The 61,608-nt window shown below is 43.4% G+C and overlaps 6 protein-coding genes and 1 non-coding gene across 7 annotated transcripts; 3 read left to right on the top strand and 4 right to left on the bottom strand.

The window, feature by feature from the left end:
- Positions 1 to 3,739: 3,739 nt before the first annotated feature.
- On the top strand, positions 3,740 to 5,433 carry LOC131282159 (apyrase-like). The gene is made up of 2 exons (XM_058311564.1): positions 3,740 to 4,084; positions 4,150 to 5,433. Exons 1-2 carry the CDS (start codon positions 3,740 to 3,742, stop codon positions 5,431 to 5,433), a joined length of 1,629 nt encoding a protein of 542 aa, XP_058167547.1.
- Positions 5,434 to 9,445: 4,012 nt separating this feature from the next.
- LOC131281957 (cuticle protein CP14.6-like) lies at positions 9,446 to 10,650 on the bottom strand. The gene is made up of 2 exons (XM_058311334.1): positions 10,615 to 10,650; positions 9,446 to 9,847 (listed from the first exon to the last, which is right to left on the bottom strand). The coding sequence occupies exons 1-2, from the start codon at positions 10,624 to 10,626 to the stop codon at positions 9,446 to 9,448; spliced, it is 414 nt and encodes a 137-aa protein (XP_058167317.1). The 5' UTR covers positions 10,627 to 10,650.
- A 19,460-nt stretch (positions 10,651 to 30,110) lies between these two features.
- LOC131282644 (endocuticle structural glycoprotein SgAbd-2-like) lies at positions 30,111 to 31,285 on the bottom strand. Its single transcript, XM_058312165.1, has 2 exons — positions 31,274 to 31,285; positions 30,111 to 30,473 (listed from the first exon to the last, which is right to left on the bottom strand). The coding sequence occupies exons 1-2, from the start codon at positions 31,283 to 31,285 to the stop codon at positions 30,111 to 30,113; spliced, it is 375 nt and encodes a 124-aa protein (XP_058168148.1).
- Positions 31,286 to 44,332: 13,047 nt separating this feature from the next.
- LOC131289234 (cuticle protein CP14.6-like) lies at positions 44,333 to 44,779 on the bottom strand. The gene has a single exon (XM_058318449.1). It carries the CDS (start codon positions 44,777 to 44,779, stop codon positions 44,333 to 44,335), a length of 447 nt encoding a protein of 148 aa, XP_058174432.1.
- Positions 44,780 to 47,591: 2,812 nt separating this feature from the next.
- Positions 47,592 to 48,035, top strand: LOC131294926 (cuticle protein CP14.6-like). The gene has a single exon (XM_058322984.1). The coding sequence runs from the start codon at positions 47,592 to 47,594 to the stop codon at positions 48,033 to 48,035; it is 444 nt and encodes a 147-aa protein (XP_058178967.1).
- A 1,741-nt stretch (positions 48,036 to 49,776) lies between these two features.
- On the top strand, positions 49,777 to 49,848 carry Trnap-cgg (transfer RNA proline (anticodon CGG)). The gene has a single exon. It is a non-coding gene; the product is annotated as a tRNA-Pro (tRNA).
- Positions 49,849 to 50,210: 362 nt separating this feature from the next.
- Positions 50,211 to 51,152, bottom strand: LOC131283937 (pupal cuticle protein Edg-78E-like). Its single transcript, XM_058312806.1, has 2 exons — positions 51,138 to 51,152; positions 50,211 to 50,642 (listed from the first exon to the last, which is right to left on the bottom strand). The coding sequence occupies exons 1-2, from the start codon at positions 51,150 to 51,152 to the stop codon at positions 50,211 to 50,213; spliced, it is 447 nt and encodes a 148-aa protein (XP_058168789.1).
- Between the last annotated feature and the right edge of the window lie 10,456 nt (positions 51,153 to 61,608).

Below are 61,608 nucleotides of genomic sequence, written 5' to 3'. Positions count from 1 at the left end.
TGTCTAAGATTACGTTGGCTGATTTATAGGAGTAATATCTCCATTATTGTTACCAATAATAGTAGTATTTTACCATCTTTATTTATAAGTTAAAAAATGTTTTCTCCCCAGAGTGAAACACGAACCCATTCTTGTATAAATGTAAATGTAAATGTATGACGATGTATCAACATTAGTGTTGTGCCGTATGAATCTTTTGGCGAGATTCATTAATATGAGTCTTTAACCTACGATGCATTCACAGGGATTCCCTATGATTCTTTCATTAGGATCATGCGATAAAAAAAGATTCTTGAATCTCTGAACGCAAATTCATGAATCTGAACCTGCATTACACAACTCCAATCAACATGCTAGGGGTAAGGGTTCCTGGGTTAATATGCAATCTTTAACGAAAACTATTGAGTTTTCAAAAAACTTTGGTAGTGAGTGTAGATTTGATCATTCTAACTCATTTAGTTCATTAAGGTTCAAACTAGTAACGTGGTAGGATATCATGAATTTTTCAATTCCTAAAACGTTTAATTTTAGATCGATCTGTATCTAGTTCAGGATACAAATGTATCTTTGCTGTGGTTGAATGCACCATACCAAAGAAGTAATACGGCCCATAACATAAGGTCAATACGTACCAAAAAGGTAAATTGCTTCATAATAGTGAGACGAAATTTGACGAAACGAAATTTAGATCAATTGAAATGTTCAAAACTTTCCAGGTAATAAGTAACTTTCCTGCGGAAGTAAATTAAATTCAACGAATCAATAATGTCAAATTTTATTTCATTGCTGTGAAATATTGCATCCGTCTATCCGCAGCTTTACCAAACGTATCGCCTCCGGCTAGTTTGCAAATAACCCGGCTTACTTTCTTGCAAGTGCTGTATGCTGACCATTTGGAATGCAAATTGGCTAGCCATCTGGTTGTTTGTGCTTGAAAACGCACTACGCTATCGATTTGAGACCCTAACCAAACAGTAGCACTCTTCTGCTAGAAGAGATAACTTAAACATGAAACGAAGGGACGATGGAACCCCGGAGCGGACGAGGACCCCCTTGCTATCATCATCTTTAAGCGTTACGCAAGGGAAGCTCCTCGGGTCGCCGCGTGAAGCATCGCCACCAACTCGATGGCCTCGGGTCGTTCAACATTAAGCTTTGCTTAGCAACATTTTTATCTTTCCTTTGGATTTCGCGATCGTAGGCGCTTTGTGTGTTCGTCATCTGCTGATCATGTTCAATGTGTTTCCTCAAAGTACTTTTCTAGAAGAAATATGTTCGATCATTGTTGTCTAGTTCAGTTTTAAATGGGGTATAAGTTGAAAAAATTAAATTTATTGTTATAGTTCAATTTAAATTAATATTTCTACAACTGATTTGGACAGTATGCTTGCAAGTTTGATTTATGTGTATTATTTTCGTCATGTTAACGTTTTGAAAGTTCTTCTTCTTCTTCTTCTTCTTGGCGTAACGACCACTTGGTCATGCCTGCCCCGTTAAGGGCTTACGAGACTTGTTTCACTGTTGTACGTGGATAGTCAGTCCTCTCGTACAGGGGAGGGTTCGGTCTCGGTTGGGATTCGAACCCACGCCGTCGAGGTGGTGAGCCCCGGCGCTCATGGGCCGATTTTCTAACCGTCGCTACCGCTCGGCTGTCGCGGACCCCCTTTGAAAGTTTTGAAAGTTATTAGAGTAGTTAAGTAAAATTAAATGAAATAGCCTTTTGCCTTTGGGAAGAGTTTTTATATTAATCATGTCAGAAATAAATGCTATAAGCAACAACAACTCAATAAATATCACAAACAACAGCTCACAATAACTATTGTGCCAACAAACAACTTTGAACAAATATCACGAATTGGACCCGGTCATCGTGAATTGTCTACATAACCAAAAAATCCGATTTCCGGTTCAACCATTTTTAATAAGTTGTATATCTATGTTTCCATTAACTTCCTAAAACGTGCTTTTTATTCTTCAATTCAATGTTCTAACAAAAATTTACACCTCAAAAATATATTGCACTTGCAATCTTTGAAGTTAAGAAACTGTACTTATAGGACAATTCCTAGCTAATAATCATTTTACTACTTTTCCTACTTAAACACATCATTTAAAAGAGAAGCACACTGTTTATGCTCTGTATGGTCCACCAAAATAGACTCAAATACTGATTTGAATGTCCCATTCCCTCCCATTTTTGTCTTACATTTAAAGTTCAATTTAGTACAGTTTCAGTTTCAACACTTCTGCCCAAAGTGCTTCGAACTATAGCTCGTCTCACCTGAGGATAGACAGCATTGGAGTTAACTGCCTCTCATAATCGTTAAACGAAGTACAGGACTCATGAAACGCGGATTACTCTTATTAAGCATTAAGATCGCGCCCATCGCAGCTTCGAGTGGCTATGGCTAACCCGCTCTCGGTCGGTTCACCAGCGTCGGGCAACATAAGGTGTTCCAAGTGACGGTGGGGTCAAAGGTGAGTCGCTTTCGGAACGGGGTGAGCACGTTGTACCTTTTCGCTCTTCTCCACCACCCAATGGTTACCGACTCCGAAACCACTGCATTGACTAGAGTCAATCGAATCTCACGGAACTGGTTACGCTTGGCCGGTTTTCTTTTCCCGTGGAAAGACCCGTGGAGGTATTGAAGGATAATTCTTCAATATCGACGCACATTCTCATTTTGTTCGACACTAAATATACCGAAAAGCGCGGATCGGCACACAGGTTGCTTGCTAACGGCGTTGCCCAAGGAGACACCATTTTGGGACGACAACTTCGGCGGGGGTCATCTTCGTTGGTGGTCATCGCCCAGGAACTTCGCTGTCGCGATGAAAAAGCATCTTAATGAGCTAACAAGACACCCCCGGAAAGACAAATTGACGACGGTGGAAACATTTTAAATGATCCTTCTGTTAAATTCAATCTTCCTTTCAGCGGGTCCTAGCGAAACGTTCGAGTTTACAGAACGAAGAGTAATAAAAGTTTCCTTCTTCTTGGTGTACACGATCGGGCACGTTAATTTACATCCTTTTACGACAAGAAATAATTTTCCCGAGTACTTTGGCCAATAGTAAATAGCTCGTTTCACGCTGGGAGAATCAATAAACCAGTACTGATCATTTGTTGGGTGCAATGTTAAGGTGGACCCCGCAGTAAAACCTGCCGAGTTTCTTCTCCTCCGACCTCCAAATTCTTCTTCCAGAAAAAATAAGTCATGAATGCATGAGATGTTTGTTTAGTGATAATCGTTATCATAAAAGTTGGGGTTTAATAACTAAAGGCCATTCCAGTTCGGTATGCATGCTGCAATCACATGTAGGGCACGTTTCGTCTAGTGACGACATGTTCGTGCTCTACAATGTTATGGCGGAGATTATCAAGGTGTGATAAGACGACCGGCACGATAGGCTCGACCCCCGCTAGAATTTTGGTCACTTCCGATCCGTAATAAAATATAGTAACTCTCTCTCTCTCTCTTATCGATTCGATCGGCCATCGTATTATTGCCTCACCGATTGACCCTATTCGTCCAATGCGTACCGTGAGGGATAATCGGCTAATCTCACGTGGTAGCTGGTGGGTCTTATCAGTTCCATGAGGTTGCGAAATCGCACCTCCGGGTTAACATTGACCCACCTCCTCACGGGGGGGCGGAAACTATTTAAACGGGACCACTCGGGGTAGCCGATGTCGCAGTTGAAAGCAACCGGTTTAGTACGGCGCAGTGGAGAAATGATGGTGCGAGGCAAGATGTTGATGCTGTTGGTGGCGGTGGTGGCGGTTGGGTCGGTTGCAGCCCAGGAGGAAGACCCGGAGCTGTTCCCGCTGTCGATATTTCACTTTAACGACCTGTACGCCCGCTTCAACCCGGTGAACCTGGAGGGATTCGTTTGCCTGCAGGGCGAGGGCTGCCAGGGAGGGTACGCCCGGCAGGTGGCCGCCGTCCGCCAGTTGCAGGAGAGCGCCGGTGCGTCGCTGTACGTGAACTCGGGTGGCAGCTTCAAGGGTACGCTCTGGTACACGGTCCACCGCTGGGAGGTCATTGCCGCCATGTACAACGTGTTTCCCGCTGATGCGATGGTGAGTGCTGGACTGCTGTCTCCGCGGCGGGATCATTAGACTAATCGGGCAATATCTTCCCTTAGGCCCTCGGTCGATTCGATTTCTTCCACGGTCTCGAGGGACTGAATCCGTTCATGGCCGCCTCGGACACTCCGGTCGTGCTGACCAACGTGGACAACTCCGCCGAGCCGTCGTTCACCAACTTCCAGAGAAGTCTGGTGCTGGAGCGGGAAGGCCGCTCCATCGGTATCCTGGGGGTGATCCGGCAGGATGTGAACTCGATCGGTGACGCGGGCAACCTGGTCTTCACCGACCCTGTGGAGGCGGTGCGTGAAGAGGCGGCCCGACTCGATGAGGAGGGCGTCGAGATCATCATCGTGCTGTCCTACAGCGGCTTCAACGCCGAGCAGACGCTGGCGCGAGAGGGTGGCCCGCACGTGGATCTGGTCATTGGGGCGCAGTCCAACACGGTGCTGTTCAGCGGCGATGCCGAGCAGTTCCCACTCGAGGTCGAAGGAGACTATCCGACGTCGGTGTTCCAGCCCGACGGACGACGAGTTTTGGTGGTGCAGGCGGGCTCCTACGGTCGACTCGTTGGCAACCTGACGCTCTTCTTCGACGAGGAGGGTGAAGTGCAGCGCTTCGAGGGCAACCCGGTCTTCCTTTCCACCGACTTCGCCGAGGATCCGGCCGTCCTTACGGCCCTCGAACCGTTCCGGGATGACGTGGAGACGCTCGGTAACCGAACGGTGGCCGTGCTCGAGACGAACCTGTCGCGGAACGACTGCGTGACGGGCGAGTGTGCCTTGGGGTCGCTCATCACCGACTCGATGGTGCGTGCCTTCTTCCCCGTGTACAATGGCATCGCGCTGCAAAACCGTGGTGGAATTCGGGCCGACCTCCAGGCCGGAACCGTTACCTTCAAGCAGCTGTTCGAGGTGCTTCCGTTCGAGAATCAGCTCTTCTCGATGCTGCTCCGCGGTGACTACCTCATGTCGGTGTTGGAGCAGAGTGTGAGAGGGGCGCGTGTGGTCAACGGCACGGTGGAAGCGTTCAACCTGCTGCAAGTGTCCGGGCTGCGAGCCACGTACCGCATCACCAACCCGCCCGGTCGGCGTCTGGTTTCGCTCGAGGTCCTTTGCCAGCAGTGCACCGGAGAGGTGTACGAGCCGATCAATCCCTTCCGCGAGTACCGGGTGGTGGTGGCGAGCTTCCTGGCCGAGGGAGGCGACGGTTATGAAACGTTCCTGCGCGAAGGACGAGAACTCGAAGAGGGGCCGGTCGATCTGGATGCACTCGACCAGCACCTCGGCCAACTTTCGCCGGTAAGCGGAGCAGAAGGAGGACGCATTCGCTTCGTGTTCTAATCTACTCCAAATGTATCAAGTAAGACGATTTGTGCAATGTTGTGTTGAACAGTGAAACAAAACAATAGTAACTAGAATTAATGAAAATAAAACTGTTTCATAAAAAAGGGACTGATAGTTATGCATTCCCATCTCCATCAAACATTTAATTAATTTCTTCCCCTGTGATCTTTTTTCGCCACCTCACCTCTAATAATCCTACCTAATAATACCTGATGTTTTACCGGTTCAACTCCTCCGATTATCTTTGGGCATGACTTACTATAACCAAGTATTAAAAAAATTGGAGTACGGTTTATGATGTTTCCTGACAAAGTTGCTTACATCCGGAAGGCAATGTAAGCTATATAATTCTCCATACTCTGATAATTAGAAACAAAATTTCCGCAGCATTTAGTGGAAAAAGATTCTACTTTGAATGCGTTCTTCGTTCCCAATGAAAGATAATTCAGGCGTATCAATCGACTCTTACTCTATAGAGTCAACATTATTCTTATATCTGAAAAAATGTATCTATGGTTCTATGCCGGGCGATCTTATTATTATTTCATTTTCAATGATATACACGGGCTAGTTAGAGCATAACTTTCACTTCTTACTTTCTTAGATTGACCGATCAAACTGTTAACTGATTTTCCCTTCTATTGAATCCCCGACAATTCAGTGAATTGTCTTGTGCTATGAGCCTAGTGTTGTGAACTGTACTGTTCAGTGAATGCAACGTTAAATCTGACTCTAAAATCCCGTCATGGTTCAATTGTTAATGCAAGTTGTTTCATTAATTTGAGTTGAGTACTTTGTTAGTTTATATTTATTGGAAACCAATTTTGGTTGTTCTTAAACCAATCAACAGCAACCATTTTAGTTGAAATATTATGACTTTAAACAGAACAACACTAGCACGAGAGACCAAGACAAATTTATCAAACTTTTATACGATAATTCATACACCGTTCTGTTGAGGTTGTATTGGAATCGCGCGATGATCTTTTCCCACACGTTTCTTCTTCTGAGATCATTGGTCGCCATCATAACAGTCTCCACCCGATGGAGACCGGTAAGTTTCGGTTACAATTTATTTCACGCCGTATCACCCAATTTGTTCAGTAGTATCCGCCCGCTACAGTGTACAGTTGAACTGTGGGCAACCGGCAGACTCCGTGGGCATTATGACTAAACCACCTCCGGCAATGTTTTTGAATAAGATTTTTCGTATTCGATACCCGCTGGAATATTGTACGTGCTATTTATTGCGCATATTTTACGGTACAAAGTACCACCGTGATCACTTGGGGGTGATATGAAGTGGGTTGAAAAAGAAGGGAAAATGTAGGTGAACGGAGGGGGACGGTTATGTGGCTTATGCTGATAAACGATGACCTAGGCATGTCGAGCAGTTGTCCTAAAAACATCCTCCGCGCGGAACAAATACTCTGCATTTTTGCTGAGGATGCCGAGGACGTGTTTAGGACAACTGCTCGAAATCGCCAAGCGAGAAGTCGAGCATCATTCAGTGGTTCCTATCACTTTCGAGTAAAATCTAAAATGTTATTCCAGACTGAGTGTGCTACCTCAAATTCACAGCACAGTAGATTGTGTTAGGTACCACAGTACGGCACGTCACAAAGTTTTATTTGACCCTACCCATATATTCCCTGCTCTCTAAGATACGACATTGAATTTGGTCCAGGCTATCGTCTAATAACGAAGGAAGATAAAAAAGTAAAGAAAAGATGAGATGTGGTTAGGGTTATTAGTGCCTAGACGTTATCTTTCTCCGATGATAAAAAGTTTACCCTTTGGGGTCAGCAGAACTCACCTTCTATTGACGCCTTCTGTATCGGAGGATATGTATTGCCCATAATCATTCAGGCTTTATCATCCATCGGATGGCCAATGTTTGTGAAGGAATGTCACATGGATCTGGCCTTTTAACCGTCAATCATCGGCTGATTCTGGTTGCCCAATCGCCTACGAGGAGGACTCAGTGATACTGAGTACCCGATGGTGTGTACTATATGCGTTCATATTGGTATTTCAACCGATTTGTAGTCCAGGTTGGTAGGTTATTTTACGCTGCGCCGAAGGATCTAACACTCCTACAAGTAGATAAGATAAGGATTTGGAGAGCTGCATATGTCGTGTATGGTATTGACCCCCGGAATACTAAAAATAAATATCACGACTCACATCAACGTTCGTGGATTGCATTGAAACGCTCGGATACAGTTCCAGACAACACACCGAGGAAGTTGGCCACCTTCCAATGGGTAGTGAATGTGATTTAATATGTACCATCTGGCCCCTACTCCAACCAAAAGTTCAAATAGGGGCTCAAAGCTGAAGTGAGAAAATCGCCAATATCAGATGACGAACCGCCAAATTACTTCGTCATTGGATCACAGAGAAAGAAATGGATTGCATAACTGTGTCTGCTGAAACTGAATTAAAATAGTAAAGTAAAATACTTTAAACGCTTTACATTTGATATTGTCTATCGATGGTACAACAAACGCCGCTTTAAAACAAACCACTCCTGCTCGACCGGAGAAACGGTCGGCGCTTCTTCAGTTCAAATGAAAGTGAAAGTTATCTTGAAAGTCAAACATCACTCGTTGGGATGATTTTATTTATTCCCCTCTTCTCATTTTACAAGCCATTGGTTGCGTCAGTACGGTAAAAGATGCATGCAAAACCTTGACCTTGATTGGCACAGATACGGGACTCATCTGTTGTTCAGGATTAAAGAAGATGGGAATAAAAATAAACAAAGTGCACAGCAGAGCGGGCTATCAAATATGCGATCAGATGAAACACGCGTATATTCATTGTAAGATGTCTCGACTCGATACATGATCGTATCCAGCTGGAAGGGGAGACTAAATGGCTCCATCAAGCCGAGATTGAAGTCTAAAAATACCACCGGACGAATTAGGTGGCGTCTTGGCAGCATCCGCCAACCATCAAATCCACAACAGACAACAGATCGCTGCTTCGGCGCTATTTTAGACCCATCGGTGACCTTTCGCTGGTGATGGAAGATGTCAAAAATAACCCCTTCCCTCTCCCCCGCGAAAACGTGCTAACACCCGTGGTGCCTACCTAGGAGTGGTTCTTAATCGGTCGTTTAGCATTTGACGGCGTTTAATCGAATCAAGCAACGGACCTGGGGCACAAGGTTGGATGGTCGTAAAAATCACCGTTCGAGCACACGTAGCATGAGCTATTACACACTCCAGCAAGGGTTGAGAAGCCTTGACGAGATGCTGCCGCTTCTAGGTAAGGTAGCTCGTAGTGCAATCTTCAGTCTCCCAAAATCGACACGGTTTCACTCGCACATTTCAAGAGGATCATCGTTTTGATGCTAGCCACCAGTAAGCGACCATGGTTGTGACTTTGGAGCCCTCAATTAGCGAGATGGTTTTTCGGAGGTAATCAACAGATCTTTCGATGACGCCTTGAGCACGGCGCTTCAATGGATGAACCAACTGAACGAAGCAAAACTGAAAGTGATTAAATTTTTTGTAGGTTGTTTTATTTACAAACTATCAAACTGGCTATTTACATAGAGTTTCGATCGGGAAAGGTATGAAACGGTGTGGGAGTAATAGGGCGAAAGAAGGCGGTAGTGTCTTCGTGTGTGTGTCAGAAAAAGAGTGTTTCGTGTGCGTGTTGGTAGAGAATAGATTGGAAGAAAGGATTCCCCGAAAGGAACCATGGAATAAGAGATTGTGATACATGTTGGCTGTTGGCCGCGAACCGACTCGGAAGCGGCATTGGGAGTATGTGTCAGGTATTGTGTATCGCGAGTACTCGACGTCCTTCCTTCCGCCTCAAGCAAGCGGCTGTAGCTTACTTGACAATGACTTAGCTCCTCTCCCGCACAAACGCCCGCGGACCGGAACGTGCGGCTTGGAACACATGGTGACTTGGTGGCGAACGTTACATCTCACTCTTCTCCCCGCGGGAGGCGGAGGAGGGATAGGAAGGGGATTCTGGATGGGGGGAGGATTTATTTCTTGCCGCTCAGTCGGGCGATGGCAGCGTTGAGGGCGTCCAGGCTGAAGTTCGGGTCGTCACGCGGCGGGTTGGCGCGGATCTGCTCGAGCGTCTTCAGGACGTGCTCGGGAGCCGGACCGTCGACGGGCAGATGAGCACCCTGCGGCTGGAATCCGTTCTCGTCGGCAACGTACGTCACCTGGTACTGGGCACCGTCATCGCCGGTGTACGAGTAGCTGCCCTGGGCCGACTGGCCACCGACGCCGGACTCCTGCGCCTGGATGCCGTTGCTCGTCTCGTAGCGGTAGTTGTACGAGCCGTCCGGGTTGACGACGGACTCCTGGGCGAGCACCTGAGCCTCGACGTCCTCACGTTTCTGTGCGGCTGCGACGGCAACCAGGGCGGCGATGACGAACTGTTGTGGTAAGAGATGGAGAACGCGATTTTCTTAGTACAAACAAAAACATGGACCATGATTGACGTGAATCCCTCAAAAAGAAGATACCAAACAGATGTCTCTGATGAGAAATGAAAGGCATAACACGGCGCTATACCATGCGAAATTGGATGATTTGGGAAAACTACGCAACAAACAGATTTAAATTGGACCTCTCGTTCCCATGGTATGTTCAACACCCAGTTTCTACTCCTTTTGTTTCGTCTGCTGAACATGGTGAATGCGCCATAAATCTTCCTTTGCAGTTGGTCATAACTATCCGAGGAACCTTGTGACCAAAACTACCCAAAATTATGGGATTTGCCTCAAAAAGAAAATCTTCCATTGTTTCCATCTACGGCTGGTGGCAGAAATAAGACAAGAAACAGTTTTCGTGGATGAGACACACAACCAGCAACAGAACATTCCAACTTTTGGCAGATTTTAGAGCACGTGCCATTAGTGGAGTAGGTATTGCCACCAAACACACAAACGGAACTCATTCCGAGACTTCCTACAATAATCCCATCACAACCGAGTTACACACAGGGCACGTTTAAATTTCACTGGGATATGGAAGCACTGATGGCAATTTTGTTTTGGCCTGATTCACTGCTCTGTAGACACCTTGGGAGGAGTTTAGAACTCGCTGCTGACACTACACGTTGCTCTGTACAAGGCAACTTTCCTAATCCTTGGCAAAACTCCACTCGGGTCCCATTGCGGAGAAAGGAACCACCACTCACCAGCTTGTACATTTTGGCGACTTTAGGTAGCGTTGCGTAAGCCTGCTAGAGAAGAAGCTGAGTGTTGCGATAAAGGCTGAGCTGCGAGAACTGATATCAATTATCGCTCGTCGGCTCGCTTATATAGTGGCCCGGACGGCACGATCCGTTGTGGCGCGAACTGATTCCTGGCGTCGTCACCGAGCTCCCCGAGAGATCGACCCCTTCTCATCCCCTCCAACCCCCGGCCGTGGCTGTTGCGGTGGTGGCCTAAAACCCCACACCACACTTCACCCCACCCCGCCAGTGGAAGGGGATATCTGTTCACCCGAAGAATGCTGTTGCCAAGCTGTTCGGTCCGGATCCGTAAACCGATCATCACCGCGGCGGTACCATCTTCAGCCGCAACCTTTCCAGTCTCGGCTCGCGGACGAGTGTGCGTGTGCCCTCTCACTTACCCTGGGTGACCCCTGCCATTCCCTTTCCCCTACTCCGGCGAGCGAACAACTAGAGCTCTTGGGAAGCATCTCTACTCATCCATCGTTCGCGTTCGAACTCCCACCTTCAGCGTCACACTCGCGGAGGAGCATTTGCGTCTTGCGCATCTCGTCTTGCTGGGCCGTACGCATTCCTCGGCGAGACTTGTCGGCCGGTGGTTGAGGTTCAAGCTGGATGCATATATTTTGATCCGCTCACTCACGCGGTGTAGGTGTCTCGCTTTTTCATCGGCGTTCTTTCCTGCTCAAATCGCGCAGTACGCCTTCACTCGCCCCAGATGGATGCAGCTGGACCTCGGACACCGTCCATGACGCATCCCTGCGCGGACCCCCCGTCCTCCCTATCCACAGTTCCTCAGGAGAACCCGCTACACTTGAGAGACCCTTGACGGACCAATAGATGCGATCGCGGTTCGATCGATCGTCAATCAAAAGATGCGCTGCAGTTACGATCTATGCGATGTCCCCACTGCAACTTTCGGTGGTAATTTTAGCAGCCTTTCGCTACAGGCCTCTAACTCTCTTGATCAGCTTGTTTTTTTTTTCTTCCGCTCTCTTAACGCATCTTTAATTGTGGAACCGTTTTTCGAACCGTTTCGAACATTCCGAACGATGGCGGGGATGGCGCTAAGTGGTAGCCGTCGCAGTCCAAACCTCTCCCCCCCCCCCCCCCCTCTCCGGCATCTCCTCCCAGCGTCACCAGATGCTCTTGTTTGGTGGTGCGAAAATTGCCCACCGGCATACAAACACCTAACGCGGGCAGACAACGACAGGTGTTCAAATAGGAGGATTATTTTCATATGCCAAAGCGTCCGGTGCCTTTGGTGTTAATGATGGTGCTGTTTGAGCGCATGGTTTGAGGGTTAATGAGGATGTTTTCGGCAATTGGTCACAGTTTTACCTCCCCCCTCTGCTTCTTCCTCCCGCGCGCGTTGGAAGCTGCTTCCACCGCCGACCGGTCGACGTCGATGGTGCCCTTTTACTTTCACAATCCATTCCGCGATTGGCTTCCATCGATGAGCCCGGCCGTTCGGAAGATCAAGATCAATGTCAGGCCGGTAATATGGTGGCCGACCGCACACACAGAGCGCAACGGTGGCTTCGATCGGTGCGGTACAATTTGACGGCAGTTTCAATTGTGAGTGATGAGGCAATTGGGCAGTTAGGTTTTTCATTCCATTTATTATAAACTGCGTGATTAAAAACCATCCATCTGATTTCCGGTTCTGATGGGATCGAAAAGACAGTGGGGAAAAAAAATTGAGAGAAATAGGCAACCATCTATCGTCGATGATTCAAATGATCGAAACGTACCGCCGTTTTTGAACAAACCAGAATAAAACATATCGCTTTGATGAAGCTATGAATAATTAATGCGAACCATTATCGAACCGATTCGGACGCACCCAAAACGTGTAGCCCGCTGGACAAGATGAGCCAGTCCGTCTTCCGAACGAAAGCGAAAACCAAGCCGATGACACTAGCAAAGTTTAAAAATAACGCATGGTTAAAAATAACAATGTTTAGAAAAAAACAATCAACAAACGAAAGAGGAAAAAAACCGCGACTCTCAAAATCACGGCGAGGCTAAACTTAGCATCTTATTTCCATCCGTCAAGCTGGTTAATCATTTCATAAATAAAAAAAATATTTTCCTCGTCGCTGTTTTGCCGTTCACTGTATTCTTCTTCCTCTCGAGAGCCTGTTTTCGTTGTGGTTGCTGCCGGTTTTAACCATGCTAAACCACATGTCCTCGGCACTGGGCCACATGGGTTGGTGAGCAATATGATAGGTTTTTCCCTGCGACGGCCGCCCGCCGGGTGTTGCCGCCGCGCTTCGGTTTAGGAATGCCGATCCAAAGCCGAAACCCGGGGGCCAGGATCTAGGCAAACGCTTCAAGGGTAACGGGTGATAAAAATCTCATCGATGCGCTAGGAACCGAGCCGCTTCGCGGTGGGAACATGGAACCGGCATGGTAGTAATATTGTTTCCCACAAGCCAAATGTCTGGCCACGTAGGTTTGTATTTATTCTAGCTTCCTGGTGCTGGCGCTGATAGTGTATGGTAATTTACACTTTCGCAAATTATTCCGAAATTCATCATCTTCGACGGGCGTTGGCTCAGGTTGTTGGAAGGGAGTTTTATTGTAAAGCCTTTTTTTCTCATCCCGCGAGCGATCGAGATGAGAAGATGAGCCGAGGCTGTCTGATGAAGCGACTAAAAATTAAAAACGAGCACCGAAAAAGTGTATAAAAATAAAAAAAAAACCATCAAACACGCGGCGCGATGTAACGCCGAAGGTCACCGGCTAAATGCCGTCGGTCAACGAGCGAGCAAAAGCAAACGGAGCCATCATCATCATCTCACACTCACGGCAGGCGTCATGTAAAAATGGCCCGTCCGGCTGTAACGGCTATTTTGTAGCTTTACAAGACAGGGGCGATAGCGTGCGTGAAACACACAGCACAATGATAAAGCAAAGAAGAAAACACCAAAACCCGCAAATTCGGTGGATTCATCATCAGCAAACGAAAATTTACCTTTAAAATCACCCAACGTGTGTCCTCCGTGTGAAGCGCTGCCACCGAACGAAACGAGCGGGTGTTTATCATAATTTTCGAATAAATTTTAATATTTCTTCACGCACACACACACACACGCACACCCACTGCAACCACCTTCGGGGGCCTTCGTTTCGTCACCGGGTTTGAGGTTCATCTCGCGGTGAGACGTTTGATTTGAATGGTGAGAGGTGGAGAGGAAGGTGGGTCCATTTTCTACACGCCGGTATGTAACCGCGGCCGATGTGGCTGTCAATGCGATGGGCAAATATTTGAAGCAGCATCAGCAACAGCAGAAGCAGTAGGTGTAAAAGAAGTGCCGGGAATTGCATAAGAGCTGGAATTGAAACGAACAACAGAAACAACTAGGAAACTGAAAGTCAGTGCGATATTCCTGGGTGTTAATGTGTGTCCCTAGAACTCATAACTATGGATGCATTCTTTACCACAAACGAATCAAAACTGACGCCAAGGAATAGTTTTTATGAAAAGAGGGTCTAGTACACCTTAAATTTTAAGGTGATTACACGTGAGGCAAAATCCTCTCCTTTGCGGAAATCTTTTATTTCTAGCTATCCTTTCTGGAAAATAATCTAGATTTTCACAGATCGATTCTCTACCCACTGTTCTACAAAAAAAAAAAATTATCAAAAAAAATTCTTACCACTCGTATTTGAATTAAAAATGTTTGTCGACACTGGATATTTTTTTCTGATATACCAAGTCCACACAAGATTGGCAGTATCAAAAAAACTTATTTCATGGATTTCCAATTCAAGTTAATAATTGGTTTTGTTGGAATTAATTTTACATCATACATTTCAATGTGAAAGATTGATAATTTATCATTAAAAAGCTTCAATAAATTTACCTGAAATAGTGAAATGAAGAATTAATTTGAAAATCTTGAATGGTTTACTTACTGTTTACAGCAGTAAATTCTGCCCCAAATCAGTCGGTACATATTTCCTCTAAATGAAAATGTTTTTATGTTTGTCAAAAAACAAAATGTAAGGAATTATAAATCCAATTCGTAAAATAGTATATAGCGGAACTTCATGAGTGTTTGCTTGATTGGTATATTAATTTTCATATTTATTATATCTTAAACTATTGTTGAAAAATTTTACTTGACTCCTAGCGTAGTTTGCTCTGTATTCTCTGTAAAAAACTAATAATTCGGTGTCGTGAAATCCACACATCATGCAGCATGCATTTGAACATATTGTATTAATTAATAGTTTTTTAAATAACACAAATACTTTAAATAATATAAATTTAGACAAAATGATGCACTTTACTCCAACGGCGCATCTTGCCACACTTTTGTAAAGTAATGTATTCGTAAATTGAAAATGTAGCGTGTGTTATTATTTTATTCTGCATGTATGCTCTATTTTCGACATGTCAACTTACCATGTTTATACCATTGAGGAACCATCAAAACTTAATCCAACATTAGTTAATCATGTTTTTGTCCGTTTCCATCAAATTGTTCCTATCGATCATTTCGCCATAGCTAACGATAGGCCATCTTCCAAGATGTTTTTCTATGTTTCGTACGATTTTTTTCACATTGACCTACACCTCTCCCGGACACAATAGTGCTAATTAATTGCGATTTAAATCAAACCCAGCTTTAACGCCATCTCCGAGCGACCGACCTTGATATTCGCGTACCGACCAAAATGGCCAAATGGGCGTTCATCGCGTACGGCTCTTGCGATTGTCACCCCGGCGTCAGGTTGCGTGGCTCGCGTCCATCAAACTATCAAAAATCAAACACATCGCTGAGTTATTGCTGCCGATCGGGGAGTGATTTTTTGCACCCCAAGGTCACGATGGTTTGGGGTTTTCTTTTTATACACCGACTGACCGACCGACCGTCGGCGTGGTGTGCTAAAATGCTAATGCTAACGCTGGCTAATGGAAGAAACTACAGCTCGGTGTTATGTAAACGAGCGTTTGCCGCAGGTGCAAAACTTTTCCCTTTTTCACGGCTGTTGCAAATTTCAAGGGAAAACAAAAAAGCGAACACACCGACACGACCGACCGGTGCACGCTTAACATTCGAACTTGACTCATCCAAAAATGCGCGCATCTCGTCGGAAAGGTCAACGAAAGACTTCGACGCCGGTTATCCTAAAATTAAGCGACGAACCCTTTTTTGAACTCGTCCTACTTTTGCTACGTGAACTGGACCTTTCTTTTTGTTTTGTTTTGGCTGTGGAATGGGCGCTTCGCTTAAGGAGAAGTAAACAACCCGAAAGAGAGTCTATTAAGTCGGACGCACTAGGCAGTAACGACCCACAGTGGTCGACCCAATTCGAGCTTTTCGCACAGCAAGAAGTAGCTCACTGTCATCCGTAATTATTGTCAATTAGCAACGCTCGTATTCGACGGTAAAAATGGTTGCCGTAGGAAAAGTATGATTTAAATCGATATTGAAAAGCGATAAAGTTATCCGGACAGCAAACATCAACCACGCCGTCTCGGTTGGTAGGCAGCATTGCAAACTTCGCTTTTGTCGATCACGTCATGTTCATGAAAGTAATCTGCGATAAATAGATGGCTGTAATCGTTGCATCGAAAATTAAATAAAATCAACACTCCTGCAGGTGACCCCGCGCCGTCGCTGAAAGGGAACCTTCATCATCATCATGATCAACGCATCGTGTCACATGCATCGTGAAGACGCGTACCGCGAACGAAAATTGGCTTCTGTCAAGAGGTCAATGCAATCATGCAACTTAAACCGGACCGGGTGAAGGATGGTTGAGTGGGAGCAAGGGAGGAGAAAAGGCAGAAGGGGGGTCGGGTGTGCGGGGCAGGATAATTGATGAATATTTCGGGGGTTCTGTTTTCTGTTTTGGGGCCGTCTCGGATCGCTGGCGTCGGAAAGGTCACGCCGCTGCCGAAGATATCGACGAAATCGATCGTTTTGGATGGATCTCGAGTGCGCTGAAGCGTTTTGACATTTTCCCTGCACGGGCAACAGGTCGTGCATTGATGCAGGCGTTTTTGCTGGTCTCCCTCTCTCTTTCTTTCTCTTATTATTCCGGTCCAGGGTGGAGATCTTCAAATTTTGCAGATGGACAAGTGAAAGATGGATCTCTTTGTGTTTCCTTTTTGGTGGCCCGCACTTTTTCGTGAGGGTTTTGCTGTAGCTCGGTCGGAAAAGGTTTCGCAGTGACCTAGAGATTGGTGTGATAAACTTTTTACGACAGAATCACTAGCACAGATATTAAATGCGAAGGAACTTTTAGAGGTCTTGATACTTTTTACAAACGCAAATTCGACAAGTTGATATTGTTGAAACAATGTTGGTGTTGTTGCATTCAGTTGAAACTTCAAATTTTGCTAAATGTTGACAATATTCTCCTCCGTAGATAAACTTTTATGAAATTCCTTAAACTGGTCAGTATCTAGTTTAGTCTTGAGGCAAAATACTCCAACAAATTAAATGATTTACCACTTACCGTCTAAAGTTGATAGACCATCAGCATAGTGAGATAACGATAGCAGGGGTGCGTAAGTTTCGTTGGTTAAATAAAAATTAAGAAAAAATAGGATAGAATATATTTTTCACATTTTTTATACACTTTTGTATATATTTAATTCATATGAATTGATTCCTTTTCTTTCGGTCACCAAAAAATGCAATTTAAAATTCACTCGGAGAATCATTTACTTGTGGAAAAATTACACAACTATGAGTTCTACTGTCTCCTTTCGCTCCCGTCGGGATGGACATCAACCTCGGAGGCACCAGCAGCATCAGTAACATTGCGCATCGCGTCCGTAATCAATTCGCTCCGACCATTTTACCTCACGCAGCCATTGTCCGGTCGGGAGAACCGGCGCAACTGACGCCATGCCGGGCCGGCCTTGGGGTTTCAAAAATTGACATTTAAATACCGTCCCCCGGGCCGAAGACGCTCGCCGTCATACGCCGGGGCGCCATTACCAACATTGTGCCTCACGTTCCGGTGCATGGCCGTCCGTTTGCCGAGTGGGTTTCGGGGTTGGAATTGTTTGTGGATTAAATTTTGGCACTAAACCAAAACCGAACGAGGGTGCACCCTTTGGTACGGACTTCAGCACGCGGGACGACAGGCGGTTTTCTGGGCGTCACCGGGCGTCGGACAATGGAGAAACAAATGAACATAAACACACAAACTTACGGTCTGGCTGGAGGTTGGCTGCTACCGAAAAAAAAAATCCACACGCCATTGGAAACCCTTCAGCGCGGGGCGAGACGATATTGGCCAATCGTCCCATCCCTCGGCATCTCCATTTCCCGGGCTCGGGCTGAAATCCATCAGCTGGGAGGAGGCCAATGACATGCCTGAGGACGGTGCGATACTCGGCAGGTTTTAAACATCGACACCCCTTCGGCATGATATCGGTCAAAATCACTTACCAATTTTTGTTTCGATTAAAATTACGTACATGGCTGAATTTTCAAAATTCAATTAAATAATTTAGATAACAAATAGCTTAATGAAAATAATGTAATTAATAATGTATGGCTTCATATACCACAAGAAAACTAACATTACAAACAATTCATTTACATTAGAATAATATTACCTATATTTCGTCTAACCACAATAATAATCGTTGGTTCATAATAATCGAAAATTTGTCTACCTAGACCATTATGTCCACTGTTCTGCCCACTGTGCGTCTGACAAGAGGATATCAAATAAAAGCAAACGCAAAAACCTCAGAGCTCAGACTTGACTCCGTTTTACTTCGCTCTGCCCATTTCGAGCTGTTTTTTCTCGCACACTGGAACCATCGCATGAATAATTCCCCACATCCGACTGACCTACCGAGATTCGGCGGGACCGAAAAAACACCGGAGAAAACTCTTCTTTCTTCTCTTTTCTCTGGGTTGCTGAAGACGAAACCTCACAGCTTGCCGATGATCCCTCGCGTGTCAGTCCAACAACGTCGACCCCTCGGAAAAAAATAATCTTGCTTCCAAAAGGGCCGAACGCTGCCCGGGCAACCTAATTCCGCGTATGATTTGTTGTCAGTTTCAGGGTCGACGCGGAAATTGGTGAATGATGCGTGTTTGATCCGCGCAATCCGATCGGCGCGTTTTGGCGGGCACCCGAAAAGCCGGAGCCGGCGAGGTCCGGTGCTTCATGAAATGTCTCGTTATGAAATGATGTTGCGTCAAACACAACCTGCGCCCACCCGGGAACATAAATCATTTCGTTTGACCTTTTGGCTACCGTCGGCTGCGGGTTTACGGGGTGCGTGCGCGATTGCAGTTTGCCCAACCGGCCATACCCGTACCGGACTCTGCTGCTTACCCGAAAATGGATGTATTAATTTATGCCTAATTGAGCACCGGCATCTACCTCACGGAGCATCCCCTTAGGTGCAAATGAGAAAATTGTTAACGTATAATATACTGGTGCAGCTCGGGAGGTGCTGCAGGACGCGGGAAATGAAGTGCTGCAAAGGGGGAGGCTATAGTGCTGAGTAATTAAATATTTACACCTTTTTCTAAGTGGAGATCGCCGACGAAAGAAAGTGTCACCGCGTGGCATGAGGTTACCAAAAACATGACCCATAAGACCCTTGTATAGCGACTGTTTATGGTCCACGGTGTGAATTACTATGCAAAATTACCAACAACCTAGTTTCTTTTTCGTTTTTGGCATAAAGCAAGCGTTTCAAATAAATCCTTTTAAGTATTGGTAGTAATAAATTAAATACCACACTTGACGATCCGATGTGCGTATGTAAGTTGCGAAACCAAACCAAAAACTTAACCAATTGTTTTCCAATTACAGTTCATGTCGGCGTTTAACAGGAAAACTATAAAAATCTGAAATTTCAATTCTTTGAAATTCATATAAAATTATATGGGCAAAGATCTTGATAGCAATAGAAAAAAATATTCTAGAAAAAAAATGAACCGGAAAAAATATAAACTGAACAACCATGCATTTTGAATTAAATCAAAAACTGGAATGCAAAATTGGAATGTAAGCGAGGTATTAAAAATATTCAAAAAATTTAAAATCAATCAGAATACCTTTAAAAATAGGAAAAAATTACAAAAGTGATAACCAATCAGAAACACTTGAATTACACAACTAGAACAATTGCCTTCTTCGTTGATATTTCACTCCACTTCGCTGTTTGTTTGCGTAATGCATTTGCTGCCATTGCTTTTGATGTCATATGAGGTACATCATTTCAAACAACCCTTAAAAGCCTCTTTCGTCAGGGAATAAAAATTCAGATCATGATGAACTTTATCTGTACATTATGCAGCGCCTTCGTGACTTTCATAGATCAAAAAATTGAAAATGTGATTCAACTTCTGAATGTGAATTATTAGAAAACACCTCCAATATCTATCAGAACATTGACACTCAAGGTTAAACCACTCGGTTCTCGTCATTTACCATCTATAAATATCCACCAAAGAACTCGCTTGCCGATTTCACCGAAGCATATTTTCAGCACGGAACGCGGAAGCTACCGACGGGCAGAAACGTTACATCAGAATTTCTCTTCCGACCGTGAGCGAACCGAAGCGGGAGGAAGCGAAGCAAAGAAAAGCACACGAAAACCCCGACGCTCTCGTTTGACAGACGATGGCTATTTCTGTTCAGCCTTCCGAGTCCATTTAAAGTTGCCTCAGCGCGCGCTTTCAAACACGCTCCTATTATCAACCTGTTAATCTATAAACGCGCTTCAATCCGTTGTCCCGATTGCGAGGGTTAGGTCCAGCGACGCCCAGCGAAGCGCACGTCCTTCGCTCGATTACGCTGACCCAACGCTGAGCTGGAGCACGTGGGCGCCCGAGATTTACGTGTCGTCCAAAGCTCACCGTCTAGGGTTCACCGTGGGTCAAATTGTTTCGTTCGTGTGAGGGTAGGTAAAACCAACCCCGAAGGGTTGCCTTGTCCGTGCGGTCGTCCGTCTTCGAATCGTCAGCTCGAACCTACGCCGCCACAACGGTTGGCACAAACCGTTGATGAACGTTCGTTGGATGTCGTTTGAAAAAATATTACAGCAAATTACGAACCATCGCGTCGCGCACTGGCACCATATTGTCCTGCCACCGGTGTGTCGCCACCGTCGATTTCCTCCCTCCGGACCGGTTCCGTACAAATTACGTTTCATCCCTTCCATGCCTTGCGCTTCTTCTTCTCGCGCCCATCGAAGGACGCTTGGCCTGTCGATTGGATGTGGATGAAATCAAACGATACCGGCTTAATCCAATCGGGCTCGTTGGGCTGCCGCAACAATGTATGACACGGTCACATTAGCATGCGGTCATAGGTTCTGTCTCTCCGATGAGAGACGCTTGACGATGAATAATTTGGACCAGCCCGTTCAGGACATCATCTGCTGAGTCATTTGTAATTTCCCGCCTGGGTGGCAAACACATCCACCCCGGTTCAGAAGGGGGTTCCGTGCAGATTTCGGGGTCATCCAAGGGTGGTTTTGCAAAACGATATGTGACCTACTTCTGGTGCGAAGTGCATTCAATGTCATCCACCTTGCCGTGTGTGTTCTAATGTATTTATCTTCTACCTATTTTTATCGTCAGCGGTAACCATTTTTTACCGATTAACAGAAAGCGAAAGTGATTGCCCCAATGCCATTGCTCATCTCCTTACTGCGTTTGTTTGTCCCACCGGCACGCTTTATTTGCCTTCTCTCGCCGCCGACTACGTCATCGTTCGCCGCTTCGTTTCATCATTCGATCCGGGCCGGTTCGCGTGTACCGTTTTCGATCCGTTGCGTGGTCCGTTCCTTTGGCGCAATCGGCTCGCGTGTGTCGCTGCGTGCCGGCTATTGCGGCCCCGGCTGGACATTTAATATCTTCGCAGCAAGAAGAGCAACGACGCCGCACCCGGTGGAAAAAGAAACGCAAATGAAATGGACGCCCCGAAAACGACGGCGGGCTTTGGGATGATGCGCCCCCAGCGTCATCGTCACGATGACCTGGATCAGCCCCGTCGCCATCGCCATCGTCACGGTGTGGTGGTTGAATTCTGTTCCTCCCTCTTTTTCTCTCTTTTTCTTCTGCAATTATTTCATATTTTTGTCCGAACATCTGCGATGCAATCGCTGGCCGTGTAGCAATCGGTTCTTCTTCCTACGACACGGTGTTGCATCTTTATCGTCCACGCAAGAGCACCCCGTTGGAGAAACCCAACACCTCGAAACCGGTCGGTTTTTGGAACGGATTGCAGGAAACGGCTCGGTGGTAGCGTAAACGACTAGTTCTGCCTTTGGTTTGTAATATTACTCGCTCCTTAAGCCAACTTCTAGCAACGATAAAATGTTTGAAATATGAGCCATGATTTAAACTACAAGAAAGGTTCGTTCGACGCACACTCCTGAATTTATATTGCGTTTTTTAAGGTTCTTTAGAGATTTAGAAAACCGTTAGGATGCTGAACTCCCTTCCACCAAGCAAGATAACCTTTGAGTATAATGTATGTATCAAGCGTAACGCCTGATAGATATGCAAACCGCATAACTAAAAGCTCAATGCTTGTGCTTTTAGAATCCCGGATCGAACCGTTAATTTCAAGGACTTGCCCAAAATTGTTAAACGTGCACCGCTTAGAACAATTACAAGGTGTTCTGTTAGGGCACCTGATAAAAAGACGTACAAGGTGCTGAGAGCTCCACAAATGCCCTATCCGTTCTATTTTATTTTATTTTCTAGGATTATACAACTCATAAAGATATATACAGTTGTGTATTTTTACCACGGTGATTTTATTACAAGCTTATACCTGGACATACTTTTAGTTTTTTTGATCTCATTTTTTATCTGCTTCCTAACAAGATGTTTCGCCGTGATTAACCTTGTACGGGATCAGCCTTCTGGTATGCGTTGATTTGAAATGTCTCCGTTTATTGTTATTTTTGGGTGACCGTCGAAACGCAGTGAAGCGGATGCGCTGAATGGCAAAGAAGACAAAATAATTCCTGGGTGGAAGTTCTGAAATGAACTGGTGTTTATTTTTCTGCTTTCTCTGGATTACGATGTTCACTGGTTGGTGGTTTCTTACGTTGTGTGTCCTTCTAAGTCACTCTCTTTTTATACATACTTAAGCGAGTTCGCAATTTTTCTACCCTAAATAACTGAGTGTCCTATCTTTCTCTTTCTAAAGTAGCCGTGAGTGACGTATTCTCGGCGATTGGTCATTTTCTAACTTTTTTCTGTTAGTCACTCAACAGTTATTGCTAAGTAGCACTGCGGAAAAGAATGAATGAACAGTTAATACGTTGCCGTATTGTTACGCCCCATACATGTTTTGTATAAGAACTTTCTACTGAACAAGATTGCAACAATATTTTATTTTGTTTATCACGCAGCTTCTTCGACACACACAATACCTCGGCGGCCAAATAAACTGTACCCCGGAGGCCAAATTGTATTATTTAGTCAGCTGTCGGACAGACCTATGTTTTCCGCGTGCAGATTTTTGTATCACACCAAGTGTGTGTATCAAAGAAGCTGTGTGTTGTAATGCACAACATAAAATATTGTTGCTAACTTCTTTAGCATAAAGTTCTTTTACAAAATATGACCATGTTTCCCGATATGTGCATCACACCGGGTATATGCATCGAAGAAGCTGCATAGAGCTTGCCTACTTGACTAGCAGCTTGGTGTTGTGATAAACAATAAAAATATTGTTGCAAACTTGTTCAGTACAAAATTCTTATCTAAAGCATATAACATGTATGGTGCATGTTAGAGAACTGTACAATTTGGCCGCCGGGGTATTGTTTAGCCAGTTGTCAAAACAAACGGCCTATGTTTCCCGTGTATGGGTAGTCTACAATCCCGCTTCGTTAGTATGTTTTATAATGAATTCACAAAAAGCTCCCCATGTGTTTTTTTTGAAAACACTAACTTCATATTATATTTTCCTACATTGTGTAAGGTTATTTTTTTTTTATTTCAGTTCACAGCTTCTTTGACGAATGGTTGAATAATGCACCAAGAACTTCTAAGTCAGGAGTATAGAAAGCAAAAACACCTCAAATAACAAGATTGGTGAACTTTGTCTACTAGCGATTTGATTCCTATATCCTAGCTTTATTCGCAGTTACTTCGATATTATTCATTAAATGCATCTTCGGAGAAATGATTATGCAAAAGCAAACCTGTCTTCTACATAGACATGTCTATGACCTGCATGCATGCAGGTGTGTTTTCATCTGGCCTTAGGACAAATTTGCACAATCCACTGCGAGTGTGTGTAACTTTTCGAGAAGCATTACAGTTACAATTACTGGAACATGATGACCACTGGATTAGAAGAACAAACTGCAAGAACCTATATATCCGTACTCAAAGTAAGATCGTTTCGATATGCCAGCCATAACAAATCACGTCAATTAAGGGATACGCATATAAATGGCATCGTTGAAGATATTTCACATAGCTTTTGAAAAGAAGATTTCCAATCGAAAAATGAATGATCTACAATGAAGCATTGGTGTTCGTTTTAAAATGTGTGTTTGCTTTTGAGTATCAATCTATTGACTGAAATTCATATGCCAGCTCTACATCATCAAATAAGAGATGTACTGCTGGAGTAAAGTTCGTAAAAGAAAATATATTTGAAATTGTATCGTTAAAATTTTTAAACATTTTTATACTTATTTGCCTGATATAACGCGACTTAAAAATTTATCTGTTTTAGTTTTATGTCGAAATCTTCATGTACCCTTCCCTATGGGGTTTCCCTTGAGTACCAATGCTTTATTTTTCAATATTATCGTATTATTGATATCGGAAGATGCGAAGCTCGTTGGGTCAGCTTGTTTTATATACTTTTGGTTTCTTTCCGAAGGTATTCCAAAGAACTTCAACTTATTTTTTTATTTGTCCAATGTTACTGAGCGATCGGTAAATTTGAAAATCTTGCAAACAAACCCAAATTTTAGTTTTTGTTTCTTGATCCTTGCTAGCAACAAAAAGGTTCTTCTCCCGCTTTCCGCACCTATTTTAACAGCTTTCCTTTCTCTAGTAGCTCCTCCTTATCTTTCAGCGGTTGTTAAAGGGAGCCGGAATCACTTATCCGGACTTAAACACATAGTCCGGGATTGGTGGCGGCGTCGGCAGATGATCGGCCTGCGGGTTGAAGCCGTTCTCGTCGGCGATGTAGACCAGCTTGATGCCGTTCTCGCCGCCCCACATGGGCGAGTACTCGTACGGCGTCGAGGCGTCGTCGGCGGCGGGGGCAGCCACAGCAACGGCAACAGCGCACACGAACAGGACAATAACCTGCAGGTGGAACCCGATATTAACCAAATAATAATTTGCTTGATAACCAAGTTTCAACATAACCATCATTATCTCACCAATTTGAACATTTTGCTACTATAGATCAACACACACAATAGAACAACACACAATCTGGAGTGCTACACTGGAGACGACACTGGCTGATACTGACTTGCTGGACCCGCTCAACATCTTTATTTATCGCAGGCTTAGAAAAATCCTCGAAAATCTCAAATCATCCCCAAACCCCCCCCCCCCCCCCCATTGAAGAAACAAATCCAAATGGTGGTTGGAATAAAAAAAATACATGTAAAACTCTGAACCATCCGCGACTAGAACCATGTTCGGCCTCACCCTTGGTGCGACAAGCTGAAAAAACAATTGACGTTCCCCGAGATTTTAACAAACGGTAGGATTCATCTGGAAGAGGATAAGCTACTTAGAAACGTCACCCGCGACTCCCATGTATTTATACATCTAAAGCACCTTCGTTTTTAACGGTGAGTGTAGCTTCAAAACGTTGGAAGAGTGTAAAACACATAAATAAATGTTACTTTAATATTTGTGCACCAATTTCAACACTCATTTAATATAAAACTAAAATTTTCGGAACAGACTTTTTTAACATATCAATCATTTGTAGAAAAATATTGAATTTTACTTGTATTCGCCAATAGCGAGGTGTATTGGTATCAAAACACTTTAAACGAACATTTTAAAAACATGCTTCTGCGCGTCAAAATAGTCCCAAATATGCGCTGGGATGAATCAACAAATTCCGAAGATCAACAGATCCTTTCTTGGAGGAAACCGTCATTTTAAGGGTGAATCCAGCGTTTCAGCAATGTTCACGAGCAAACTCATGCAATACTCACTTACTTACGGAGTCATCCATCCATTCTTTGGTGTGAAAGTTGCATCTGGGGCAATCAAATTAGAAATTCAACAATTAGTTTTGCTAAATCAAAACAATTTAGATGTAGCTACCGGACAAGAAATCGTTTTGTTTTGAAATTCAAATGCGCAAGCTTATCACACAAGCTTTTAAGTAGGTGGCGCTCGGTAACTAACTGCTCGATTAACGGTCGACTGTTTTAAACGAATAAACCGTTTAACCGTTTGCGATACCGTTGATCATTTTCGTAATATTAGTTGTACGATTAGAATTCATGAGAGCACCTCCATTTTCGGTACCATTCAACCACACGACTGACTTGTGCAAAGGCGAATTCATGGTTCATAATTTTTAAGACGAGTACGGTTGGTATTTATGTGGCTGTGGTCAACTTATTTAAAGTCCTGAAGCTTTCACCTTTTAGCATGAAGTAACGGACTTCTTCGTCACTCAGGTCCTTTCCGGGTACGGTTTTCTGTCGGCAGGGAAACCGTGAAAAGGACAGCAAACTATTCCGTTTGCTTGGACCAAGACGAAGAGACCCAACACGTCCTATCCACATGCCCTCGTTTTTTCCACACTTGTCATGTGAGGCAGGGCGCTCGCTCGCAACCGGTCTGCGCAGAAAATCTTGTCCAGGAGATTTGCGCCATTTGAAAGATCTGGGAGGTCATTAGGCTTCCTGCTTGAAGGATCATGGATCATCGCTCCTGCGGAGATGAAACGAAGAACGACCGAAACCACCACCAAGCCGACGACGGAACGGACGAAGGATAACACCATCTGGTATCACCACGGTCACTGATAGGGATACAGCACGATAAGGAAGAGGAAAACGGGGAGGAGGGTGGAAGCGTTGAGATTCCCAGACAAGCTACCTTCAACAGCAAGGCTACCCAGCCTCCCTTGATACGGCTTTTCCACGAAAGGTTCGAAAGGAGTTTCTAAGTGCGGCCAAGGGTCAAGGGGTTTAGTCCATATTCCGGATAGAAATCGAGCATTCTACTCTGTGGGTTCGGATCATCAGGGTTAGGGTCGAACGCAGGTTAGCGCAGACTTTTCAACAAAAAGTGAGGAATTACTGAAATGAAAACATGCATGAGTACGCTACGCACTCGGCTGTTATTGCAAGAGCTGGTCGCTTATGGGTAAGAGGGGTACGAACGATGGGAGAGTGGTGGTGAGAAGTGTGTACGGGAGTACACTCCACAGTGGGAGCTTAAATATTCATGCAGTTCAAACCTGGTTTAAACTATATCTTTAATTTAATCAAAGTTTATTTTATATCCTAAAAACTTTAGACCAAAGGTTGGCTAACATTTCCTAAAAGGGCCAGATGGAGGAAACCAAAAGTGAGAGCCGGATGCCTAAAAATAATGGTTTCATGTTTTTAAAACTCATAGATTTATTTTATGAACTTTTTATTATTTTTTAATTATTATTATTTTATTGTTTAGCTTTTTTGAACATTTTTATACATATTTTTTTTAAATTTAGAGTTGTTTTCAACGAATCACAGGAACACCTCGTTCAACAATTTTAGTCTTCATTTTTGGAAAAAACAAAGCTATAACCGTGAACAAATCCGATAAAAATTCAAGTGGGGTTTTGTATTAAGCACTAACATTTTCTTAAGGGCAAGATAAAATCAGACCGAGGTTTCTGTAACTTTACTTACGCAGTAGATACAAACCTTTTATTTGTAGAGAAATACTAAGGTTTTAGCTATACATTCTACGCCTGTTTTATTTTACCAAGAATTCTCTGTTTCATCGTATCTACCATTTCTTCTTCTTCAATTCAATTGATTTGTTTGCTTTCCAACTATTGAACAATATCTCTCACTTGATATAACATATGTATGTATAAGTAAGCATGCAATCAAGTAAATTTATTCCCATACAGATTGTAGATGCAGCTACTATAGTGCAACCTCAAGTTTGCTAAGCGAACTTTTAAAACTAAGAAACAAATAATTAAGTCATCCTTTCATTACTCCCTACACCCAGCTCTAAGAATTCAAACCTGAACCGATTTTAATTACTTTCGATTAATTTCCTATTTCCGTTGTCAATCTAAATGTGATCACCTCGTATTCAAAATTCCGTGATCAAACGAGCCTTTTTTCAAAAGTCATTTAACGGTTTCCGGTGGCGAACAATTTTGAACGTCTCTATTGAAATGGTGCTATCAACCATTAGCAAAGGTCAAACTGTTGCTTCCAGCGTTTTATCCCACGTCATGTTGGATCTGCAGCAAAACGGAAAATGGTAGCACTCGTTGAAACAGCAACTTTATCATCAAGCTCGTTTAGTTTGGATACCCCGATATAAATGGAGCCACCCAATATGTCTTCCCGCTGGCCCATCAGGCCCATTTGTTTACCGCAGTTTATCAAGAAGTTAATTTTTCAAAGATTAACCACTAGGCACCGTACGCCACCGTTTACTCTTTTAATTGAGTTATCGCAACGTTCGTGACGAACAAGAGAACAGCGAAATCAAGGGGCAGCCCACCATCGAAGCAAGTGCTTCTCACGGGATTTCTTTTTGATATTAGTATTGTTGAAACATTTTCTACCATTCCCTCATCCCTGGCTTGTGCATAACGTCATTCTTACGGTGCCCATCGAACGCAAACGCCATCCATTAGCACGCTTACGTTAAAACCATCGAAATCCACCAGGCACGCTCGATAGCGATTGGAGTGTTTGGCTCGATTATGACATTTCGCCACTACGGATTTCAGATGCGGTTTTTTGTTTCCACTTTTGTTGCAAGTTTGGCACCGACCGTACCCCACAAGGGGAAGGTATTATAAAATAATAAACTGCAGCATTGATTTGCCACGAGCATTCCATTAATTATCCTGACGGTAAGGAAAGTGTTAGTGGAAAGAGAAAAAGAAAACAAGAGTTGCACACAAGATATCAAACAACAAAATCAATTTATTCTGTCAGGTTACGATTAGGCGTTTAATTGATAGTTGTCAACCTGTATTTCTCATTTGCTTCCATTCGATGTGAGATTAAGTTTATTTATATACAACCGAAGGTGATTGAACAAGATTACCTTTACTGCAGAACTGCTTCTTTGATTTAATAATGGCCATTATGGACAAACATGGATCTCGCTCGCATTGAGGTGATTTCATTGTCATTGGTTCGTTTTCAAAATTTCCACCTCATGCTCACACCTGGGCCGCACATTAAAAGACTTCAACGATCAATCAAACGCCCCATCAAACCGACGACGAACCCACGGTGGCACTTGCACTGGGGTGTCGTTTAGCAATGCTGCCGCCGACATGCAGCGATACCCCGCCGCGTTTCGAAGCCCCCAAAGCTCGTGTCGCCCCCGGGTAAATTATGTTCATATGTCGAACCGATCGGTGGATCAACTGCCAATCCGTCCATCCGCATCGGGTATCGAGTTTCACGATAAACTCTCCTCAACCGAACGCTTTTCGATACCGCAAGGGGTTGGCCGCTTCGGTTGGCTTCGGTGGCACGTTTGGAATTGGTTGTGTTTTTCTCACCAATCGTTGGCTCCTGCTCAATGGAACCGATTCAAATCAATATCGACGTGAAACGTGGTAACAAGATCGGTCCCGTCGTCTCGATTGGTGGCGGGCGGAAGTCTTTTGAAAGGGAAATAAAATATGCTACCAAATTGACCGATGAGGAAGCTCGACGCGGTCAACCAGAGTGAGGTGTTATCTTTTACGACATCGAAGGAAAACCAATCTTTTGGAAAATTGATTCGGTTTTGGTTTATGTGAAAACATTGATAAGATGGTATTTCTGTGTAAAACTAATGGAAGACGATTAGAAATTCCCGAATTCCAAGCTATGATCAATAGCTTTTATTTGAAACTCAGCATTTTGTTTCACTTATAGATATTTCAGTAAATGTTCTTCTGTTCTCTGTTTAGTTCAATGCGTTTTTACTTCAACCATTTATAAAATATGTGTTTTCATCCCTATTTTAAAATTCGTTTACATACTTCTGGTTTCTTTCGGTAGGTATCAAAAGCACTTCTACTTATGTTTGAGTATTTATATTTTTACACATATGTTCATGGAGTATGATCAGGTTTAAAAATGATGGCCAGTATGGTGCGTTGATGGGCGTCCTCTTCGGACTCGGGACTCGAGACGAACTGCGATTGTGGGTTGGGGTGTGGGCTCAAAGATGGGAAAGAAGAAAGCTTTGGATGCGCCGGTGGAATGTCACCTAGCTAGTGAGCAGTGTTGCGAGCCGCGCTCACTTGCCTCCGGCCCTTTCCGCCTGCTTGGCCTCGATGTACCGGAGCGCCCGGAGGATGTAGTCCGGGATTGGTGGCGGCGTCGGCAGATGGACGCCCTGCGGGTGGAAGCCGTTCTCGTCGGCGGTGTAGGTCAGCACGATCGGAACGCCGTCGTCGCCGACCCACGAGGCCGAACCCTGCACCGACTGGCCGCCGATGCCGCTCTCCTCCGCCTGGATGCCGTTGCTCGTCGAGTACTTGTACGAGTAGGCACCGTCCGGTTCGAGGCGCGAGTCGTACGTCAGGATGTTGGCCGAGGCGTCGTCGGCGGCGGGGGCAGCCAGAGCCACGGCAACAACGCACACGGCCAGGGTAATCACCTGCAGGGGAAAACCGGAGCCAACAGAGGGAAGCGATTAATGCGAATCCACGTAAATGCGCAATGAAGATGCGTGTAAAGATTACGCGTGTCGTTAAAAGCAAGACCTCGATCCTTTTTGGATGTCACGTTACTAGCTCGAGGTGTCAAGAGCCACTACCGAAGGACGAACGCGGTACTCAATTACTCCAAAGTGAGCATAAGTACGATGTACACACTATGCTGTTTCGTTACTGCCACATTTAGTACACGCGATGTACTTGAAAGATAACTAAAGTTTTGGGCTGGTACCAAGCAACGCCTTCTACTTCCTCGACATTGAATTATGTTTAGCCCCATGTGTTAATGTTCAACTTCTGCTTGTCACGTGCTACAAAGTCCATCGTAAAACTTCAATTTGTGTAAAGATATCTAAATTCAACATTTTTACGGGCTCCAAATGGGGTTGAAATCTATATTGGAACTGCTATGAAGACGAGTATTATTTACTATTCCTTTTATCAAAACAAGTTCACTATTTTTTAAATTTCTGTTTATACGAAATAAATTTAACTATGCCTTCTTTGTTGGTAAAATCCGTATCTTAACAGTCAAACACATTATGTAGACTCAATTCATTGGTGTGCAAATAGTGCATCATACTTTTATACAGCGCAACATATTTTTCATTGTTTATGAAAAACACACTTAAAATCCTTGAGTTCATTTTTTTTATAATTTAAAGTCCGTTTGTTGGTTTTTCTACACTTTTCACTAGCACAATAAGCCACAACTTAATAACTAATTTTCAACATAACTCACCAATTTCAACATTTTGCTACTATTGTTCAACGCTTTGCTTCAATAAAATGAGTAAAATTGCTCGATGGTTCACTTTCCGTTTGCAAACTTTCGCTTTCGAGACTTAAAACACGCGCTTGTTCTGGAGTGCTGCACTGGAGACGACACTGGCTGAGACTGACTTGCCGGACCCGCTCAACATCTTTATATATCGCAGGCTTAGAAGATCCCCGTCAGCAAATCTCAAATCATCCCCTAACCCCCCATTGAAGAAACAAATCCAAACCAAAAAAAAACACAAATACATCAGTGACGATAGCTCCATGCTCCATCGGATGAACTAAAACAAAAAAAAGGCAAAACCATCACCAAACGACCCCCCTAGATTTCGAATACCCGGTTGATCCACTAAAACGGACGCAGATGGTGGTTGGAATAAAAAAAATACATGTAAAACTCTGAACCATCCGCTACTAGAACCACCCCAAGCTCGGCCTCACCCTTGGTGCGGCAAGCTAACAAAACAATCGCCGATCGGCGACTTCCCAACCCCCGAGGGTTCAACAAACGGTAGGATTCATCTGGACGAAACCCGCCTGATAAAGCGACCCGCGAGAGGGAAACACGAAACCGGCAAGAGGATGAGCTACTAAGAAACGTCGTCCGCGACTTCGCATGAATGGCCCTTGGTTGGATCGCGATCGTCACCGCGAGGCGGCGTTCATTCCGTTTGGCGCATCCGTTTGAGAAGGTGTTCATCCGCATCGGCGCGCACGTTCGCTGCTTCAGAGCTGCCAATTTCCCACCCTTGAAATTGTTTACGATCCACACAGTGGTGATGCTGCTGCTGCTGTTGATGATAATGATGATGATGATGATGGTGATGATCGTTCCCGGTCAGCAGTCGTTCGTAAAATCAAACACCGTTTGTTTGTTGATATCTGAACAGTTCGAAAGAGTAAAGCGATATTGATCATTGATGAAAACTTTTTTTACATGATCAGCATTGGCTAGGTCATTTGAATGATTTGAACTCTAATTTCAAGTTGTTTGATGTTGAGACAGTTTTTCTTGCTGTCCCTCTTATATTGTGTTAAAATTAAATACTAAATTTTTACACGCATAGAACCTTCGTTTCCAACCAAAAGTGTTGCTTCAAAACGATACCATAAAAATGATTTAAAAAAACAATATTAAATCTAACTTGTATTCGCCAATTTCGGGTTCTTTGGTTTCGAACTTTACTCAATGGACTTTAAACTGTCAAATATTTTAAAAACATGATGAAACAACTTGAGAAACCAATAATTTTATGGAATAACATGAATTGTATGTGAACAAAGTGGTGACAGGAGCAAGTACATTTATTGAACAAGTAGCAGGGGTGTTAACGTTAAATATATTTTTTAAATCATAAAAATGTGTTTTGAGTAACCCGCAAACAACAAGCAAATAAATATTGATAAACAAAACTTAATTTTGGAAAACCATGATAAAAATATTTGGATGGAATCAGACAAGCATGATGTATACATTTCATATAACATTTATTGATTTAAAAAATGTTTGGTTGGTTCATCACATTTTATTTCAAATTGTTTAGAGTTGAGACATGCTTTATTCTGAAAAAGTGGTACAAACTTTTTCAATCAGACTTAACGGTTTCTCACAGTTAGGTGGATTGAAAAAAAGAGGTTACATTTTCTTCTATGAGAATTTAAAATTTTCGCAATGTATTGCATCTTTAAACAATGAGACTTGAATCGAACTTGAATTTAATGAACCATTTAATACGACATACCTATAATTAAATAATATCAAATGGGTTGTATTTAAATAAGCAACTTAATGAAGTAAATAAATTAATCAAAAAACGAAATTTGAAACCCCCAATCATATCGTAAACCCTGGAGTAGGAAACATCTGCATAACCTCGTAGGCACATCTGTAATCGAAGATATCGAGCTGGCGCCCAAAAAGGGTTGATCGGGTCCTTTCACGCAGCAACGCGGGATAAACCTAAGCGACTGGCTAATCCGACCACACCAGCTGTGCGATATAAGCGCGCTTAAACCGAATGGAATCCTACGGCATGACGCAACCTAATGCGAACCAATCGCCAAAATTCAGGTCGTCGTGTAGGTGATCGAGTGATTCCGGCGCAGAAAGTGCACGAAAGGCACCGCCTGCTTTTATCATCCAAGGTTCAACCGCTTGCCCGCCGATACGCAGCAGCATAAACTAACGACACAATTAGCAGTCCTACGCGGGATGGTTTCTGATGCCATTTCGGACACACACAATGGGGCAGGAGCGGAGGGCGTGCAAATGTTTGCGCCCGCATCGAGGAAGATGCACCGAACGCGATCACAGAGCACCTTTCCATTTCGATCGATGACTTCGTTCCATTTGGGCCGCTCCAATGCTTATGCTGAAGGTCGTCCGGGGAAGGAGCGAGCGCGCGTGCGGCAAACAAAAAGAAAAACCAGCAAAACAAACAGCCTGACAAACACAATGCTCCCGGAGATTGTGGGGTAGCCAATTTTTATTAGATTTCCCATCGTAAATTTTCTTTTATCTCTCTACCGTCCGGCAACGATCGACATTGAGCGTCGGCGGCGGCGGTCTTTGGCCGAACCATTAGGAGGCGAATTTAACACACCAGTGACCCTTTGCGAGGCAACAAAACATACGCAAGAAATATGATAAACCACGCCAGGCCGGCTCGAACAATGAGAGTTTGAAAAATTACTTCCTGGTGATTTAATTAAAGTGCACTTCGAGAAACATTCCGACCCCCAGTCTAGCTTAAGAAGGTCTTAATTAGGTCGGTGGGCGGTCGATCGGTTCCGTTCCGCTGGATCCTATATTGGAGAAACCGTTTTCACTTCCTCGTAGGAAGAACATTCTAAACCCACGCCTTCATCGGTCACTCGGTACTGGATAGATCCCAACGGTTTACGAGCACCAAAAGCAAAACACCCAACCTATTAAGTATTTGCATCTTTGCTACGGGAAGCTTAGGAATGGGTTCAAATGGGCCAGCTCGGAGGGTGTATTTGTAAACAATAAGATATCTACACAATGTTGACAGCAAACGTACGCAACGGCGACCGTTGGGTTCTCACAATAAATTCTCACTTTTCAGAGACGGTTCAACTTTTTAAAGGATTTTAATAGGCGCTTTTTTTTTTATCAGCTGTAAAACTTCTCGACACCTTTGTAAATGTGATAAAAACAAACTTCTAAAAGTTATGATAAAATAGGATCAAAATAAGCTCATATTTAAAATTTACTACTATATTGGACTGTTTAAACAATCTGTCAAACAGAAAAATAAAACATCATAAAATATAGAACAAACAAAATTCAAAACCTTTTTCAAAAGAAAAGCTAAAAAGCTGAAAAAATATTTAAAATAAGTAAAGGTTAAAGTCTCAAAATAAAATACACGAAAATGTTTCAAAATGATAGCTCTAGCCCTTTTAAAAATGGGTTTTGAATATCTCTCATAAGGTTCCAATGATAGGATTAAAATCGAAATGCCTTAAAAAGGCACCATTTTGTTTGATTTACGGTTACGGAACTACAAACCTAGGACCATCGGGGATCATCATTAACCAATTCGTCGACCTACAATCACTTATAATGATTCAAATTTCTCGCCTCTGAACTTCAAAACTTTTATGATCCTGCGGGGAGCTATAAAAATATTTATATGCTGCTCATAATACCCTCTGAGGAATGTCTGAGCGATGGTGGGGCGGCGAGGGGGACCTAGGGTGACTCGATAAAACGCAAAGTGCGCAACCGCACACCAAAGTCGGTGAAAAATGTGCCATTTAGGAGACCGAAAGGGGGAAACCGTTTGGCAATCGTTGGCCTTGAACTTTGCCACGGTTGCGATGTGGCGGGCGTCGGGTAGTGGGAGTTGACCGTGGAAAGGATTCTGCCTGCGAGATGCTTCCTTTTCTCCATAGGGCTGAAGATGGTGACGGCTAGCGAAGAGTCGATAATAAATTGGCGGCACTGATTGGCGAAAATTAGCACGGAGTGGAGGTCCTCTACCGCATGAAGAAACACAGTTAGTCGGTGGCCTTTAGTGTGCGGGGCCCACACGGTGTGCGCGAATCCTTCTCATTAACCCAAATTGATCAACGCAACGCAATCCCGATCGATCACCGTTGGCGAAAACCAAAGCACCAGCTCCACCGAAGAGACCGGGCAGTTTTTCTTTCCCCAATCCTCGACAGCAGAAACGTCAGAAGGCAGTGCGCGTTCGATTTATAAAGTTGGCTAATATAATTTTTCATTAACCCCCCCTGGGCTGGGGGACACAAACAACCCACTAGCACACACACACACACACACACAAACACACGTAACGTACACCCACAGTCAGTTGGCGATGACATCATGAGACGTATTTTACTTCTACCTTTTCGGGGCGCAGATCCTCGATGAAAACCTGTGTAAAAGGATCATTCATGTTGAGGTATTTTTCACATTTAATTCAAATCGAAAAAGACGCTATCCCTCAACATAAACCTCATGGTTAAACAACCATAAGTTGATGCTATTAAAATCCGTAAAATCAGATATCTCGATCCAACCAGTCAAGACGAACACAGGTTAAGTCGTAACAACACATTCCCATATTCCAGAGCTTGGCAACACAATACTGTTAAAATTTTTGACGGTGAAAATTTTCGTTTATCAAACAATATATTAAATATTAGCCTTCTTAATTGATTGATTCATTAAATTAAAATGAAATGTGATTAAATAACATCACCAATGTATGAAACATACAACAGAATCAGTCAAGAAAAATAATTTAAATGGTTGAATTTAAAATTGAATTTAACAGTTTGCAGAGAAAATAAAAACGAATGCATTACTTTCTCTTTACTTAACTCTAATAAACACATGGTTTTCTCCTATACTTGGGTTCAGGTTCCCTATGGTTTAGTTTCATTCAATTCCCTCCCGAACCAAACTGACAACAGTTTGCCAACCTCTGCTTCGCTCCTTCGCATATTTTGTGGTTGATATTTGAATAAATAAAAAAGGTGATTTCCCATTTGCTGATGTACAGAAGATGATTTACAACACCACGCTCAGTTTATACTGCATTTATTTTGTTCGGTTTTATTTTAACGACCCACCGAGTTTCATATATATCACCGACTGGAGTAGGTTAACCGTTTTCTGTCGCCGTAACAGAGCCTTGCACAACTTCCCTTTTGGAGTGTAACCCCACCAACTCAAATCTGTATGTACCCAAACACACGCACACATGCCTGTGAAAATGGGATTGCAAGAAGGAGTTATATATTGGGTTTAAGTGGTTGATCCTAAAACCCAACCGTTCCAGCTAAAAGCATTTAGAGTCCCTTTCAAACCTCAAGCCTCTTTAGTAGTGCACCGTTTACAGCATGCGCTTCGTAGAGATGATTTATCCGACGACTCCGACACATAAACACCAGCGACTGAGGTGTTCCCAAACCCAATCGAACCACCGCCCGCCAAGTAGGCTGGCTAGTTGTCTGATCGGTCGGCATCGTTCGATTTGCTACGGCATATTATTTTATGGCGACAACCTAATCGAATTAGGTGTGACATAAAACTGAGATACGACGGACATAAAGATCGTTGTTCGGATATTGGTCGATTAAAGGCTCGAGCTGATGATAATGTTTCACTCTATCTGGTAGGATGAGCGTTAGCGTAAGTGCGTGTGTGTATGTGTGTGTGTATGTGTACGTGAATGGACAGAGCCTAGGGATGCCATGCGTGCGATGGGAAATGTTCGCTTAAAAATTTTATTGCCCCGAGAAAACGTTAAATATTGAGCTGACATCATTTTATCATCGTCCGACGTTGGGATCCCGCTACCCCTTTCACCGGAAAGGGTGGGCTTGCGTCGCGGGAGCTTCCTGTTTTCTTCGTGGGTGTTAATGTGATCGCTCACAAGAGGGTGTGATTGTTTTGCGTTTTCGTTCCACCGAAATGCAAAAAGGTTAAACCAGCTTGTTTCTAAGCTGATGAATCACGGGATGCTGATTGTTTTTTTTTTGCATTCTCGTCATGAAAATGTTGGCTGTGTTTTCGCATCGAACATATTGTAAAGCTCTTTAACATACTGTTTTATTTTCAAATAACTGTTTTTTATGGACTTGAAGACAAGAATGATCTTTAAAAGTTCAGGACATATTGCGGCCTTTCATCGATTCTTAGAAGGTCAGATCGGAATTGGTTTGCACTTTTATCTTTCATGATCAGCGATACTTCACAACATCTTATAAGAAAAATATATTCTACAAACCTCGAGCCAATTCAATGTATTTTTTATATTGTGCTTATAATTTTTTTATGTTATTCAAACATCCTTCATTTTATTACATTTCGAAAATCAAATATTTTAGTTCAATATTGTTAAATTCTAACTGATGCCATCTGATTGCACATTCTACTCAGTTGTGGGATTAATTACCCGATTCAGGATAAAATATTTCCGGCAATACAGCGCTAATGATTCAATGACACACAAAAAATGGCAAACGATCGATTTTGCGTCTCGTTTCCGTTCAATTTGTGCTTCATTTTGCACTTCCCCTCGTAAAGCTCCTCGTGCCTTTCATTGCGTCTGACTTCCTTCTTCTTCCCGGACCGCCCCCTTTGACGCCCCCTGCGTCAAGGGGGATCTCAAGACCCGGACGGTCTTCCCAGTGCATTCTTCTCCTCCTCCCTCCCTTCGGGCGGGCCTGTTAATGGGCAACTTTTCCACGATCGGAAACCTCCTTATTCCGGTGACCTTCCGCCATTCGCTCGGTCGTAAACGAGGGCCCGTGTGTTTTGTTGGGTTTTGAATTTTAAACTTCCAACGGCCCCGCGTAAGGTCACGAGCATCTCCAGCGACCGGCCTATCTCGGAATACGGGTTGGCAAATTAAAGCAAACGCATCAAGCCAACGCGATCCGCCACTTCAGCTGATGGGGTCGTAAAAGTTTTCACTCTCGATGAAATTTAATTTCAGAATCACCCCGAACGATGTGTGCGGCGGTTGTTTTAAGTCGGTGCTGGATTTCAAAGGTCATTTCTGTGGAGTGTAGGAGTTCCAGCGCACCAAACAAGGTGTGAAATGGATGCATCCCAGCTGTTTAAAACCGGCTTTCTTAGATTTCAAAACTATTTTTGGTTTCGGCACGCAGAACCCTAATCAATCGAGTGTCGATATATTTTCTCGCCAGGACGTGGAGGACTCCACCGTTTTTCAATTGCTTGTTTGTCAACGAGCATCGGATGCGGTAAATCACACGGACGCAGCTTCACAGATCGTGGTTTGTCCCCTCGGGGACCAAAACTGTCTGGGTGCGAGGTTCAACCCATCAAGCAACGCGCAGCTTCTTCGGACACTTACATACTCGGGGTGGTCCCGAGCGTGGACCCGTCGTCCACTTCGGGACCCCGACCACCTGACGACACTCCTGATTTATGGTCCCAGATTACAACCAAACAAAACGAGTGCTTCTTGATTATCTGTGGGGCGCTTTTTACCTTCCCCCTCTCGTTCTCGCGATCGATCACCACAGCTTTGCGCGTGTTTCTTCTCGCCATGTGTCATTTTGTTACGAAAAAGATGGACCAACTGAAGGCAGTGAGACCAAAAAAAAGCGAAAAGCTTCCCAAACCGCTCCAATCTCTCTGATCCCACAGCACAACCCCGAAACCCAAAACCAAACCCCGTGCCGAATGCCGCGAGCATTACATTTGAATAAATGCGTCGCAAATTAGCAGCTCGTCATTAAAGCTTCGACTTTATTGGCTCATTATTTTATTGAAGGTGGCAATGCGGGGCTAGCGCGGGACATGAAAAACGATCCCCCGTTCGGATCGCATTTTCACGCCAGGCCATCTTCGTCGGGAGAAGGTGTGGATGTAACAAAAAAAAAAGGAAAAAAATAGTGAAATAAAACAAACCGTCGTGTGATCATCTGGTTTAAAGCATTTTCCACCGTGCAACCATTTACCGAACCCGCGGGGTTGAGTTATCGCCCGATTGTATTGTGGGGGACTCATATTCGAAAAAAGGTGGACACCGCTTTGATAGATTCGTTCGGTGACCATCGAATCGAAGGGATCACGCTACCCGGGGACCTGCGTTTGAACTCATTAAGTCTTAATAGTTCATAAATAAAGTAACATTTCGCACAAGGGCGACGGCTCTCGAGCGCTGGCCGCTTTCAGTGGGATGGTTTGCGATGGTTTTGGGTTGCGTTGATGACCTAATAAATTTATTATTATAGTCCAAAATATTACAGCCCGATCTAGATCGTAAAACAAGATGTTTAGTATCATTTTTTTAAATTCTAACAGAAGACAATTCGGGCGTAGTGTGTTTTAACAAATTGCTTATCACATTTTGGATTTTTTTAAATGTATGATACGTAAATAAAAAAGAATGTTTATCACTCACGTTACTGCGTGTGTGGTTTTCTTTTTTTAATAATAGTTCCAGCCAGAGGTGGGCAACATCCATCCAGCGAGCCAAATCCATCCGGTCAATTATTTTTTCTCGCCTGAAGCAAAGTTTCAGAGTAGCTTACAAAAAATCCTTTAAATGTTTATAGGGCTTGCTCACGATTTTACAAAATAATTGTAAGTTGAAGCTGTTGCACGTGTTTGTCAACAGTAGTTCTTATATATTTTTCTTAAACCTTTTCGCTCGTTGTTTCAGTATAAATCGTTTATCCCATTAAAACTTGTACGGCAAAAAAGTATAATTAGCAAGCAATGACAAAAAAAAGATTTGCAATGATGATAGATGCAAGACACAAATGAGTGATAAATAAATTAATTAATAAATGAATAAATAAATGAATAAATAAATAAATAAATAAATAAATAAATAAATAAATAAATAAATAAATAAATAAATAAATAAACAAATAAATAAATAAATTAATTAATAAATGAATAAATAAATGAATAAATAAATAAATTCTTTTAAAGTAAAGCGACTAGAAAATTATACGTTAAAAAAGTATAAATTATAATGAAAATAAAATAAGTAACATAATTGGAGGATGAAAATCATATTCGCGAGGTTTTATTTTACATGATTTATCATCTTAAAGGGTATCTGGCTTGCGGCGTCAGGCTTTTTTCATCATCTGTTCTCTCTTTCGAAATGTTTACCTATCTATGGTATAAGTAATCAAGTTTCAGTATGTTCCTTTTTTCTCCTCAAATAAGCATCTTCATTCTTTTTTAAGAAGTCGAAGAAGGATTATGCAATTTGAAGATCAGTTTAAACTAACACAAATTACACACTCTCCACTTCGTTGTCCTTTTGTCCTTTCGAAATGCATCGTTTTCAGCAACCCATATCGCTTATCAAATTATCTGTGAAATACTAATGGCAAACTAAGGCGACACTAATTGCATCTTATTAGTGAGCCACCGGATTACGAGCCGTAATAAAGATAACATTTTAGGCATCGAATATTTTAGGCATCGGTGGTTTTCACCCGACGACAAACGGCCGGAACGAGAGTGTTGTCTTCTGCTGGTGATAAAAAGAACACACTCTGCTCGTTCGTCCAACGGATTCGGCGTAGATTATTTTCGAAATTATTTCACACATTTCCACCTGCACGGAGATTGATCCGCCAGATCATCCTCGTCGAAACCTTGAACTTTTTCAGCATCCGGTACCGAACGATCCGGCATTCGATCGCTTCGAGGGACGTAGGATAATCTTTTCGGCTTCGTTTTTTGGCTGTTGCCCACGAAATGCTCTGTTACAGATAATCAGCAATCGATCGAGCAGCAGCGAAGCACTTCCGAAAACCTTCCAAGTAGGTCTCATGTGGGACGAGCAAAATCGAAGTCGATCAATTTCTTGAACGGTGGAAGATTGATATACTTTTCGGAAATCCGTACCTTAAACAAACCGAACCCTAAGTCCATTTGCCAACGCAAATTCCAAGAGGTTCCGCTAGCCCCTTCCCATTCGCGATCGTTACGTTTATAAAAAGTATATCTTTACGATCCAATTAAGTCGTCGTCCTCCACCACGTTGGTTTCCCCTTTCCCGAACGTCTTCCTCGATTCGTCTTCCCGCTGGCCTTGTGCGCTTTTGTTGCGAACTCAACCCGCAAACTTTGTGTCCAATTATGAATTTAGACTAGATCATGCGGCGAGAGACCCCGCCAAGCGACGGCACACCAAAGGGGGTGTTGCATTTCGCGCTGCAGTGAGCTTTTGTTTTTTGCAAAAAAAACAACAATCCGGTTCGTTCGCCCAAGGTTCGCCACCGGAATCGCCAGCTCCGCCGTGAGGGCGATTTGCGTTCTCTGCCATATTTACAGTCGGTTGACAAACAAGCTGGTGGCGCATCCTGCTCCATGCGACTATCTGATTCGCATAAATCATCGCCCAGTGACATTTCGTCTTCCGCGTCCACCTGTCCAACCGGGGCGAAAAGGTGGTAGGGGTGCACCAAACGTCAAACAAGCGGTAAATCAAGGCGCCGAAGCGGTCCAATGTCACGATACATTGAAGAATGCATCCATTTTGACGCCAGCACAGCAGGACGCTTCTGCATTCGTCGGACGGATGCCGATTCGACCATAATCGTCTGATTTCATTCAATGTGTCAATATTAAGGCAGATCCGGATACGGAGTTATAATTTAATAGAAAGCATATCGACCCCCCACCGGTGATGAGAGCTGAAGCCGGATAAGAATCGGCAACATAGGGAGGGGCAGTACGCTACGTGAACCGTCGAAGATTGTACCAATATTTGCCTTCAAGCTTTCAGAATGTTTGCTCATCTTTTGGGATGGTTGCTTTTTCCCATGCAATGTGAATCATTCGGCCAATCAAGGGAATGGTGAATGGTAGCATTACGTATGAGACAGTAGCTATTTTTAATTGGACAAATAGTGAGTTGGCATTCTTTAGAAATATTTAAAAATAATTCAAACATATTTAACTGTCCTGTTACTGTAAGGTGGTCCACGTTATGTGTACCTGAAATGATAGCTTCATCCTTTTCCAAAGTAGCCTTACTACATCTTCGAGCTTACGGGGCTTAGGAATAAATATCAATGTAAAACAATCTGACCTTCATAAGGTTGTTAAAGTTAAATTTAATCTGCAAATTAAACATTTTAACTCCTTAAGTCCTTATTCTTTTTAATTTTTCTCACAAACCATTGAGGTGCCCCTCGTCTTGTTTTGTAGAGCACCCTTTCCGTTTATTGGGCTTCTGCAGCTTTGAAGCTCGCACAAAGAGCTTTAAAGCTCTCGCTTATGCAACGCACAGGGTGGATCCACATAGACGTTTAGGATAGGATGTGGGTTTTAAAATTTTAAAATTTTAACTGTACCTTATATAACCATAAATAAAATGTACACTGATGCATATTATATAAAATGTGTCGTGTCATTTTCTATCAAAACTGAATCCTTCAAATTATTTGCCTGAGTGTACCCGCATTTGTTGTTTTTTGTGGTTACGGTTAAATATATTTAATCAATACCCCTCAAATTTGATGAATACATTATTATTTATTACCTTACCGTATTGATGGAGTCATTGCAAGAACTATTAAATCTCGTTCACATAGCAAATTTTCATCACTTCAATCATCGAGTATAAAAAACGGGAAAAATTAGCACAAAATTTGTTGAGTTATGAAACCATTTTGCCCCATGATATTCTTTGTAGTAATGGGATTATAATGCAACAAATTTATTTAATAGTGCATTCGGAGACAAAGAAAATTCAATGCTTCGTCCTGCCCTTGGTATGCATCTTGCTAGAATGCTGCCCTACAGAGCAAGTGCAGAGGACAAATGAACAAAAATTTCTCCACCACTTCAGATCCCGTGTGAAGTTGGCAAAGACAAAAAAATGAACTGGAGAGATGAAAGAAAAGAAATTGCTCACCGAATTCGCGCACGGCGGGTGGCACGAGGACACACTGGTGTCGTGTGTGTTTCGCTTAATTGAGCCGATCAATTACCGACCGGTTAGTGGCGGTGAAATGAACTCGCCGGGACTGCGGAAGGAAAGAATTGGGTCACGGAATGAGTTATGTCACCTGGTGCGGAGGTATTTGGTGCAAGTATTTTAGTCTTACTTTTACGATAAATTTGCAGCATTCTCCACTGTAACCAAGCAAGGCAGAAAAGTAGGGAAAACGAACGAAGAGAGAATAATTCGGTCATTGGGTGAAGGTGGCTTTTAATGGCTAACTATAGTAGCTTTTGACCTAACGTACGGGGCGTGTTAATACAATTTATTGTTGCACCATGAGCAAGGTTTCTTGCTAATTACGTTTATATTTTACAATTTAGAATACCCAAGGCAATGCACCGGTTTATTGGCTCTAGTCAATTTTATGGATTATTTGTAATAAAAAACCCAAAAGCTAGTGATCAATTTGGTTTTCAAATATTAAAATCAATCGATAGCTATGTAATGTGGTACTTGTACCAAAACAAATCAAAGTATGCTTTTAATAGTTTCGTTTTAATGATTTCCATTACTATTTTCCGAGCTCAGCCTATCCGTTTTAGCCGTGCCACTCGTTACCGCAGATTTTTGGAGGTGTACTGTAATTATTTAAATATTAATTCAGTAATTGAGACTAGGTGAAGAAAATATCTAATTAGTATCAAATGGCCAACATCATTGATGAACAAACATAGATTGTTGCATTATTTTTCAGTCATACGGAAACAGATTTCTCGGGATATAGATGTCAAATTTTTATGATCGAAAATCCTGTCTATTGAATACTCCTTGAAGGGATATTTAAGACAAATTTTAAACACTAAAGCAATTATTCACAATTTTCGTTTTATTTCAATCGGTAACAAACAGTTTAACAACGAATTTCATTTGTCTACTTAATCCTATTGCGCAAGATGACGATGATGATCGATGAATGAAGTGTCCTGGACGGTGTTGATGAGAGTGAGATGACATGGAGTGAGTTGAGCAGAGTTTTCATGCTGCTTCCTGATGCCGGTTCGAGGATCGGTGTCCGTCGCCGCCGAGTTAGTGCTGTCGGAGACGGGCCAGGGTGGCGTCAAGGGCCTCCAGGCTGAAGTCCTTCTGGTCCTTGGGCGGGTTGGCGCGGATCTGCTCGAGCGTCTTGAACACGTGCTCGGGCGTGGGCGGCGGCGTCGGCAGATGGGCACCCTCCGGGCGGAAGCCGTTCTCGTCGGCGACGTACACGACGCGGTACTGCACGCCGTCGGGGCCGGTGTAGGAGAAGGCTCCGTTGGCGCTGTGAGCGCCAAGGCCCTCCTCGTGGGCGGCGATGCCGTTGCTCGTCTCGTACTGGTAGTTGTAGTGGCCGTCGTCCTGCAGCACGTTCTCGTAGCGCACGATCTGGGCGTGCGCCTCCGGGTTCTGCTGGTGCTGCTGTTGGTGCTGGTACTGCGGGGCGGCGGCGACGGCGGCCACGAGCAGCGCGGCGGAGGCGAGCACGAAACGGAACATGGTTCTAAGGGTTGGTGGTGTGTTTCGAACGAATGTGTTGCTACTCTTAGCTACGGAGGACGGCTGCTGAATGATGGCTTTTGAACCAGTTGTTACAGTTTATATACCGCGAGTCGAATTAATCGGACTGCCCAAATGGGTACCGAATTCCATTGCCTGAAACCTCAATCCGAAGTCGTTATTACATCAGCTGGATTGTTAGATCTAGGATCAGCAGTTGACCGAAGGATTGACGAGGTCAGTTTTGGCTGTTTTGGCCCGTCGTGTACCTGCTGTTCAACGCCGTTCGTGTTTCCTACCGAACACACCGTGTCTGAGTATTATGCGTGCCGCACACACACTCACGTGTTCCAATCTCCAAGCAAACGCAAATTGCTTGCCAGAAAAGTAGAGACGTGAATTAATTTCTTTTCATTACTACAAGGAAGGGCGTAGGATCGACATTCCGAGATAACGTTTTATGGATTCGAAAAAATCGAACACTCGCCCGAACGATCAATTTGCTCGACTGCGATTTATCGATCATATTTACTCAGGTGACACATGTAAAACACGCTTTTTGACCTCTTCTTTTCCCTCCGCTCGCCAGGGTTGGTGGAAGTGCTTTTCGATTTTCTCTTTAGTCTTTTCCTATTCGTCAATTTGGTGCAAGTTGTGCTGCCAAAAATGTGTTTCAAATAGGGTGGAGTGTGAGCCCCAAAGCAGTGGAACGCATTTTTTTTAAGCTCGAGCCAGCCGCGAGGAAAGACTTGACCGCTGGCGTAAGCGACGAACGCACCGTAAAAGCGTGTTCGGGCGTGTCCGGGCACTGGAAAGGACCCGAAAGGAACCGGGTCAATGTCAATGGTTGGCGAATTTTTAATTATAGCTGGACGTGGGGTGACAACAGGTGGCCAGCAGGGAGCGGCACGGTTAAAGCGACCGCCCGCTCTTCGATTGGGCGCCTTTTGTCGAGGCGGACATGCCAAGCCCAGGACGGCGCCCTTAACGAAACTCACAACTCGTACGGAGCTGGGTGGAAAGGCAAACCCAGCCAAACGACATGCGCCCGAGTGCCAAATCGAAAACTTGCCAAATTTTGTCGGCCCGTATGACCCGCATGTCGGACGGTGGTTGACCTCAAAGGCTTGCCGCCCTGGAAGGCGTTTGCTCGAGTTTCTCCCTCTTTTTTTCGTATAATTCGAATGCACACTTTGCGCGAATGCGATTTAGTTGCTGCTTGGTGTTTGGGGTCGATTAGTCGGCTTAAGTTGTCAGGCGGGGGATTATGGGAGTACACGGCCAGTCGAGCCGCCTGCATCCTGGAGAAGGCCGATGAGAGCGCGTACAGTCCAGTCGGGCGTGATATATTCGCCACGGCTCGAGCTGGCCTAATTGGCGGTGTTTGTCGGTGTGGCCTACTATGAGTGGAGCGATGATGTGTGATCTAATCGGACACCATGGGTCTTTGGCTTCGGGTTTATGATTGACGCACAGCGTGGATTTCAACAAGGCTAAGTGAACAGACGGTTTACATTTTGGTGTAAATTAAATTCCTTCGGACCGTGTTCTTCTCATTCTAAAAATACTTCATTGCCTTTTTTGATGTTGAAGGTAAACTCACTACATATTCCGTGCTCCTCGAACTTTTTTAGTTGTGCTAATATCCAATTACACTGTAAGGTTAAAATTTAATTAAGGCTGAAAACTAGACACTTGCTAAAACAAAATTTTACTAGGCTAGGCCAAACAAATTTTAAAATACGTAAAAAATCTTCAAAAAATGTAAAACAAAGCTTGTTTTGATGTATACAATAACCCGTGTAAAATATTTCAAAAAGTGAAATATAGTTTTTATCTATTAGTGGTGAATTTTTACACATTAAACACTTTCATAAATGTTTGAATTCTTAAGTTTAAAATGATGAAGTTCCTTCAAAAATTAATTTTCCTTAAACAATATTTGCTGTTTTACAAAAGCTGTTGGGTGTTTCAATAAACAATTGGTCACGTTCAATAACGTGTCCAGCAGACTTTCGTTTGAAGTATTTTTCATACTAATGTTGATAAAAAGGTTTCTCCTTTCTTGGGCAGCAACCTTGTCAAGCATCGCACCATCGTTAAACACCCGTCGAAGGAACATTCCTCGAATATTTACTTGCTGCACCGGCTTTGAGGAGTTCATTAATTGATTATGCTCCGCGGGGGATTAAGGCTGCCCGAAGAAAATGCCTTCGCGATGAACAAGCGCCACCCATTAGGCACGCAATGAAGAGAAATGGCTGCACCCTTCACTGGCGTAATCCCCTAATCGATCGAGACGGATTTCGGTTGAACCACGGTTGACCACGAATGAAATCATAATCGAGCAGTGCAGCCCACGACGACGTTAAGTAGGGTCCTTAAACCGGTCTTTCCAACGCCGATTAGCTGCGCCACACGTTACAGCATGCGTTAATGAAAATTAAATCAATCACCTGCTCGGTGCGTGGTGTTCGCTTCATCGGGCTCCTTTTGTTTCATTTGTCTTTCTTTCGGGAGCTTTTCTTGCTGTTGCCACCCGAAATTTCTTACACTTGACCTTGGCCCTGGCGTTGCGTCCAGGGGTGTCTGGTCTGGTGTCTGATCCTAACACTCGCCGAAGCCGGCTCACGTTGGCTAAGGAGGGCGAATGTCGACCGAGTTGTCGAAGCATGTCGAATGTGACGGTATGCAGACAAGTATAAATTAGGCAACTGGAGCAGTTACCGGCATCAGTTGCAGCTAATCAGCCGTCGGCGACAATTCACCAGCCAAAGTCCTAGCGCTTGAAGCCAATTTTCAACTTTCAACCATGTTCCGTTTCGTGCTCGCCTCCGCCGCGCTGCTCGTGGCCACCGTCGCCGCCGCCCCGCAGTACCACCAACAGCAGCACCAGCAGAACCCGGAGGCGCACGCCCAGATCGTGCGATACGAGAACGTGCTGCAGGACGACGGCCACTACAACTACCAGTACGAGACGAGCAACGGCATCGCCGCCCACGAGGAGGGCCTCGGCGCTCACAGCGCCAACGGAGCCTTCTCCTACACCGGCCCCGACGGCGTGCAGTACCGCGTCGTGTACGTCGCCGACGAGAACGGCTTCCGCCCGGAGGGTGCCCATCTGCCGACGCCGCCGCCCACGCCCGAGCACGTGTTCAAGACGCTCGAGCAGATCCGCGCCAACCCGCCCAAGGACCAGAAGGACTTCAGCCTGGAGGCCCTCGACGCCACCCTGGCCCGTCTGCGACAGCACTAACTCGGAGGCGACGGACACCGATCCTCGAACCGGCATCAGGAAGCAGCATGAAAACTCTGCTCAACTCACCCCATGTCATCTCACTCTCATCAACACCGTCCAGGACACTTCACTCATCGATCATCATCGTCATCTTGCGCAATAGGATTAAGTAGACAAATGAAATTCGTTGTTAAACTGTTTGTTACCGATTGAAATAAAACGAAAATTGTAAATTATCACTTAAGAGTTGTATTGAATTTAAACACATTTGTGAAGGATATTCTTGAAAGAACTTAGAAATATGCTTTAATCAATTTATAAAAGATAGTCACGGGGTTATCATTTTGTTAACGGCTTGTTATATTCTAAAGTTTCTAAATTTTATACCGTCAAACTATTTTTTTTTTGTATTTAAAACCTAATGATAAGCTAAAAATTGTTCTTTTTTCTAGCACCATTTATGAAATTATTTTGCTAGTGTTTTGCATTATGCAAACTGTGCAGGATATGCCATAACTATATACATTTTTTAAAGCATATTATTGTTAGGTTTAGTATTCAAACACTTGGTGACGGCCTAGATCATAGAGTATAAAGAAGTTCATTAGTTGAATATTTTCAACCATAGGCTGTGAAACGGAATGTGTGCATTCGCGCTTTGCGTTCCATTCGATTCTTGCATTTTTCTACTAAGTGATGATTTCATTCAAATACTTTGAAACCATATCCGCTATATTGCATTTATATACAGGCTATTCAATCTCTTTCCAGGAGCTTTTATAAGGGATTTGTTTTCTGAAACCGTCAAGAACTCCAACTATGGCAAAAACTCTGACAATATCTGTAGTCCATGAACTTGTATCGTATTCAAATGTGCATCAATATGTACCCTGCCTAAAACCATCTGGGTGTTCACCCTCGAAGAACTTAAGAACACTCTGCAAGTATACAGGGTGGCGCAACTTAGCACAACTTAGTTTGTTACGAGATATACAAAAATCTCTGCTCCATCAGTGCATACCATGGTTAGAGTCATTATGGAAACTATTTTGTTAGTTGGGATGTATAAAACAGTGCAATGAATAATGCCTCATTTTAACTTTTGTTAAATGATTGATCCTCGCCAAGCAAATGGCATTTGTCGCTGTTTTGACCTGCTGTGTATTGTCTTTTCTTGTGAAGTGTATTTAAAAAACCCACTTACTTCTTTATGGCAATTACCTGTGGAACATTGTGTTTTGATGAAAAATTGTTTTAGCAAAATTAATTTGTAGAGTTTTGTGGATTTTTTTTAACAACTTTCCATTTGTCAACAGATTTGACTTATCCGCGGTTCCCACAATCCATTACCGTAAACATTTGGAAGTTTACGGCTGGGGAGTGAAATAATCGAAATAAAAAATTAACAAAAACAAAGCACCGTGCGATCGAACTCCAGCAAACGTGAGATGAACAAAGGCAATCCGCTCAAACTGCCCAAAATAAAATCATGAGCCACTGTACCTAAACCTACAGTGAGAAGCGATCGGAGCGCTCACTGCACTTTCACTATCGCTCCGCTGACCACAAACAAAAAGGAGGGGGTAGAGCTGGCTATGGTGGCGCTTGCTATATCAGTTATTTTTGTACCGCAGCTCAGCTTTTCGTTACTAGAAAGTAAATGTTTCGATCGACCAGCTCTCGACGAGATTGTTGCGATCCGCTTTTTGACTCACATTTGCTTCGCTTTTGTTGCAACTGCTGCTCCGATAGTTCGTGTGGCTCGTTGGTCTAGGGGTATGATTCTCGCTTCGGGTGCGAGAGGTCCCGGGTTCAAATCCCGGACGAGCCCAGTGTGATGAAATAGATTTTTTTATCATAGAGGTAAGGTGAAAATAATAATACAAACTAGTTTTAATGAAGCATATGATGATAACCCGAAAGGTAACCCAAAGCCCCTGTATAAACAAAAGCAGTTTCGAATAAAAAGGTTAGTCATACTACTCACAGTTTGCAACATTACGAATAAACAAACCCACTTTATGTGATTTTTCCGAGCAAATGGCGAGGTATTTTAATATCGTATTAAGCTTACGCTACATGCGTAAGTAATATAGTTACATCTTACTAGCCTACATACGGGGCAGACTCAGGGAGGCACCCGGTCCACCCGGTCCACCATTGCCTACACACCGTCACACCCGCTCCCTTAACTTAGCCCAGGGTGGCACGGAGTCGGTTCAGGGTGGCGTCCAGCGACTCGAGGTCGGCGCCCTCTGGCGGGTTGGCGCGCATCTCTTCCAACATCCGGATCACGTGCTCGGGCGCCGGAGGCTCCGTCGGCAGATGGGCACCCTGTGGCTGGAAGCCGTTCTCATCGGCGACGTACACGACCTCGATGCGCTCGCCATCCGGAGCCGTGTAGGCGAAGTTACCGTTCGCGTTCGTGCCATCGTTGCTAACCTGCGACGCGCTGATACCGTTGCTCGTCTCGTAGTTGTACGTGTACGATCCGTCCGCGTTGATGACCGTGTCTTGGTTGACGATTTCCGCTCCGGCTTCGTCGCCACCGCCGCCAAAGTTGCCGCGGGCCTGCGGTCTCTGAGGGATTGCCACTACCAAGGCGACCACGAAGGATGCTACGATCTGGAAGGATCAGTATGAGAGGAAAGACTTTGAAATATACAATTTCTGGTTCTTCCGACACAAACTAAACACGGCATTCAATTTTGAGCGGTTATAGAAGATTTCAAACACAGTGCGAGACGGTTTCGTTAATACGGTGCTCTCCAGAACGCTCTATCCTATCAGTATCCTGGTATTCCGGGTGCTTTGAAGCTGGTCCACTGCGCCGAACGTTTGCGGTCAGCTTTTGCGAGGAAGTTAGTCGCATTTTCTTTAGCAAATGGGGCGGCAGCAGCGGCGAGAAAAAATGCGAATTACTTCATCACAAAACCAGTACCCCGATAGAAAGGCTTGCCGGCCGGGCGAGGTGTATGGGAGCAGTCTTCCATCGAGGTAGCACCGACGAGCAAACTTAGTTCCGGTCCGGTTTCGTTTAAGGTACTCAACACTTTCTCGACGGTGCACTGAGGGATCGATTGACTTAGAACACGGAATGTCTGACACTGTAAAACTCACCAATTTTTGGAACATTTTGATTTTTCTCAAATGGCGCTGCCAATGCAGGATCTTGCTGGTGGAAATCACTTAACTGTACCCGAGCGACTCTCAAATCGAACTGATACGGTAACGGATCGGCGGGCGGTGCTTTATATAATCAGAAACCATAGGCACCGGCAGCTCGTAGACATCTTCCCAGCATCCTAGCCAGATCGATCGGCCTCCAAAAAATGCCGAATCTGACGCAAGGACCTCCTCGGGAGGGAGATGATCGCTTGCAAAATCTAAACATGATTATTATTCCACCGCTTGCGGGCTGTGGTTTACGAAGATGCGCCGCGATGTGATAGATGTCGCTCCTAATAGTAGCAGCCGGTTCAAATTGAGAAGCCTACACATACTACGATCATCACCACCAGCACTAGACCAGTTCGGTGGCGGAGCTCGATCTATTACCGGTTTTTGTTTTTTGTTTTTGATCATCTCCCCGTTAGCTATAGCCATGTCTATCGAGTTTTGTTTTTCTTTCGTTACGAATTTCAGTTTCATGTTCTACTCCCTTATCCACCCCGTGCATAAAATTACAGCAAAAGCCACCAGTTAGGCCATGGCTCTCACTCTATGTTGGGTATCCATACGCTCGCGGCTGCATTCCACCTATCGCATTGGCCTTACTTCATTGGTATCTGCCAAAATTCCTTCTTTTTTTCGCCAACAGTTTGCTCCACACAGATTGTCACCAGTTTACGGCTCATTTAAATATCGCTTCAGTTTCGCCTCCGTCCAAAATCTATGAATGGTAGTTTCGACGGCTGCCCTCCTCATCGAAGATGTTCACTCACTCGGCACATGGTCGGTGTTCGTGTTGGTCCTTTTTGCAGGCTTTTGCTTCTAGTTTTATCAGCATCGCACGCTTCACGCTCCTTGCCCAACGGATCACCTGTTGACCCTGACCGGTGGCTCTGGCAGACACGAGGAAATCTGAGCTCGGCACACGTCAATAGCGACGGTTATCTGCCAATATGGGTTTCAGAGACATGAGTTTTTAATCGGAAGGACGAAAAACTGGGCTCATTTGTTGCAAAAGTGATGACAGATCATTAAAGTGCATCGCTTATAATCAGTCGGTGATTATTTATTTTACTTCAAATGCCAGAAGCAAACGAAAGATCATCAGATAAAAAACGAAAGTGTAATTTATCTTAATTAATGACAATTTGCACTGCAGCTCGTTACCAGAGAAGATAACAATTTAAACGTTTTACGAGGTTTTAAAAACTTCATAAAAAATTATGATAGATTTTCCTACTAACAGATCATAAAAGTTTTATGTATAATTTATCTTCTATTTTAATCATAAATTATCTTTTTTGCTTTTGCCCTTCATATACAAATTTTCTGTTTCTTCCTGATTGATATTGACCGTCAAGAAATGCCAAACATGCGACCCGCAAGGACATTTAATGCGGCTCGCTACCCCTTTGAAAGAAAACTAGGAAAGTTTTTATACTTGAACGTTGGCTTTCGTTTAATAGCAATTAGCTTTTTGGGAATGTAGTTTCACGAATTGTGAATTTCATACGTGCAACAGGACCTATACCCCGCCAATGTAAAACGTTTTTGTGAGAAAGGAACTCTCACCATTGATTACGGCATTAAGTTGTTATACACTGCGTCCCAAAATGATAGCCTCACCCAGTTTTTTCGCTCATATGCTATTTTAAATGATCGCAAGGTAAAATAAACGACAGAAACATATTCCTTAATCTAAAAGAAATGTGTTTCACTTTTAAATTATCAGAAAAAAAAATTAATTATAAAATGTTGGTCAAAAATTTAAAAAATGGAGTGTCCCATAATGATAGCCTCACTTCAAAAATCATTCAAATTAACAAAGCAACCCAGTTCCTAGCTACGTTACCAGTTGCCAAAAGTAATTTTTAAGTTCTTTTACTTTAATTGTAATTTAATTTGAACATTGGAAGCAGAAAACAACTCTAGGAACAAGAAAAAAGTCAAATTGATGCTTATCGCTTTAATGGCAAGTCAAATCATGAGATTGGTGTGCTAATAAATAGATTCACAAACGTCATTAACGATTATGTAAAAAATTCCAGTTGATATGGGCTTCAGAAGTCTCCTGGTCGTCTTCCAAATCTTTTCTCGCGTGATAATCGGAGGATTTTTTAAGTTGCTTTCAATGCAACCAAAGGTTGCCGTAGGACAAAAAACGATTTCTGGTTGAATGTGCACAAAAATGCTGTGTTGCGAGCTTTGAATTCATGTTCTGATATTGTAAGAGAGTCCATGAAGAAAGTTTCTGCCCTCAAACTTCACCAAAAAGTCGATAGATTGGAGTTTGCTACAGCACATATGACATGGAAGAATGAGTGAAGAAACGTAAGTTGTCACTTTGTAGTCTTGTTCAAATTTTAAATTGATAATTCATGTAAGGTGGATTATATTGATGAAAAAAAGTTACATATTGATGGATCGGATAGTTACATCCATTACTGGCTAGATTTGAGACGATAGCACGATTTTTCTACTGTCGCAATTTTGAAGGTGATTCCGTCATAATTTGGGCTGCGTTCAGCGGTCTTAGTAGAAGTGAATTGGCCATTATACCAACACGTATGAACAGCGATATGTTTATCGACATCCTGGACAATCATTTAAAGCCTTATCTGGAAAATCACAACACTCAACAGCTCATTTTTGAGCAAAAAAATGCTGCCGTGCACGCAAGCAAGACAACAAGAACTCACCATGCACGATCTAGTATCGAAACAATGTCTTAGTCAGCCGTTTCCCCAGACCTTAATCCAATAGAGAATGTTTGTGGAAGGCTAGTTCAAGAGATTTATGAAGATGGGAGACATTACGAGCTTAAACTTGCTATCCGAAATGCTTGGCGTTCCTTATCAGTAAATACGTTAGAAAAATTATCGGAGAGCATACCATCAAGCATTTTCCAAGCAATAAATCGTAATGGAGAACCAACTGATAGCTAAATCATGACTTTTTAATCCATTTATGCTATTTTTGTTGATAATTCGATCAAAATCCTAAGTGAGGCTATCATTTTGGGACACCACTGATTTTAGTTTTTTGGACCGAAAGGGATTGTTCATTCGTTTTTTTCAACAATATTTATGCAAAGTAGTCGTTTTATACTTACAAATACTTGTGATTTTTTTGGAAAAATTTATATGCTCGGTATTCGCCCTGCACAGAAAAAACTAGGTGAGGCTATCATTTTGGGATGCAGTGTATAGCGGTTAACAAGAGCAAAGAGTTTACACAGATTTTTCGAGACACGCAAATGAATAAATAGTAACAGTAATCATGGGAAACAAACTCTTTTTTTACAAATAAATCATTGCCAAGATCACGGATAACCTACGATAATTTGAATAATTTGTTGAAAGTGTGCACTGCACAAGACACAACACCTTCCATCGATGTTTTCGAACAAAAAAGTTATCAGGATCAATGAACATAGTAAAATGCCATACAAATCCAAAAGAACTATAAGAGAAACAAATTTAGATTCGAAGTACGCGTTTTTATCCCTCTGAGTAAAATGTATTACATTTATTAGTTAAAAAATTCGATATGAAGCGTCTTTCTGCAATTATTTTCAGGTTATTGTCGGATTTTGGCAATTCAAGATTAAATATTCAGATTTTTGGTCCGTTCACGCCTTTGCGTCGTTTTCACTGCCACACTGAGTATTCGCAGTCAGGCATATTCAATCAATATATTATTGACTCAAAATTGCTCATACAAAGAGAGTGCTTAACTTTAAAAAATTACGTACAGCTAATACTAAGTTTGGTATAATTGTAGGCAAATGTATAAGAAACATTAAAATATTTTAAAAAAGTAAAAGTGTAATTCATTATTTACTGTTAAGTCAAAACCAAACTGATAAAAACTTTTTTTCATATATTAAACTAATACTTCATTTTTGCCCGCAAACCTATTTTGGGAGGAAATGTGCCAGCGAAGTCAAACAAGTTTGACATCACTCAAGAGCATCGAAGAGCATGTGCTTTATCTAGCCTCGCATACGGAACGCGAATTTTGCTTCCTCAACACACACCCAAAAAAGTGAACACTCCCTCGAATCGACCTTCAAACCGACGGCATTTATGTTAATCGCAAAGTGATTAGCAAACGCCTTTGGAACTCTGCGGATTTAAAGGATTTGAATGATTCTAATTTCGAGAGCCATAAAAACCAGACGATACGACTTTCATCAAGGACGTTGAAAAACGGTTTCCGCATCAGATGGTTTATTTCAAATCAGTTATTGGTCGGAGATGTTCAATATTATACTCGAAACTGATACATTATTAAGCAGCGGATACAAACTTCAACCAACAAAACCCATTATCTAGGACAGCAAACGTGAAGAAACCGAATGGAACGGATGATGCCGCTGACCTCCGGTTTCAGCGAACACGACAATAAACAATCGGTTATAAAATATTCCGATAAACATGACGATTCACATTTCTTCTTATTTTTTTACTACGAGTACTGTTTTCCTCGGTAACGATTTATCTTTTTTCCCGCACTTCTTCTTTCACCTTCTTGCACGGCTGCAGAAATACGGTCACTGTTACGATCGATGCGCCTGATACGGGAGGGAATGATAAATTTTATCTGATTTTAGGCAGCTGATAACATTCTTGACCGGTGCTCTCTTAACCACCTTAGTCATAAGGTTTGGAATGAAGCAAAAATCGATTCGGGTCATATAAACTTTCAATTGTATGTGTATTTTAATTTTGTGATCGACTGATATTTATACATCCGCGGTGCGATTAAATCGTTCTATTACCTTTTAATGTGCTTTATCCATATAAATCATACAAAAATATTTTTTAAGATCGATGAAATCATTTTTATGACCGATAGGTTTATTATGCTAATGTCAAACTAAAATGATCCATACAACATTATAACTTTAATCACCAAGATTTAAATTAAACATTTCGAATAAGTGTAAAATGAATGTCACTATGGCGGGCACTTCACTGGCGGTTTCAAGTCCGTTGCAATTGCAGGCGCATACAACAACTCATTGATTTATCGCTACTTTCACCTCCGCCGAGCCAGGACATGCGAGAAAATGGCTAAGCCGTAGGTCGACCTGGGATGGCGCCGGCACAAGTTTGCCAGAGGGTTCACTCGTTACATTGAACTCAATGGCAGAACCATCGCGTTTCTACCGTAAACCCGAGCATCGTCAGCTTTTTCGAGCATTTCGTACACCGGGCAGATGTCAAGGAGGTGCAAATAACTTTTCGACTATTTTTCTCCATATAATTTAACTAGATTTGAATCTAGATCCCAAGCATAATCCTGAAGAAAATTACTTTTCCAACGCTGCCAGGTGGAATTCAAACAGGTGTGCGATATTTGATCACTGTTTATTGTTATCGCTGAACCGTGTGAAATCCACCCCACAAATCACCAAACAAGCACAACGAAACTATACGAGTCACCTATAAATAAAAACATGAAGCTAAAATAAATTTCAAAATGAGAATCAAAACTCATCGTATCAATTTCTACAAATTTTTTATTTACCTTCTCATACTATTCGTGCTGTTTTCCATAGATTCCATTTTCTCTTTAAGATTTATTTGTTGTTGGCTATAAGCATTTTTTAATCTATTCTAAAAGTTATTAATAATGGGAAAGTTGTCCAGATCGTTCACGCTTGCATATAAAATCGTGACAGTCTCACTTTAAGGACTAAGAAACCAAGAAATATTTGCAATATGAACATTAATTCCCTTTCCCTTTTCGCAACAAAAAATTACATTAAATTTAAGCTCCTAGTCATTCAGTTTGTTTAGATGATTGCACCTCGATAAACTGCATTTTAAACGTAATAAATTGGACCACATTGCTACATTGATAGAACCGCATTCCAAAAGAAAAGCCTTTCTATTAGCAGCTATGCAGCGAATTTGCAATAAAGTATCGTTTCTGTTCTTTTTTTTCTGTAAGCAGCTTCGTCGTAAAACGCGACAATAAAATTGTCCGCCAACTGAGGCCTGCGTTATATATCGCTTACACACTGATAAACTAGCTAATCTACTAGTCAAAACGCTAATGGAGAGGCAACCCGAAATGCAAACTATAATCAAAAAGGTAGAAGATCGTTAAAACAAGAGAAGAGAGGGTTTCCTAAACAACCTCAACTCCGGTGACAAACGTCGGTCGAATGGCACAGAATATCGCTCGTGCGACCGTTTTGGGACCTCCAAAATCACATATTTCTGCACATAACCATAAACCGGGCAGCGAATAGCCAGCTCCTCCCACCCATATGCAGCGACAAAAAAAGGGAGGAAAACTACCACACTTTTAAGTCCGCGAACAGCGAACACGATTTAAAAATGCGGTCAAGGTCAGTTGGTGGTTTCTTTCAGATTTTACAGACATGACATGATCCGCCGGACCGAAACCGTGTTTGCCATCCCCCGTGGGAGGAGGGTAAGAAATGGAGTTTGGACAAAAAAAAATAGAAGACCAATCTGTGCATGCGAATTTATGCGCAAAAACTGCGCCTTCCTTTTCTGCCTCCAACAGCAAAAGGAATTTCCTCCCGAAGACCAGCAGCATCGCATCGGTGCCGCTCTGCTACGGAAAGGGTCAACAGTGCTCAAAGCCAACGCAAATCCATTTTCAACGTATTCATGTTACCTACCCTGCACTACCTTCACCAGTCTTCGCCACTCCTTATCAGTCCTAAACACAGACGATAAATTTCAACCCGCTGAAACGCTGGAAGCTACTAGCAAAAGCGAGCCGGCCATTTTTGTGAAAGTTTTTCCACTCCACTTTTCGGTGGATTAGTTGCTCCGTTTATTTTATGTTCTTTCATGCATACATATTTATTTATTTCTTCCCCTTTTCGGTCCGCCCGCCCGCGTGCTCGAGTTTCGATCGACACTATTTGAAATTGATTACAATTTCTTCACTGCATTCCCACCTTTCAACCCGACCCGACCGTAGGGATCGTCAGGTCGTTCGGGATTTTCTCTCGGCCCCTTCGGGTGGTCTATCTCTCCCAAACAGCGGCGCAGACGACAGGATTGGATGTAAAAAGAAGTTTCACTTTCACTTCACATTTCGCCAACGGAGCCTCCGGAGAGTTTCGGACAGCCCGCGTTTGACCATTGACCGCTGGTAAAGGCGTTCATTTTGTTTGCCATACCTTCTTGCGTGCACCCAATTCAATCATGCGTCATTCGTCATCCGTCAGCTTCCTACTTCGTTTTTTTCCATGGTGCTTGCTTGCTGCTCATCGCTCCAATTGGAGGAGCAGGGAGTTGCACATGGCGTGAGGATGGGTTAATCATTCGCCGACAACGAGTTTTAGCGGCGGGAGGCCACAAAATTCGACGACTTAATCAATTCGCTATGCGATTCGTTCCCTGGCACAGTGGGCAAGTGGTAAGGCACAAAAGGCATACAAATAATCAACACAAAATAATGGTTTAGTTTTTGAACCCATTTATTATTTATTTTTTTACATAAAAAAAGCCCGGCTTGGGTGTATTGCATAGTTTTCTATCTTAACTTAGGTTAACTACGCCTTATGTTCTAATGAAGGTCTTCACAAGCTTATGCCTTATTGTTTGCCCTGGATCACAAGCTTTTGCCTTATTGTTTAAGAAGGATTCCATTTTTGAATTTATTCATTCCGATGCGAATGTTTCAAGACCGAAAAAGCAATTGTTTTCCAACAAACTTAAGCTACCCAAAATAGACTTCCTCGATAAACGGTGGTAGATAATCTGAACATTCTTCAAAAGCCAACAAAACAGTATAAAAGTTTGTCAAAGCACTGAGTCTAAAAGTTCGAAGATGGATTATAACATTTTCGATTACATAACTTTGGGAACTAATACTGAAAAAGGAGATCGAGCATCGGGAGTTAAGTGTAATTCGATTACATTCACAAACTACGAGAGGATAAATTGTTTGACAATTTGTTGGTTTATCCTTTTTCTTCTTCCAAATTGAGAGAAGATGCTTAACTACTTACTGTCATATAATTTCATAACAGCAGCGATTTGAGCAAATTTAAAAACCCAAATAAAATATTCATTTCAATCAGTCTTATATTTTTGCTAAAAACTGTCTTTTTTATTATTTTTCAGTTCTTCCCTGGGTTTATGTTTTAGATTATTTCGAGTACATGTAAAAACACAACCCTTTTTACGTTGTTCAAATTTTACCGTTGGATTTTCATTTATTCCCATAGTGAACTTCTGGAATGTTTGTGGGTCTTTGTAATGAAAGAAAACCCTGGCCAAATCCGGGAGCTGATAATAGATTTTTGTGCCTCGGGTCATTTTTCATGCCGGGCTTACACTTTTCAAGCTAAATTGGGATGTAACCGATTAGTCGTTCGCTTTTCACTCTAGTTAATTTTTAATATTGACTATTTTGTTTTATGAAAGTATACAAGAGGCTTTGTTTAAAAGTAGTTAGTTTTTCGTAAACATTCAATCGTTCCAATTTTGGAAAATGCCAGCAAAGATTTTTTTTCGAATATTTTTACAGGAAATTTGATGAACGGACTTAAGCCCGATCCCAGTTTGTGGTGGTTTCTTCCTATTAGTGATTTGCAATGCTATGACCCCTTAGGATCGGAGACCCGCAGGATCCGGTCAACCCACCGTTCGGGAAAAAAGGGTAGAAAAAGGCGAAGAAAACGCAACGCGCAAACTTAAAACGCTCAACCATGCGAACGAACGGGACCCTCGTGTCGCCCTGGGCGTCATGTTCCAGTTGTTTCCAGCTGCGGGCCAAGGGCCAACAACACTATCACGCCCCGACGCTGTCCAACACCCAACCAAACGTCTAACGTCAACCAGCCGGTGCGTCCCGGTCGCGTTCGCCTGCGCCGTGCGTCCCTCGCGTGTGGCCCGTCTCAGGCGCAAGAAGGAACGCATTTCGCTTTCGGATTTTATGAACTTTCAAGTTCAAGTAAAAGTGTTAGTCGCTGTCACTTTTTTTTGCTTCCCCTCCAGGCTACCAGGGACTATTTACTGGAACTGGTTTCGGGGTGCCCTTACCGGCCCGAGATCGTTTGCCTTGCGCCCGGGAGGGAAAACTCCCCGAACATACACGCACTTTAACGACGATTGGGAAAGATGAATGCGCGCGGTGGTCAGCGGAAGGGGTTGGAATCGAAGGGAGGGTTCGCGTTGGGGTGGGGGACATACATTTGTTTCCCACATATCCGAGAGTGTCTACATAAAACGACACCTTAGCGGTCGCCAGAAGACCCCCAAACGAGGCGAGGGCAACCACTATCGAAGGCGCGAGCTCGAATGGAAAGAAATTTAGTGGTAAAGATTAAAAACTGAAACGCACCGGAGTGGGCTAATAAATTAAAACGAAATTAAGACCGGGCACGGCCAAGCACGGTTCAGCAACACGCGACAACGCGGTCCGGTCCGGCAACGGAAGTTGGAAGCTGCCCTACGCTGCCACATTTGGATCTAAGATTGTTGCGCGCCAGTTTCTCGGAATCCCTCGTGAGGTTGGAACCTTTTATGATGGGTAGCTTTGGCACCCTTCGGTGGACCGGCCGATCGGTACGGTCCACAATATGGAGCTGCTGGTCGTGGAGAGAGATAAATAAATACACACACACACACTCACACGCACATGTTATCCTAAGGCACTGGACATTAATCAATTTCTCTCCTCAACATGTTGGTCTGCGTGGTTCGAAGGGTGCCACCAAGTGTGAACACTCGTCTAGGACCATCTTCGGTTGGTTCGGCTCGGCGTTCCTCGTTCGTTCCCTCCTTCCTTGCCCCGGAGGGCATTAGATATTTCTTTCCGTTTGTCGTTGCACCAGTCCGTCGAGGTAGCGTCTTCGCCGGCCGATCCGATCTTCCGTTTCGCCTGCCGGGGAGGATCGGAATTGCACATTTATTTATGCGACATTCCACGCGACGGTAATTGAGCTGGCCGGCCACGAACACCCTTCGAGTGTGTCGGGTTGTTTTTTTTTCCTTCGGAAAAAAGCAAAACGGGAAATTTGTTGTTTTCCCCCACGAATGCTGCAACGCCGGGGCCGGCGCAGGCGACGAAGTTTATTAGACGCCAACTTGTCGCGCTAATGACGATTGCGCTAATGATGCCGGGAATGGGAGTCGCTTTAATTGAGCGTGATTGTGTGCGGTGGATTATTTATGTTAATTTTAATGTTATCTGCCAAATCGTAGGTGCGATTTGTTTGGCTGCTGAGAAGGGGAAAGCCAGGTTTTCTTGCACTGGCGCAGACTTTTTTATAATAATAATTACATGAACGAAAAACGGGCTTTGGACGTAACCATTCTTCATTGGATCAGGTTCAATTTGAAAAACAAAACATTACTTTCTACACAAAAACAATACAACCAGAATGATATCTTACTCGATGTGCATATAAACCATT

Source organism: Anopheles ziemanni, chromosome 2 (genome assembly GCF_943734765.1).
Source record: "Anopheles ziemanni chromosome 2, idAnoZiCoDA_A2_x.2, whole genome shotgun sequence".
Classification (NCBI taxonomy): domain Eukaryota; kingdom Metazoa; phylum Arthropoda; class Insecta; order Diptera; family Culicidae; genus Anopheles; species Anopheles ziemanni.
This window is presented reverse-complemented; position numbering and strand designations above follow the sequence as displayed.

Bases quoted from the DNA above. Each gene is read 5' to 3' on its own strand.
- LOC131289234 (XM_058318449.1), bottom strand. From the start codon at position 44,779: ATGTTCCGTTTCGTGCTCGCCTCCGCCGCGCTGCTCGTGGCCGCCGTC.
- LOC131282159 (XM_058311564.1), top strand. From the start codon at position 3,740: ATGGTGCGAGGCAAGATGTTGATGCTGTTGGTGGCGGTGGTGGCGGTT. The intron at 4,085-4,149 runs GTGAGTGCTGGA...ATCTTCCCTTAG, and splicing joins TGTTTCCCGCTGATGCGATG to GCCCTCGGTCGATTCGATTT.
- LOC131294926 (XM_058322984.1), top strand. From the start codon at position 47,592: ATGTTCCGTTTCGTGCTCGCCTCCGCCGCGCTGCTCGTGGCCACCGTC.